At 39.3% G+C, this 72089-nt stretch overlaps 1 protein-coding gene and 1 non-coding gene across 2 annotated transcripts; both read left to right on the top strand.

Annotated features, from left to right (window-relative positions):
• Window positions 1-33516: 33516 nt before the first annotated feature.
• Window positions 33517-62410, top strand: ZBED3 (zinc finger BED-type containing 3). Its single transcript, XM_020998484.2, has 3 exons — window positions 33517-33649; window positions 54255-54359; window positions 57021-62410. Exon 3 carries the CDS (start codon window positions 57055-57057, stop codon window positions 57715-57717), a length of 663 nt encoding a protein of 220 aa, XP_020854143.1. The 5' UTR covers window positions 33517-33649; window positions 54255-54359; window positions 57021-57054; the 3' UTR covers window positions 57718-62410.
• On the top strand, window positions 50509-50650 carry LOC144457364 (small nucleolar RNA SNORA47). Its single transcript, XR_013486670.1, has one exon. It is a non-coding gene; the product is annotated as a small nucleolar RNA SNORA47 (small nucleolar RNA).
• Window positions 62411-72089: the final 9679 nt, after the last annotated feature.

Raw genomic sequence — 72089 nt, 5'->3', positions numbered from 1 at the left:
GGATTGGTCCTTATACAGATCAGCTGAAAGAACTGGGAATGTTTAGACTTTAGGCTGAAAGAGAGAAGACTTCATCCTCCATATAATTACTGGCTTCCTTGAACAATGTTAACATACATAAAATTGTTTCTGGCAGACTTATGCCTAAAACATAGAGCATAGTATTAATTTTTCCTTCAATGATAATAAAAATCTTTGTTTATAAAATATCTTCATTTAATTTTAAAATCACCCAGACTATATTTTTATTTTTTGCTTCCCTCTCATTATCATTTAAGGCTTTCAGGAACAGAATTGTTTGATTTACTATAACTTTCAAATATAAAGATACTTGTGTTAAACAAACAAACAAACAACTTTTCCCCCTCATCCTCTTGACTTTCTTCTTCCATTCTGATTAATCCTCAGTCTTGTCCTGGGGAAGCTCCCTGAGTTTAGGCTATATGATCCTAGTTTATACCACACCACTTATGCTTGCATTTCTAAACAAGGTCCATCAGCATTGGTGCAGAGGCTGTGTGATGCTTAAGTTGGGTTTAGCCTAGAGGGCCCTTCAGGTCCTTCCAGCCCAGATTCTAATCACTTTTCATGATTTCCTTTTCTCTTAGCTACTCTTCTGCTACCTTTCCTGGCTCTGGCTTTGCCTCCGGCTCTTCTTTATCTATTATCATCTTCCTTAACCTTTGTTTCTTTGCCTGTTTAAGAACAACAAAACCCAGCAAAGATAGTGACCAAAATCCTTCCCCTTTGGGAGGGGGAGAGATGATGAATTATTCTGGCAGCCTCTGGGACTTGGTTTATTAGGCAGGAAGCTGCCTGAAGGCCGAACTCGTGATGCCACCTCCACAAAACTGTCCTCAATCCCCTCAGCTATTGATTTATTTATTCATTTGACATCACTTGAACAAACATTCATTGTGTGCAGAGAAATGTGTTGGGCTCTGGGAAAAATACAAAGATAAAATGGAAAATGGTTTCTGCCCTCATAAAGCTTATTGTCTAATAAGGAGATAAAATGAAGACACAAATAACACCAATACACAAGACCACATTCCGACTGCTTTAGAGAATACAAAATAAAATGCAATGTGAGGACTAGGTGCAGGCAGGGGAGGTATCTGACAGTACTTTAAAAGATGGCTGAAGAGAAGAAGGGAGGATGTCCCAGGCATAGGGAATGGTGGCACAAAGTTGGGAGAATGCAAAGGGTGGTAAGGGAGGCAGAGAGTAGTACGGTTTGACTAAAGTATAAAGTACAGGGAATAATAATAATAGCTAACATTTATAAAGCACTCACTCTGTGCCAGGCACTGTGCTAAGTGCATTTCAGTTACTATCTCATTTGATCCTCACAACAACCCTGGGAGGTAGATTCTATTGAGAGAAATGATTATTTCTCCCTTTTATTAATAATCAATTCTTTAATTAGAACCAGGATTTTTCCAGAAGTCTGTAAGCTGTTCAGTCTCTGAAGGATATTATTGATGGATGAGATTGCTCAAATCCGGGGTATACATGGCTTTCAATCCTGGGTAGGAGACCCCACCCAGGATTTAATCTAATCTGCCTGAAATCTGGCCCATTGTGTTCTAGTCTGACAGGTCTGATTGATCAAAGTCATAACCCCAGGCTTCATTAGAATAAATCTACCTCTCATTATAATATTCATTCTGTCATTACCTGTTAACCAGAGTCCATTGTCACTCTCAGGAATACCTATTTTTCCAAGGCCACATAAGCATTGAGTAGGTTCCATGAGGGGTCCTTGACATTCCAGAGTTCTACTGACCTTTTTTATTAATTATCTGCTAGCATGATTAATAAAATGATTAATTACCCAGAAACTATGCCTCTTGAACTTTTCATACATCACACTATTATCCCCATTTCACAATTGAGGAAACTAAGGCAAATAGAGGTGGAGTGACTTGCCCAGAGTCACATAGCTAGTAAGTGTCCAAGGACAGATTTGAACAAAGGTTTTCCTGACTCTAAGCCCAGCACTGCATCACCTAGATGCCCCTAAAGGAGCAGTATGAAGTAGGACTAGAAAAGTAGGATGATATATGATTGAAGAGAGTTTTGAATGCTAAGGAGAAAAGTTTAGATTTTATTTGGCAGTCAGTAGGGAGCTATTGAAGATTTTGGATTTATTCAGTTCTTATTTCTACCTCTTCCCACAAGAAAATTAGACTATGCCCCTGGAACTACCATAGACTCAGATAATCCTGCTTTGTTCTTATCTTCCCTTGTTCCAGGCTTCCCTAGCCATTCTAGATCACCTCCAAGGGGGTATGTGTTCAGAGAGGACTAGCACCTCTGGTGTGAGGGCCTCTCATCCACCTTTGGTGTCCATCTGTCACCCAACTCTCACCTGTGGCTCCAAGAACCCTTATCACTGACAGTGGCCACACCCCAGTAAAATCATCTCAGCAGACAGGTTAAACCAGGTTGAGGGTAACCGACAGGCTTCAAACCCATTGGTGAGTTAGGGGGGTATCTACATGTGAAGACTTCCCCTGGAAGAATGGGTGGATGAGAACAATTTGTTCCAAGGGCTATCGACAGTCATCTTGACTTTTGTTTTGCCATTGGACTTTGATGACTCTGGAAGAAAGTGAGGCTGATGACTTTGTGTAACTCTGCCCCATTTAAATGTGATTCACTCTTGAGTCAAGACATCACCCCATGATGTCATTGGTCCTCTTTGAAAATGAAGGATGAACAATAATAATAGGTCACCTCCTCCACACCATGCCACCACCTACTGTGAGCTTCTCCCTTTCCCCCAATATTCATTTTGTGCAGAGAAATGTGTCGGGCTCTAGGAAAAATCCAAAGTTTAAATGGAAAATGGTCCCTGTCCTCACAAGAACCCCAACAGGTTGGTAGCTAAATGAATTGTCCAAAATCACATTACTCATAAGGGACAGAGTCAGGGCTCATAACCAGATCTTCAGGACTCTTAAATCCAGGGCTCTTTCCAACATCATTTTTATCAGTCATCTACATTTTAATGTGAATTAATTTATCAGATAAAGTTGAATAACAGATAACGATGCAAACAATGGATTAGGAGATACTAGTTTAGACTGCTTCATTCTTTCTTTTCAAATTTATTGAATCTTTATTGAGATAATGTGGTGTAGTGGAATTAACACCAGCTGGGAGACTTTAAGCAAGTTACTTAGCACCTTTGGATCTCAGTTTATTTACCAGTAAAATGAGACTATTTGGCTAGATGATCTCTATTTTCTTATATATCAATTGAAGGGGGTGGGAGAGATAATTTTGGAATATGGGTGGTGTCACAGGGGGAGAGGTAGAGATGTGGTGGCTATAGGCATCAATGGAGGATCATGAGGGCACTGGAGTAGCAAGGGGATATATGGAGGAGGGTCAGCCCTGGAAGGGGGGAAAGGACATAAAGAAGGAGTGACAAGGGTTATTATGCTTTCTAATTTCATCTTGGGCTAACTGTTCTGCTAACTTTTCCTTCAAATTGAAATTCCTTCAAATTGAAATTCCTTCCCCAATCTCCTCCCACCTTCTACACACATATTATTGTGTATTACCTGGAACTCAGAATCAGAGAAGAGCACACAGCACAAAAACGTTCTCATTTGTACAAGGACACTCTGTTTAATTTTTACTCCCAGCTCCCACTAGCTCAAAGTTCAGAATATGATTAAGCCATTTTCTGTTGTTTTCCTTATAATTCAAGTACGAAAGGGCCATAAAGAGTCACGACAGCACTCCTGCTTCTGCTGTATACTATAAATATGTTATTTATGGCAAAAATAGAGACTCTGTGTCACACTCAAATTGAGACCTATTTGAAGAAAGGAAAAAAAATATCCCATAGTGCTGAGTCATGGGAAAAAATAGCTCCCAAATATTATTACATTAGCAAATATGACTGCAGAAAATAGCTTCTGTTTGGAAGCGTAAGTTAAATGTTAATGACCCTTTGGATCTACATCAAGTTACTTCTCACTTCACATGTTAGTTTCTTAGAACCTACTTTGGGAACAATTTGAACAACCTTTCCACTTTAAGACAAGGTCAAATCACCTCAGATGGGAATTTTAAAAACCTTCAAAGAGGTAACTGGCTATGAAAAGGACAATAGTAAATGTAAAAGCCTCATTCTTTGACAAAAACAAAAACAAAAACAAAAACAAAAACAAAAACCTTGATAACAAGAGCACTAGATTTTTGAGGTAGCATCTATGGCCAGCCTGAGTTTTGAGAAATCATTATTACCATCAAAAACCTTACCATATTCAAGTGTCTCACTGTATTCAGAAATCCGATAAAGTTGAATAATGATGCAAACAATGGATTAGGAGATACTAGTTTAGATTGCTTCATCCTTTCTTTTCAAATTTATTGAATCTTTATTGAGAGATAAAACCAAAAACTCCATGACAAAAAAAAAGTCAAGAATCTTGAAATAAGCAAAAACAGCCTGGGGGAAACCAAAAGGGAGGTCACCAAGTCGAGGCACTCAGAGCCATAACTAGAAGTTTTTATGCCTGGAGCAAGCAGCACAAACTATGCCCCAGGCAATCAGGTTCAGGGTCTCAGTTAAGGACTGGATCATAAGATTATAGACGTAGAACTGGACAGGACCTTAACATCACCAAATCCAACTCCTTCATTTTGCATGTGAGAAAAGCTAAGCCTCCGAGGCTAAATGACTTGCCTAGGTCATTTAGCAATTCAGACCCGGTGTTCATGACTCCCAGGCTATCACACTCTCCGCTATGTTATGCTCTCTCTCTCTGTTAGTCAGGAGACCACAGAGAGGAAAGAGAGAGGGGACAGAAGCTTATTTCAGCCTTCCATCTGGTAGCTTATTCTCTCAAATACTTAAATGGATCTATGATCTTATAAATTTAGAAGTTCCCTCTGACAATGCAGATTGCAGCCTATCCGTATATGCCCATGTAAATGTTCTCATGTGTGTTCAACATGCAGGGTCATCCACATTGTTGTAGGCCTTCCTCGCTTTCTTCTGACCTTGCAAAGGTATCAGTCAGACACTTGACACCTCTTACCCTTACTGCAAGACCAGCCTATCTTCTCTTCTTATCAAACATTGTCTTGGAGACTTTCTCTAATGAATTGGTACCTTTCTATTTTTTTTTCAATTTTTAAAAAATTTTTAACATATGTTTTTAAAACTTTGGGTTACAAATTTTCTCCCTTCCTCCCTTGCCACCCACCCTCATCGAAAAGACAAGCATCTTGATACAGGTAATAGATGTGTGGTCTTGCAAAACACTTCCATAGTAGTCCTGTTGTGAAAAACTAAGTATATTTCCCTTCATCCTATCTACTCCCCATTTATTCTATTCTCCCTTTTGACCCTGTCTCTCCTCAGAACTGTTTACTTTTGATTTTGATCCCCTCCCCCCAATCTGCCCTTCTCTCTATCAACCCCCTGCTCTCTTGTCTCCTTCCCCCCCTTATTTTCCTGTAGGGTAGGTAGCTTTCTATTTTAACTAATTATTCTTGCTAAGTGCAAGCCAATATTATTTCTCAGTGCTCCTGAAGGACTGCAAGTATAGTCAGGACCATCTAACTTTAGGCATCTGAGGAAAAGCATCAGTACTTAGAAGAAAGTTGGTCAGGCCTTTATTTGTGATCTACAAAGCATTGTGTTATAATAACTTGGACTTGAAATTGGACTCAGGGTGGACCTGGATTCAAATTCTACCTCTCATAGTTTCTAGTTGCATGATTTTGGGCAAGTCACTTTAAGTTCCCTGAACCTCCATGTCCTTATCTGTGAAATGGATATAACAGCATTTCTAATAACTATCTCACAGGGTAAGAGAAAGGCAAGAACTTTGCAAACCTTAAAATGTTGTATAAATATGAGCTATTTGATTCATTTATGATTACTTTGAACACCATTCTAACGAGTTTGGCTCTCTAGTTTCACAGATCGATGCAAATGAGGCAGAGTATTTGGGGAAATGGATTAGAGGCAAATAGTCTCATCATTACAGAATGGATTGAGTGACAGGCTAACAGAAAGGGAAAAACCAGAAGAACTATAAACCTTACACACAAAAATATTAAAAGCTTACTATCCCTGATAGGTGAGTTGCCAGAGAATAAATTCAGTTTTCAAAAGATTTGCCTCCTATAAATGACCACGTGAAAACGCTGTTCAAAGCACTACAAGTAAGAGAAAATGCAGGTTAAGGTGACTGATGTAATCATTTCACTCCCGGCAATGGCAAAAATGGAAGGAGTTATTGTTGGAGGGTTTGTGGGGAAGGAAGGCCGGCTGTTGGAGGAAGGAATTGTAAAGTAGTCTGTTCTGAATTTCAATTTGGAACTATGAGAAAACAGTGACTAAATTGCCTTTGTCCTTTGACATAGCAATCCTACTGGGCTGGATGAAGTCAAAGACAGAAAGAAAGTTCTACTATATATGCCCCCCCCCAAAAAAAAGTGTTCATAGCCTCTATATCTGGTAACAAAGAACTGGAACAGAATGGGTGTCCATCACTTGGGGAACTGCTGAAATAACTATGACATAGGAACAAAATGAATAACTTTTATTCGGTAAGAAATGATGGATATGAAGAATTCAGATGTAGAATGGAATAAGCAGAACCAAGAGAATAGTATAACAATAACTATAAGGATGTAAAGGAGAAGATCCTTACAAGGAAGTTGAACTCCTAGTAATGGACAAAACAGTGAAGATTCCAAAGATGAGATAATAAAATATAGTTCTCTCCTCACAGCAGAGAATTGGAGGACTACTAGGGAAGAGAACTGTAGGATTATCAGACTGTCAGATCAACCTCTGTATCAGATATTATTGCAAATGTTTTCTTTGTCACAATGGATAGCAAATAGTGACTGTGATATAAAGACAAAGGGCACTAGTCATAAAACGATTTTCATTTTAAAGCATAATAGCCTGGGGTCACTTCGCACCAGGGCAAACAGTTGCATACACTTCAATACATGCTCCTGGCCAACTCATTGTTTTTGGAACAGGATTCTAGGCTTCCTTATTTTGTTGTACCTCTAGATCATGCTGGAAAGGGCTATGAAAAATCTAGACATTGCTGTCCTGAAGACATAGGAGAAATTGTCTTTCCTAAAGGAAATTTTGTTTTCTCTAGGCTTAACAATGGAAAATACCTGTTACTTGTTTCTAACAATGTTGCAACCACAACTCAGTGTCCTTGCCCTGCTGATTCACCTAATTCAATATTACCCACATTTGTCCTGCCACCCTGAAATGAAGAAGACTACCAAAGTAGCAAAAACTAGGATCTTTAACAGAGGCAAGGGAATTGTAATTTGGGGTCCCCACACAATACCAGGATATTGGAGTGCCTAAGAGAGGCAGAAGGGGGCAGGATTAAATACATTTCAATAGAGAGTCTCAGGGGAGGCACAGCCTCAAGAAGTTGTTATGTAAGTCGTTTGGCACAAGAATCCAAAGTCCGCAGAGAAGGCTGGAGGGGGAGGGATGATATCTGCTCAGAACTGCAGGCTTGAGCCAGGTACAGCAACAGGGAAACAGGTTTGGACCTGCTCCAATCATAGGGCCAGTCCGGATCAAAGTCAGGGAGCCCCTTCCTTGAATCCTGCATTCAATATTATTATTATTTTTAAGTTAGTTTCAATAGTTCTCTTTTAAGTGGTTTTGATCACTCTCAGGAATTTGAAGCTCTAGAATCAGGCAAGGTCAATAGCTGCATTCAACATTCAACAATTCTTTATCTTTCCAAGACAGTTTGAAAAATTATAAAACAGGCCTTCTTAACCTGGAGTCCACTGACCTCCAAGGATCAAATGAGATAATATTTGCAAAAAATGCTCAGCACAGTGCCTGGCACATAGTAAGCTCCATATAATGCCTATTCTCTTCCTCTCTCCCTTCCCAAGTGATCCAAGGGTAGATTTCAGGGGGTCCATGAGCTTTTTTTTTTTTTAATAATTGTATTCCATTATAATTGCTTTCCTTGGTCATCTTACACATTTTATTTTATTCATTTAAAAACATTACTGTGAGAAAGGTCCTATCGCATTTATCAGAGTGCCAAAGGTGTCCATAACACACACATGCACAAAAGAATAATAATCCTTGCTACAAAATGAGAAGCTTTCACTCACCTTGAAGAGGTCTAGGGGTTTTGGGGTGCTGGGACCCCAAGATCGCGGTACCGGGCCCTGCTGAATGAATTCAACTCAAATCTTCTTCAGCCAGAGGAAAAGTTTATTAGTGATAAATCACAGAGGCCAGGTGACGCCCATAAGGACTGGCGGGCATTAGAAAGTCTCAGCCTTTGGGGCACGAGAGATTCTCAGCCTTGTGGGCCTGAGATTCTCAGCATCTGAATGAGGGCCAAGGTGGATCTTAAATACTAAAGTGACTTTGGGTGGCCAGAGAAGGGGGTTGGGGAAAGGGTCTAGGTAAGAATTCTAATTGGGGAGGTCAGAGAGATTGAATAGACAATGGGAATAGATAATGGAGGGAACAGGAAGGCAGAAGTTTGAAAGGCATCTGCACAAAATCAAGGTGGGGCTAGGACTTTCAAAAGGAGATAAAGGAAGGCCCTTCTGGGGCCTATAGACAAAAGGGAGCCTAAGGCTTTCAAAGGGAGATGAGGGTCTGGGGCCTGTGAGTCAGATTCCCTTTGAGGCAAAGGGTGAAGATCTTGGCTTGGGCCCCGCCCTCATCACCCTTGGGGGAAGAACTTGGCTATGGTATTAGTGTGTCTCTGGTCTGATTCTTCCTATGCAGCAGCTGGAGTGAAGAACGCCTTAACTAAACCAGAAATGCAGAGTACTTGGTGAATTCTTCTACACTGGGTTATAATGGATATTCATATTAATTACCCTGGGTCATCAAGAAAGGGCTAAATTATGTCTAGCATACTCTGCTTAAGCTATTCTGAAGTGTGGAAAGCATTTTCAGAAATCCTTTTATCAAAACTAAAAAACAAAAATCAGGATGTTTAACTGGAGTGATCTTTAGTTAGCTAGAAAATTGACATCTGCATTCAAGCTCATTCCCTGGTGGTATCACTATATTTTTATAGTTGACACTGCTGATTCCAAAGCCTACACATGAAACTGAGGGAGAAAGATGGCTTGGTGGGAGATAGATGTACAAGGGAGAATACAGATTTTTCAACCTGTTGATGTTATAATAGAGGCTTTGATAAGTTTTTTTTAATATTATTATTTTCACCTCCAGGTAGAGGTCAGCAAATGTGAGCATATCTTACAAATAAAGTAAAGTGATTCTTCTAAGAGACCTGCTGGCCATCTCACTTCTCATCGGGACCTAACTTGGAGTCATTGAATCATAAAACTCAAGAGCCCAGTGTGTGGACTTGAAATGGAATTTTACCATAACAGCCAAACCCCACACGTGGTATGTGAAATCAAAAATGCCAACAATGGAAATAAAGCGTCATGATGTCATGGACAAGATGGTAAAATCGTTGCTTTTAGCAACCCAAAATTCTCAGAAAAAGAAATTATGTAGTAGAGCAACTAAAACTAATACAACAATATATAAAAGCAAAATAGCACACAAGGCAAAAACTTCATGAAAGCACATTAGACAACTTAAATACTAAGAATTCCCATTCTCTGTCCTCCAGCACCCACCATGTACCAGGTAAAGTAATCACAAACAAACTCTTAGGCTTGTCATTCAGGATTCCACCTTGGGGATCTTTGTCCATTCTTCCACACAGTAGTGACACATCCTGCATCTCCCCCCTTCCCCTGCCCAGAACCTACCAAAAGCAGCAGACACTGATACTGTCTACCCACACTAAAGAAAGAGAGACTAGAGGTGAGTGGAGAAGATGTTGGCAACACAGAGCGAAGTGCAGAGGTACAGACTAGAGCAGAAAAGAATATAAACACTTGAGGGAAAGGGGACTGGAAACCTAGTTGAGGCCAGTCCTTTTCTTCCCAACATTACCAAGGCAGGAAACCAGGCTGACGAGCCTCACTTCCTCCAAAGCAAGGAGGCTGAAGAGAACCCAGCATGCCCCCATCTTAAAGGCTGCTGGATCTTCAGAAGAAACCAATGAGTAAGATAGAAGTGGAGGCAAGAGACTGAGAATATAAAAGAAAGACTGAAAGACTAGCCCAAGGGTTCTTAACCTGGCATAGATCTCTTTGGCAATCTCATAAAACCAATGGGCCTCCTCTGAATAATGTTTTTAAGAATGGAAGAAAATGCTGAATTTCAGCTAATTAATGAAAAAAGGCTGTATCTTTTTCCCATCTAAGGTTACATACTCTTCGAAATCTTTCCACAGATCCCTTAGGGATCTTAATCTCAGATTAAGAACCCCTGGACCTAATGTTCAAGAGAGAAAGCCTGAATAAAACTCTAGCTCACAAGCAGATTAACCAGCAAAGAAGGTTATAAAAAAGAAGAAAGAATGAGTAAAACCTCAAAGAGGTTACAAACTACTATGGTCAAAGAAGGAAAATTAATCAAAATTACATTATGTATGAAAAAAGAAAAGAGAATTTTAAGAACTTCCCAAAAATTCCAGAATGGTCAAAATCAGACCTTCCAATGAAGAACTTTAAAATACAAAAAACAGAGTAGGAAAAATTCAATATATAATGGAAAATCTCTCCAAAGTAGTAGCAGCTGTGAGAGAGAATAACCAATTTGGAACACAAAGGTATGGGAGTACAAGAAAAATAGGAAGGTAAAACTAGATGAACTCTAACGTCTCTTCCAACTCCATCTCCTATGGTTGTATTATCCTCTGGTAATTGGTCTCTCCAAACTTAAATAAGTTAATCCTCTGATATTAGAAATATAGCCTGTCATCAGACCCATAAGTCAAAATCTTTCCAACTTGGTAGGACAGGCCAGAGATTGTACTTCATTGACATTGTCTTTAAGAACATAGGGTCACCTCCATGCCACCATAAGGCTTTGGAAGGAGACTTTAGCAGTAGAAAAATTAGGGAGAAAACCACAATTATACTAATTTTCTGATAAAAGAGGTAGCAGGGACTTGCAGCCAGGATGTCTACCTCAACCCAAGTTAAGCTGCTCAGTTCCCATATATATACTTCAATGAACTGTGAAGTTCATACCAGAGAGAATAACGATTTTTAAAAATCCACTGAGAAACTATAGTAAATGACTTACTCCATGTCATAATAGCACAAAAACTCAACCAGATGCCCACATGTAACAACAATAATAACAGCCACTATTTATATAGCACTTTAAAGTTTGCAAAAAAAATTATGAACATTTAATTCTATCCTTACAATAACCTTAAGCAGTAAGTGCTATCATTATTCCCATTTTGCAGATAAGGAAACTTAGGCAGACAGAGGTTAAAAAGACTTGCCTAGTGTCATACAGCTAGTAAGGGTCTGAGACCAGACTTGAACACAGATCTTCTTGATTCTAGGTCCAGCATTTTTTCTACTCTGTCACCTCACTGCAAGAAGAAATGGCTTCCTTTACCCTACCCCTCCATCAAAGCCAGCTCTAGGGCCTACCAGCATCAGGAGAGACTAGATATATGTATCCTGAAAGGTTCTGTGTCCAGAGGCATCAAGAACCCAGGAGTCCTCTGAGAAAGTCCCAGATTAAAGACCTTGGAAGCCTCAGGAATTGTCAGCAAAAAAATTAGAATGGCTGAACAAATTATAGCAGATATAATAGAATATTACTATGCCACAGATAATGATTTCAGAGAATCTTGGATATTATGAATTAATGCAGAGTGAGGTGATCAGAACAGGAGAACAATTTACACAAGAGAACAACATTGTAAAAAAAAGAAACAAGCATTTATTAAGCACCTACTATGAGGCAGGTGCTCTTATTTGCCCCATTTTACAGTTGAGGAAAGTGAGGTAGATTGAAGTTAAGTGATTTGCCTAGGGTCACTCAGCTATTGAATATCTGAGGTCAAATTTGAACTCAAATCTTCCAGACTCCAGGCCCAGTAACTCTATCCATTGAGTCATCTAGCTGCCCAGAGAAAGGAAAACAACTTTGAAAGACTTAAAAACTCTAATCAAAGCAATGACCAATCATGTCTTTAAAGGACCAAAAGAGAAGTGGCAGGTGCAAGGTGCAGAGACATTCCTTTTTAGCTATAGCCACCATGGTGATCAGTGCCTGGAACAAAGTAGGTGTTTCATAAATATTTGACTTGACTTTGTTTTGATTGACTATATTTATTTGTTCCAAGAGATTTTTTTCCCCCTTTCTTTCTCCTGGTTAGTGGGCGAGGGGAGTACAAGAGTGAGAAGGGTGATGCAAGGTGACACAAGAAAAAAAAAAGAGAGGAGTATTGTAACTTTTTGTTTTTTAATGCACAGACCAAGTATGGCGGCTCACACCTGTAATCTGAGCTACTAAGGAGATTGAAATTGGTGGGTCTCTTAGGTTCAGGAGTTCTGACCTGTAGTCTGCTATGCTGATTAAATGTTAGCACAAAGTTCAGCATTAATAAGGTAGATATTTTTGGACTAGGATACCACAGGTTGTCCAAGGAGGAGCAAACAGGCCCAGGTTGGAAACAGAGCAGGTTAAAGTTCCCAAGCTGATCAGTAGGAGGATCAGACCAGTGAGTAGTCCCGGTACTTATCGCCTGAGAGAGACAGGGACACCCAGTCCTTCACACACAAAAAAACCCACAAAAAAACAAAAAGCTAACAAAAAACACTGAAGGGAACAAAAACAAGTTCAGAAGGAAACATGGGCAATCAGGAAAGTTTTGAAATATTAATTTTACACATTAGTCTAAAATTTATTACATACTTTTTTTAAGCAAGCAGTGTGAAATGAAGATTATTAGTTTCACATAAATTCTTCTTTTTGTATGTATGGAAATGCTCCATTTTTTGGTACCTAAGTTCAGAATAAAAAATGCTGGGGAGGGAAAACACATTGAGAAGAAAAAAATAGTAGGAAAGTTTAGTGTGATGTCTAGTTTTTTAACTTTACCAGTAAAACAGTAGGACAGCTGAAAACCACAAACCACATTACTGTAATGAAATTACAGTATGCAGGCACTCAGCAAAGGGATGGGAGGCAGAGATTGCACTGACATCCAAGGGGAAATTGTCAGTCAATAAGTATTTATTGAAAACTTGCTCTGCCCTTGACACCATGCTGGTCTCAAAGAGCCTGTAGTCTACCTAGGGAGACAAAACCAAAGCATAGAAAATAATGAAATGCAGTATCAGCTCTGAGGTCATTAGAAGTTCAGAGAAGGACAGATCAGTTTGGGCTGGACTGGGTTTTATGATTTAGAGTTGGAAGGGATCGAACAGTTTACCTAGTCAAACCCTTTAATTTAATTTTTTTAAGACCCATCATTTTATTTTATTTTATTCCACATCACATTTGGGCCTTCCTTCCCTCCTTCCCTCCTCTCCCAAACCCATAAAAATCCTTTTGATACTCATAAAAAAACTGAGGTAGACATATGACTTCTACATTTTGAAAACCCCTAGTCTTAAACTCTCAAATCTCTACTGATTTCACCCTGGGTGAGGAGAGTGAGAAATCATTTTGGAGCATCCTCTTCACCTCCTATTGTGAAAACCTTTAACTTTAGAGAAGAGGGAACTGAGGTAGTTAGGACAACTAAGTGGAGCAGCGGACTCCATGTCCTGGAGTCGGAAGACCTGAATTTAAATTTGGCCTCAGATACTTACCAGTTCTGTGATCCTGGGCAAGTCACTTAACCTTATTTGCCTCAGTTTCTTCATCTGTAAAATGAGCTGGAGAAGGAAATGACAAACCACTCCAGTGTCTTTGCAGAAAAAAAAAAACAAAGCCAAAACCCAAATGGGTCACAAAGAGCCCAACACAACTGAAAAATTACTAAACAACAAAAGAAGTGAGGTTCCAGCAATCAAAATAGCCTTGCCCCAGGGAAAGAGTTCCCAAGCTCCTTCAGGGCTTTGTCTCTGGAGTTCCAGTGGGAAGGTACAGCTGCATAGTAGGTAATGAATGGTTGGAAAATTGAATTAAGAGGACATCAGCCTAAACAAAAAATGTTCCCAAATAAAGCCACTAAGGCTAGATCAAGGCAAATATTATTCTGAAAGGATCAGAAATCATATAGACAAAGCACCTAGAGTACTAGGTACAGCAAGATCAGGGCTACCTTACAGGAGTATGTGATCTCATAGGTCTAACATTTTCTATCCCTTCCTTCCAGTCTCAACCACCCTAGTTCACCCTCACCATGTCTTGACTAGACTGTGAGTAGTTTCCTAATTGGAATCCAGACTCACATTCTCCCCCCTTTCTATTTTCAGTACAGCTGTCAAAGTTCTATTCCTAAAGAAAAAGTTTGACCATGTTACTTTCATGTCCAAGTTACCTCATTGTCTCCCTAGCACTCATACGATAAAACACAAAATCCTTAGTGTGGACTTTAAAACTCTTCATAATTTGGCTTCAGCCTCCCTTTTCAGACTTTTGTTGTTGTTGTTCAGTCATGTCCAACTCTTTGTGGCAGATACTAGAGTTGTTTGCCATTTCCTTCTCCAGCTCATTTTACAGATGAGGAAACTGAGGCAAATAGGGTGAAGTGACTTGCCCAGGGTCATACAGCTAGTACATGTCTGAGGCCAGATTTGAACTCTGGTCCTCCTGATACTGTACATTATTTTCCTTCACACACTACTACATGCATGGGTTTAAGTGCTTTCTCTAACCCATATGAGCTATGTGACTGTGGCCAAGTCACTTAACTTTTTAGTTCCCTAAACAATTATCTAAGAGTATAAATTAGAGAGGAGCTGCTGATCTACCCACCAGCAGAGGGATTTTCCACAAGGAAATTCATATAAATATATAAATTTCTTTCAAGCTAAAAGGGAGGTTATCTATTCCAACCCTCTTATTTAACAGATGAGGCAACTGAGACATAAAAAGGATAAGTGGTTTCTCCAAGGTTATACAAGCAGTAAATGACACAGGTAGGATCTGAATCCAGATCCTCTGATTTGCTCCACACAACAAACCTGTGAGGTACAATATATATTTCCTTCATGTTACATATGAGAAAACAGGCACAGAGAAATTAAAAGACTTGCCCATTGTCATATATAGCTAGCAAGTGTTAGAGGGAAAACTCAAGCCCAAGGCTGCTCAAGCCCATTCTAGCCTGATGCCTAGAAGAGAGGATAAAGCACTCAATTGGTGTTAGGAAGACCTAAGTTTGAATCCTGCTCCCAATGATTACTTGCTCTATGACCCTGGACAAGTCATTTACTCTCTCCCAGCCTCAGTTTCTGTATCTGTAAAATGGGTACAATAATAACATCTACCTCAAGAGGTTGTTGTGAGGATCAAATGATATAATTAAAGTCCTCTGCAAACCCTTTAGTACTACATAAAATGTTAACAGTTTTCCTTACCTCCTTTACCATTTAATTTTAGCTCCTTAACAGTCAGGATTCTCTGACTTTGTGAGCCCCCCCCACTCATTCCAGTGCTCTATCCATTCATATTACACCTAGAGCAGACAAACATTTATCCCCCACTGCGTCAAGCCACCAGACTACCCCACTAACCTACTGTCGATGTCTTCATAGGATATTTTCTCTTCTACCATGTTCCACTTCTTTTTTCACTGAGGCAGACTCTGACCCCCACCCCAAATCACCAGCACAGCTAAAGGGAACCCAGACTACATACTGCACTCCAATCTTTAGGCTAGTTCTCCCCTTCCCAGTGGGATTGAACCTGTCCCCTCTAGGCTTCCTACTCTTCAGAGCAGAAGTCAGGATATACTCTCAGGTGCCCGGCTTTCCCCTCCACCCTGGTGCTGAACCTTTCCATAAGTGTGGCCTGCCCTGGGTTAGATTGTGAGTGCCATGAAACCAAGTACTGTCCTCTTTCCTTTATGATACATAGTAAGGGTTTAATGAATGCTTGCTTATCCACTCATATTCTTTCCATTGATAAATCTGGGGGAATGGGTATACTGCCCTGTGGTTCCCTCATCCCTTCCTTCAAGGAATTAAGCTCTGATCCATAGTCTTCTCAGCACTATCCACTGAGCTACCTAGCCCATATTGCCTATTGGAAAGGCCAAGGAGAGAAATAGCCTGACTATTCTAAGCATCAGTGCAGTCCAGACAGGGAATGGGCTGCCTGAAGGGTGAAGATTAGTGATGGGATTTCCCCCTCTCTGAAGTCTTCAGAGGCTGGATGACCATGTGGTGGGGACGCTTTAGGAGTATTTTCATTATATAGTATAAAGTGTAAATATACAAAGAGATAAAAGAAAAAGGAAAAGAGACTCTATGTACAAAAATATTTCTAGCAGCTCTTTTTGTGGTGGCGAAGAATTGGAAATTCAGGGCATGTCCATCAACTGGGGAATGGCTGAACAAGTATGATTGTGATGGAATACTATTGTGCTAATATTAAGAAGCGATGAGCAGGATGCTTTCAGAAGAACCTAGGAAGACTTACACGAAATGAAGCAAAGTGAAATGGGCAGAACCAGGAAAAACATTGTACATAGTAACAGAAAGACTGTACGATGATCAACCATAAATGACTTAGCTATTCTCAGCAATACAATGACCTAAGACAATTCTGAAAGACATATAAGAAAAACGCTATCCACCTCCAGAGAAAGAACTGATGGATTCTGAAAGCAGACTGAAGCATATTTTTTAAAACTTTATTATTCTTGTCTACATTTTCTTTTGCAAAATGGCTAATATGAAAATGTTTTGCATGACTGCACATGTATAATTTACATTAAAGTGCTTGGTCTTCTTCCGGAGGGGGAGAGGCAAGAGAGAGAAGGAGAGAATTTGGAACTCAAAATTTTAAAAAACCTAAACATTAGAAATTATTTTACATGTAATTGGAAAAAATATAAAAATGTTCACCTAAAAAAAGGGGAAAAAAGAATTGCAGTATAAAAAAAGCAAATTTCTGGATGTGATTCTGAAAGCCAGGGTGAGTAAATGGGGGAGGGGTTTAAGTATTTGAGTATGAACATAGCATAATCAATTCTCAATTTAGTTCTGCCTGAGGTAGAACTGAGGTAGAACTATATCTGAGGTAATTATGGAAAAAAAGGTATATACAGATAATAGCCCCTTTCCCCCTACTATGTCTCCCATCTCCTATATACCAGAGAAAACATGTAAGACTTGCTGTGGAGAGGAGAGAGGTCCTAATAAAACTGAGGGAATGAGGTGGAAAGAGGAGAGTTTCTATGAGAAAGTAAACAAAAAAATGTTTTTTTTAAATTTTATTAATTTATTTTGATTTAGCAACAATCACTTCCATATGCTTTTGAGTTGAAAATTTTTCTCCCCCTTCCTCTCCCCCACCCTCCCCAAGACAGCATACAATCTGATATAGGCTTTACATTTACATACACATTAAACATATTTTCACATTAGTGAAGTTGTAAGTAAAAATTAAAACCAATAGGAGGAACCATCAGAAAGATGAAACAAAACTCAACAGAAGGTAAAATAAGTGATAGCGATTCGACTTCCATAGTTCTTTCTTTGGATGTGGACAGCATTTTCCATCCTGAGGCCTCTGGAGACGTCTTAGATCCTTGTAATGCTGAGAAGGGTTCAGTTTAACAATATTAATCATCACACAATGTGGCTGTTACTGTGCACAAAGTCCTCTTGGTTCTGCTCACTTCACTCAGCATCAGACCATATAAGTCTTTCCAGGTTTTTCTGAAGTCAGCCTGTTCATCATTTCTTACAGCACAATAGTATTCCATTACATTCATATACCACAACTTGCTCAGCCATTCCCCAATTGATGGGCATCCTCTCAATTTCCAATTCTTTGCCACCTCAAAAAGAGCTGCTATGAATATAAAAAAAATTTTTTTTAATTGGGCCTGGTCATTCAGAGGGGGTGAGAGAAAGAGAGAGAGAGAGGTGTGGGGGGGATTCTTTGCCCCTTAAATTTGTTGCATGAAAAAAAGATTACATTCATAAAGATAAGAATTTCCTTTCAAGAAGGTTTAACCACCAGGTGGCACTGCCAGTCATTATTCTGGAAATGTCTTAAAAGGAAGTTTTGGGAGCTGGTATTTTATGTCTCAGCCCCATGGATGGAAATGCCAGGGAAGTCCAATACTCTCTGTGGTTATCAAGCAGTAGATCACCTTCTATCCCTCAACTCTGCTCCTCTGTAGGCAGTGCTAACTTGTTAGGGGCAAGGGAGCTTACATTATTGTGGATCTACAAGGATAACCTTGGAGAGAGGGGGAAAAAATGATAGATTTGATTGTTCAGCAGCTATCAGTGATAGTTGAAAGATCACAGAGAATAAGAAAAGCATCATAGGACTGAAGAAAGGCAAATGTGGTTCTAATTTTCAAAAAAGGAAAGAGAATGGAATTTGCAAACTCTAGACCAGTGAGTGTAATTTTAATTCTTGGGAAAATTCTAGGGCATAAACTCTGAGGTTCCACCTCACACTCATCAGACTGGCAAATTTGGCGAAAAAGGAAATGACAAATATTGGAGGGGCTGCAGGAAAAACAGACACACTGGTGCACTGTTGGTGGCACTCTGAATTGGTATAGCCATTCTGGAAAGCGATTTGGAATTATGCCCCCCAAGTCACCAAACTGCATATTGCATTTGACTCAGTGATACTCTACTAGGTTTAGGTTGCAAAGGGGTCAAAGAAAGAGGAAAAGTTCCCATTTGTGCAAAGGTATTTATAGTAGCTCTTTTTTGTGGTGACAAAGAACTGGAAACTAAGAGATTAGACATTACTTACAGAATGGCTAAACAAATTAGAGTATATGATGTAATATAATTTGTTATTATATGATTATCATTATCATGTATCATTATCACACTATTATGTGACTAAAAACTAAGGAAGAGAATGATTTCAGAGAAACCTGGAAAGACTTATGTGAATTGATGTAGAGTGAAGTGAACAGAACCAAGAGAACAGTTTATACTATATTAACCAGGATTCCAGAAGATTAATAATGATGAATGCTACCTACCACCTGACAGAGAGGTGATGGACAAAACATGTAGGATGAGACACACATTTTTGGAAATAGCCAATACAGGAATTAGTTTGGCTTAACTGTGCTTATTTGTTGTAGGGGTTTAACATTTTTGTTTTGTTTTTGTGGGGGGGGGAGGTGGGAGAAAGAATAAATAAGTGCTTGTTAACTGAAAAAAATCAAAATGAATTGGAAACTTGTAGTGCTTAACGTCATCTTCGTTTTCCAATATATGCCTCCTTCCTCCCTTACCCAGTGAGCCATGTCTTATAACAAAGAAGAAAAACAGGAAGAAAACAAAAGCAGGTCAACAAAACTAGCCAACCCATTAACTGTATCTTGGCAGGCATGTCAAGAATATATTCTTGAAAAGATGCTTAATGAATATCTAGAGAAGGAACTGGTGGTTAAAAAGAATCAGCATAGCTTTTGTAAGAATAGGACATGCCAGACTAACCTTGTTTCCTTTATGACAGAGTTACTAAGTAGAGAATGCCATGGATACAAAGGTTTATAGATTTTTTGGGTTTTAAAAGTAAATTTATTTTTATGTATATTTCTAATCTGTCTTCCTCACCTATATCCCCAATTGAAGGACAGAAAAGCCCTCAGAGTCTAGCAAAATGATGTCTACATTGGCCATTGCATACACACATACATACACACATGCACATGTGCACACACACAGCTTTCTCTGCATTTTAAGTTTGTCATCTCTTTAAAAAAATTTTTTTAAAGGACAGAGCCTTTTTTTCCATTCCAAATTTCCACCCTCTTCTTATGCCCTTCTCCACCCATTGAAAAGGCAAAAAAAAAAATTACAAACATATATAGTCATGTAGACAAATTTTTGCATAAACCACGTTAAAATAAAAGCAAGAAAAAATATTGTTCACTATGAATTCATTATGAATCCATAAGTTCTCTCTTAAGGTGGATAATATATTTTATCATGACTTCTTTGGAATTACAGTGTGCCATTGTGTCAATCAGAGTTGCCAAGTCGTTCAAAGTCAATTATCTTTACAATATTACTATTATAATGTAGATTTTTCTCCTGGTTCTGCTCACTTTACTTTGCATCAGTTCATATAAGTCTTCCCAGATTTTCCTGAAACCAACCCTTTCATCATTTCTCACAGCACAATAGTATTCCATCACATTCATATGCCATAACATGTTTGGCCATTCCCCAATTGATGGGCATCCCCTTCAGTTTCTAAAACTTTGCTATTACATAAAAAGCAGCCATAAATTGGCTATTTCTCCAATTATTTAGATCTGTCTTTATTTGTGTGAAATTTTTTCTGGTCATTTTCATATAATTCCCGTGTGTGTATTGGCATTTAGAGTAATTTATATTATCCATGGTTATTTTAATTTCTCTTTCTATGTCTTTCTGCTAGGTCATATTTAGTAATATGTGGTTGTTGTCTTTCTTTCTTGAAGAGGACCAAAATTACATCACCAGGCTGGGATCAAAGTACAGTGTGTCCAACTACAGCTGATCAGGCCAATACAAGCTTGGAAGTCTTTACCACAAGTTGAGCACAAATAACTCATATGAACATTTGGAGTGGAGATGACTCTGAATTTGCACATCTCATGTTTCATTTGAGCTACTGCAATTCTGCTTTGCTCTTAGAGTTCAGTACCTTCTTTGATGTGGGCACACCATTCTGGATGGGGCTGTGCCAGTGTCTCCCATGTTTCACAACTGATTACAAAGAGATGTTGAGTGTCCTTGTATTGATTCTTCCGACCTCCATGTGAGTGCTTGTCTTGCATGAGTTCTCCATAAAATAAGTCTTTTAAGCAAGCATACATATGGCGTTCCAACAATGTGGCCAGCCCATCCAGTTGCGCTCTCTACAGTAGAGTTTGAATGCTTGGCAGTTTAGCTCAAGAAAGGACCTCCGAATCCAGTATCTTATCTTGCCAGGTGATCCTCAGAATCCTCAGAATCTTCCTAAGACAATTCAAGTAGAAGTGATTCAGTTTCCTGACATGGCGCTGGTAGACTGTCCAGGTTTCACAGGCATACAACAATGAGGTCAGCACAATGATTCTGCAGATGTTCAGTTCGGTGCAGTTAATGCCTCTTCTTTCCCACACTTTTCTTTGGAGCCTCCCAAACATTGAGCTAGCTCTGGCAATGCATGTGTCAACCTCATCATCTATGTGTACATCCCTGGAAAGTACACTGCCAAAGAAAGTGAACTTATGCACAGTGTCCAAAATTTCTCCATTTACTGTAATCAATGGTTTCATGTATAGATGATGTAGTACTGGCTGGTGCAAAACCTGAGTTTTCTTGGTGTTAATTGTTAGGCCAAAATTGGCACAAGCAGCAAAGAATTGATGCATACTTTGTGGCATCTCAGCCTCAGAGGCAGCATTGAATACATGATCATCTGTGAACAAAAAAAATCACGCACCAACTCTCCCTTCTCTTTAGTCTTGGCTTGTAGCCTTTTCAAGTTAAATAACTTACTATCCAAGCGGTAGCTAATCTTGATACTGTTTTTGTCCTCACTGAAGGTGTCTAACAACCTCATGCTAAAAAGCATGGGAGCAAATACACAGCCCTGCTCACCTCCATTGGTGACTGGGAAAGCTCAAGAGCATTGTCCATTATACAGAACCTGAGCAAGCATGGTAATATACAGAAATGCTAATTACTGATGTGGTTTTATTTTATATCCTGCAACTTTGTTCAAGTTGTTAACTGTTTGGATTAGCTTTTTGGTTGACTCTCTAGGGTCCTCTAAGTAAACCAGCATATCATCTGTAAAAAGTGAGTTTTGTTTCCTTATTGCCTATGTTTATTCCTTACATTTCTTTTTCTTGTCTTATTGTGATAGCTATCATTACTAGCATGATATTGGATAATCAGGGTGATAGTGAACATCCTTCCTTCACTGCTGATCTTATTGGAAAGCTGTATCTCCATTATAGATAACGCTTGTTCTTGGTTTTTGATAGACATTGATTATAATTTTAAGGAAAGCTCCATTTTTTCTGCGCTTTCTAATATTTGTTAACAAGAATGGATAGTATATTTTATCAACATCTTTTTCTGCATCAAATTTTGTTCTTTTTGTTACTGAAATGGTCAATTACACTTGTAAGTTTCCTAATAGTGAACCAGCTCTGCATTCCTGGAATAAATCTAGTCTGATCACAGTGCATGATCTTTGTGATATATTGCTATAATCTCCTTGCTAGTATTTTTAAAAAATTTTTTTTGCATCAATATTTATTAGGGAAATTGGTGTACAGTTTTCTTTCTCTGTTTTGGCTCTCTCTGGTTTCAAGATATCAAGGTATCAAGGTCATGTTTGTGTCAAAGAAGGAATGTAGTAGAACTTTTTTAAAAATTTAGTTTTGCAAACAGTTTATGCAGTTTTGAAAGTAATTATTCTTTAAATGTTTGGTAAAAATCACTTGAAAATCCATCTGGTCCTGGGCTGTTTTGTTTCTTTTTCTAAGATAGGGCTATTAAAATATTTCATTTCCTCTTCTGTTAATCTGGACAGTTTATATTTTTGTAAATATTCATCCATTTTTATTTAGGTTTTTGATTTTATTAGTATATAGTTGGGCTTTTATTTCCTCTTCAATGGTTTTGAATTCATCTTTTTTCATGTTTGATACTGATAATTTGATTTTCTTTCTTTTTACAAAATCAAATGAGTTAATGGCTTATTTATTTTAGTGTTTGTTTCAAAAATACATTTCCTAGTTTTATTTATTAGTTCAATGGCATTTTTTTACTTCCAATTTTGTTAATTTCACCTTTGATTTTCAGGATTTCTGTTTTAGTATTTAATTGGGGATTTTAATTTGTTATTTTTCTAGGTTTTTTTTTCAGTTGTGAGATGAATGAGACATAGCTTTTGGATAATTAATGATCAGCTTATGAACTAGGCTAGCAGATAATAAATTGAGGAGTGGTTCTCTCTTGTAACCAAAGACCCTGCATGGAGGCCATTAAATGTTTAAATATCTTTGGAAAAGGGGGTGTCCCTGAGGGTGAGAATCAGCTCTGATTGGTTAACAATTAATGAGAGGATAAATATTATAAGGAGAGTTAGGCTTTTTCTAATGAGGGAATGGGGGATGGTGGCTCTGATTAGGTCTGCACTTTACCAGCTCATTCTGCCTCTAGCAGTCTATACAAAAGAATCTATTCTCCAACCAGTCCCACCTGAGTATAACAAGGGTGGGGTTACAAACTAGATGTGAGGGTTCTGTGTGGGGTGAATTTTTGGGCAAGGTCAGAAATGTCCTTGAGAGACTGGGCTTTGGAGGAGCAAGGAAAAGGAGGATCTTTGAGTCCCATATATAAAACTGGTTATCAATATAATAAGAAAATAATCATTCTTCTCAGTTGAATTCTGAATTTATTGATCTGCTCTTTCTCTCTTTTATTGGTATAAATGTTCAGAGATATAAATTTTCCCTTAAGTATTGCTTTGGCTATATCTCACAAATTTTGATGTGTTGTCTCATTATTGTCATTATCTTTAATGAAATTATTATTTCTATGATTTTTTCTTTCATTTACCCATTCTTTGGGATTAAGTTATTTATTTTCCAATTAACTTTTAATCTATATTTCCAAGGATTTTATTGAACATAATTTTATGGCATTATTATTATTAGAAAAAGATGCATTTAATTTTTCTGCTTTTCTACATTTGTTTGTCAGGTTTTCATGCCCTAATTCATGCTCAGTTTTTATGGCACCAGGCAAAGCTGAGGAAATAGGTATACTCCTTTCTGTCCTTATTCTACATTCTCCAGAGGTCTATCATATCTAACTTTTCTAAAATTGTATTTCTCTCCTAAACTTTGTCCTTATTTATTTTATGGTTAGATTTATCTAAGTCTGAAAGGAGTAAATTGAGGTCCCTCACTAATATAGTTTTACTGTCTATTTCCTCCTATGATACATTTAACTTTTCCTTTAAGAATCTGGATGCTCTTACATTTGGCGCACATATTTTCATTATTGCTATTAATTCATTGATTGTAGTACCTTTTAGCAAAATTTCCCTGATTATCTTTTTAAATTAGGTCTAATTTTGCTTGTCAGTTATGTAGCCTGGGGCTTAGCCAACTGAAGAACTTACCCTATGCTGTTGTTGCCATATTAGTGACTGCTAAAGTCCAGTTTTGCATGACTACCTTGCAGAAGCATCTATTAATCAGGCAAAACGGCATTTCTCAGGAGCCAGCTCTTTATAGATGGGAAACCTCCTGGCTCCTGAAGCCTTCAGTCTAGTACTTGGAAACTTGCCTCCAATGGCAGAGTCACCAACTATTTGTGAAAATCACTAACATCAGAAGGACTCAGGCAAGAATGATTTCTAATCTACCATTTCTGTTTAGCAATAGAAGCCTCCTGTGCTCTACTCATCTTGTTAGAGTGACCACTTTGCATCACCTAACCCATAATAGGTAATTCTGGGCAAAAGATGATTACATGACCCTGTGTCATCTAGGCAAAAGATGATTACATGACCCTGTGTCATCTATTCAGTAAGTCATCATGGAATGTTGACTCAAATGGTCTCAGGCTCCCATCAAGTCTGAGAGGCACAGACTACATGTGTCTGGGGCCAATCAGGTTGAACGGGAAGAGGAAGTTATGTGAAGGAAGATGGGAGTATTATAGGGTTAGGGGTTGGGGGTGGAAAGTGCTGGTCCTATCTTTTCATCCTGATGGAATCCTAATAAAGCAGCCCCCAGCCCCAACATTCTACCTTCTTTATGGGCCCCACTGAATAGCAGGCATGTCCTGATTTAACCACACAATCTGGCTTTAACCACACTTCAAGCCACCAGACTCAAAACAGCTACTGCCCCTAGCTAGCCACTGCCCCCGGATCCAATTCACATATTTGAACAGGTATGACCTTGTACCCTACCACAATCACATCATCCATTTAGCCCCAGATAGGATTACAATACCTCACTATCTATCTTGATCAGACAGGACCACAATAACTAGCCAATCAGAAAGCAGCACGACTAGGATGTTTGACCACCGAACCATAGAAGGGACCCCTCCCCATTACCTAATCCTTTAACAAATCCCTCCTGCCTTTTTAATATTCATAATTTCTATTGCATAATCAGCATCATTACACTATAAATTTGCCCGTGTTATCTTACTAAGTTGCTGGTTCCTCTTGGAACCTAGCCCTCTTCTGAGGGGCATCAATCCTCAATAAATGCCTATACTTGGACTAGAGGTGGTCTAACTCTGGATTCTTTGAGACAGTCCTGCCACAATACATCATGAAACCACAACAACCCCATTTGGGGTTTTCTTGGCAGAGATACTGGAGTGGCTTACTATTTCCTTCTCCAGCTCATTTAATAGATGAAAGACTGAGGCAAACAGGGTTAAGTGACCTTCCCAAGGCACAGCTAGTAAGTGTCTAAGGTCAGATTTGAACTCAGGAAGATGAAGCTTCCTGACTCCAGGCACAACACTGCATCCATTGTACCATCTAGCTGCCTTTTAGACATCTTAAATGTCTACAGGATGTCCTGTAGACATCTTAAATTCAAAATGTACAAACGGAACTCATTCTCTTTCCCTCCAAACTCTTCCCTCTTTCTAACCTCCCTATCACTGACAAAAGCAACATCATCCTTCTAATCACCCAGGCTTAAAAGCTAGGTGCCACCCTCAATTCCTCAATCTCTCCCCCCGCATATCCAATGCTACCACGGTCTATTAATTTTACCTTCATAACACCTCTTGAATATGCCCCCTTCTCTCCTCTACCACTGCCACCACCCTCATACAAGCACTTACCACCTCACACCTGATCCATTGCAATAGCTTGCTGTTCGGTTTCCCTGCCACAGATTTCTCCCCACTCCAGTCCTTCTTTCACTCAGCTGTCATAGTGATTTCCCCCAAATCACAGGTCTTGCCATATTGCTCCTCACTCAATAAACTCCAATAGTTCCCTTCATATCTGGAATGCTCTTCCTCCTCATCTCCACCTCCCGGCTTCTCTTGGTTTTCTTCAAGACCCAGCTAAAACCCCACTTTTTATAGGAAGCCTTTCCCAGTCTGCCCTAAGAGTACCTCAGTACCTTAGTCATACCTTCTTTCTGTTGATCAGTTCAAATTGATCATATACCTATATACATACATGTATATAGGTAGTATGTGTATGTATACACACACACACACACACACACACATATACACACACACACACACACACACACACACACATAAATCCTGTTTATCCATAGTTGTTTACATGTTGTTTCTCCCATTAAAGGTTCCTGGGAGCAAAGACTGTTATTTATCTCCACCACTTAGCACAGTGCCCAGCACATAGTAGGTGTTTAACAAATGTTATTTGACTGAACTGACTGTTTACTATGGACCAAGCACCGTGCTAAGGACTGGAAATACAAGAACAAACAAAAAGAAAGACAGCCCTTAGCCTCAAGAGTTTACATTCTAATTCAGGAAGCTACCAGATAGAGTTGAAGGGGGGCAGGGCTTGAAAGACAGAGGGAAAAAGGGAGGAATAAATTTTGTTGTGCACAACTAGTTCACTCTGCTACAGAGCCTACTTAGGGCCTAGGATTTCCCAATCACCCGATGAATCAAGACCAGCTTGATCTTCTATCTCGAATACGCATTGATGAGGCCGGGGACAAGATGGAAGCAATTTTAACAAAGCATTCACTTAAGTAGTAAAGTAACAGGAACTTCTCAAGTCATGATGATGTAGAGCTCATGCTGTGCTAAGGACAGTGCATGCACATCCTGTGCACTTATCTGACTCCAATCACAGATAAACTGCTAATGACCATACAATAACTAGGGGAGTTAAAGATTGTTAAAGATCCATATAATGGAGCACCGAACCAGGCGACCTTTGCTCATAGATCAGCACCCCAGAGGTGCCTCCGCCCATCAGTGAGACTTCATGAACAGCCTGTGGCCCTCTACATCCTTACAGATTCCTAACAAAATTTCCCATTTGGGAGCAGAAGAGGAAAATCCAGAGAGGATCAGAGCCAAGAAAATGAGGGGAAATTGGGGAGTTGATACTTTTTTTCCATAGAAATATGGATTTTTGGCTCAGATTCTTATAATCTAGCCACTGCTTACTCATGTTCAGACTCCTTAAGAGTCTGTCCAATATGATGGATGTTCTAATAAACCTTGTCTTTGGCTGAAAGAAGGCTTGGGTCAAATTCTTTTGGGCAGGACCTGAATATTGTGATATTGGAGTCCCAGGACCCCTGAACCCCTAAACCCATCATTTTGGTGGGCCATATAGGGAAACTGCCTAACTCCAAGTTCTTCTCCAGACAAGACTGGAAGGTATGTAAGCATCCTCCCTCCCCTCCTTTCTTGCTCTGCAGTTGGGGTAGCTTTCCAAGCACCAAGGCTTGGAGGTGCTTTTCTGGCAGACAGTTATGAGGCTGTCTCATACTCAGCCTGATGCTCTCAGGCTTTCAGGCCACTGGGTCAGTTCAAGGCCATGGACCTGGGTACACCTTCCGCAGCACAGAGGACAAGGATGGATGCCCTATCTCCCATGGATCCTCATCTTATTGCGTGCTTCATTGTGTGCCCTGGACCAAGGCTCATAAATCAAGATCAACCCCGTCTAGAGCAGACACAGAGGAAAGGCTCTCGTCTCCCTGTCTCCCCACTTCTTCCCTCTCCCCTAGGGCTCCACCTTTGACTCTGTTATCCATGTGCCCCCCACCCCCTTCATAATCTGTTCTTCAACTTAAATAAATGCCGACTTATGAAAAAAAAGAAATATGGATTTTTAATCATTATTTTTTTTAGCAAGTTGACTGATTTATTGTGTTTATATTTTATTTTTCCCCAATTACATGTTAAAACAATTTTTAAAATATTTTTAAAAAAGTTTTGAGTTCCAAATTCTATCCTTTCCTCCATCCCTGAGAAGCAATCCAATATCATTTATAACATGTGCATTCATGTAAAAGATTTCCATATTAGTCATGTCATTACCTTTTTAATTGTAGGTTGACAATACAAGAAAGCTTTGATTTAAGCCACTGAAAAGTATAAGAGGAACAGGAGATAAGAAGAGACTGAGACTAATGAAGAAAGAATCTGTCGAAAGATGGAAAAAAAACCATAGGTGGTCAGTTTATTGGAGCTGTTCCAAGAGACCAACAGAAAGCGGTTAGCTCACCAGAAGGCTTTGGCGGCTAGTTCCTAATCGGCTGAATGGCAGCAGCAGTTTTAGCTACTGTTATCAAGTTTACCTAAAGCTTAGGAGAGGCTAACTTTCTGACATACTTATTTTGTTATTGTCTGACTCTCAGGTTTGAAAGAGAAGTAAAATGGGGAAAGAAAGGTACTGCGGCTACTTTGCTGCATAAGAAAGGCAGGCGGGACGAGGTTGAGGTGCCCACAGAATCAACCTGAGATGTTTACTGTGAGCTCCATTGTTTTTGGACAATACCTGGCATCCAGATGAGGGTATGTAAATGGCTGGTTTGTATGGATCAGGGGCCTGATAAACTTGGCCATTCTCAGCCTTGATTCGAGTGACCTGTTAGTGACCTTCAGAAGCAACCCTTTTTGATTCTAAGTTGAAAGAGCTGGCAAATGTTATCTGGTAAAGAAGTGGTTTTGTGTGGTTCAGATGTCACTCAACTGGCCAGTGATGTCAACGCTTGAATCCCAGAGTTCTGAGTTACCCCAAGCATTTGAGTTCTCTTCCCTCATGCTTCACTTCCAGGTTCCTTTAAGTGTGTGCCCAATATCTCCACACTGAGGAGAAACGTGGCCGTAAAATTGTTACCCAGGTTTATAAATGGATAGTGATGCATCTTATATATGCACTTGCTAAAGTGAGTACCTCTACTGTGATATAAGAAATGATGAAGGGGATGATTTCAGAAACCAGGGAAGACCTATATGAACTGATGCAAAGTGAAGTGAGCAGAACCAGGAAAACAATCTTCACAGTAAGAGCAATATTGTAAGGATAATTAACTGTGAAAGACATAATAACTCTCATCAATACAATAATCCATCACAACTCCAAAAGACTCATGATATAAAATTCTATCCACCTCTATATAGGCAACTGATACACTCATGAGTACAGATTGAAGTGTATTTTTTCCTTTTTTTCTTGCTTTTAAAATTCAGAACATAGCTAACGCGGAAATATGCTCTGCATAAGTGTAAATGTATAATGAATATTGTAATTCTTGTCTTCTGGAAGGGGTGTATGGAAAAAGAGAATGTGAAAATAAAAGTGAACTGAAAATAAAAACAAAATTTAAAAAATATGAGTACCTATGATATTTCTTTTGCCTTATTGCTAAGTGTTTAATTTTAAATTCTAAAAGCGTAATAGTTGTGAGTAGATGATTGTCTAAATAAAAATGTCTAAATAGGGGGTTGAGCTAGAGTAGTGAGTAAGGAAGTAGATTTCCTTTTAATACGGTGATTTCTAGGATCCTGAGAAAATTTTGTAGTGGTCGTATTTCTCTCTGGAATTCTAGATATGCCAGCGCGAGAGTAGGTTGGACAGAATGAGTCAGTGAAGTGTCTACAACCTCCTTGATAACAGTTATTATCCTGATTCCATTGCTGGAAGGCCAGGTGGGTTATATTTCATGCTTCCCCAGTGCTCCAGTCTAGTGTTTCTGCCATTGGATGAAGCTACCATCAATGGTGTTTCTCCTAATTTTAGGGGTGCCCCCATCCTCCAGTTCCATTTCACCACTTAACAATTAGATTAAGTTTTACAAAGGAATATTCCTTTCAAAGGTGAACAAATATACAATCATTTCCCCCCTCCAACAAATAGGGGCATAATCTCCCCCTTTCTTACTTCAGTCTCTGGGCAAGAGAAGAGGATTAGGTTCACAGCTTACCTCAGTTCCTATGTAGCACAGTCCCACCAAGTTGCAAGTCCAACCCTTGGGCTTGTGTCCCAACACCTTGGCATCTCAGGGCTTCCTTGCTGGGCTGGCAGAAACATCTAGCCTGGAGTCTTGCCTCCAAGATTGCCACGGCTCAAGTCAGGGTCCACTGACTTTACTGCCCATGTCTAGAACTGAAAAAGAGCAAAACAGACCAAATCCCAAGCCAGTTTTTCTAGGACACAGGGCCTAAAAGGAGGAGGGGGGAGGTAGCTTCCCCCTGACCCAGGCAGTTCATGGTGTCTCTGTGGCTGATGAACAGGACCTTCACCCTTCCTTGGGCACTACTGGAAAGAGAAAATGCCCTAGTCTAAAGGTTTAAAGACACAGCCTGTCATGGTTACACAAGAAATGGAAAAAAGCTGTTAAATACCCATGTGATAGGAAAACATAGAAGAATGTCTTCTAGAAGCAGGTCTCTGGTATCCCCCATTTCAGTGTCTCCATGTTCAGCGATCTGGGCAAGTGCAAAGCAAAGCCCCACCACAGAAAGCCATGGCCTTGTGTTAGGTATTAATGTGAAACAACTAGTTGGCACGGTGGACAGAACGCCAGACTTGGAGTCAGGAAGGCCTGAGTTCAAATCTTGCCTCAGACATTTACTAGCTATATGACCCTGGACAAGGCTCTTCCAGTCTTAGAGTTCTCATTTGTAAGGTAGGGATAAAAATAACAACCCCCTCACAGGGTTATTGGAAAGATCAAATAAGATGAAATGAAAAGTGCATTGCAAACTTTAGCATCATAGAAATGCTAGCTATCATCATCATTTACCAAATGTTTCCCCAACTCCCTTGACAAGCTTCTCACATCCCTTAAAAGGTAGGTCCACACCCCAGGTCGGGAGCCCCTGTTATAGATACTCTATAGAGGAATTATGGGAGGTCGTGAACAAGACTAACATAGAATAAGAAAACAATATGGACAGCTGAATGGAGTAAACCACGTAGTCCTCACCCCAGGAAAGCTTGGTACTTCCCTGAAAGACAGTCCTGTGATGTTGCAGGAAGATGTACATGATTCCTGATTGGCTAAGAGACTTTTGGGAGAGAGAAGCAGAGGAAAGAGATGGAGCAAGAAGAAAGAAGGGGCCAACTTTGAATGTTGAACAGGAGGTCCCCTGAAGCTGAATCCATCTAAGGAGAAGCCAGCACAAATATGTCCCTGGACTCTAGTGCTTTCATCTCTAGAGACTGCTAAAAGTGGATTTCTTAAGTGACAGCCTTCTCTCCCCAGCTGAGTGAAGATCCTTGCTTCTGAGTTGCAGAGCCTCCCCAACACCTGTGTGTTCTGTGACCTCAGCTAATCTAAATGATTTCTCAATTACTCTTTTGCTGCTTGCCTTTATAAATATGTTGCCTTGATATCTATGTAATAAGCATTTAGTGGGAGGGGAGCTAAACTGGCTGAGATGAAGTTGTCTGTTACCTCACCCCCCACCAAGGAACTACTTCTCTTCCTGTCCCAAGTGACCCCAGAAAGTGGCTCCTATCCTGAACATCAAAAGAGAATCCTGTCTTTAGACTTCAAACATTTAATGTGGGACAGAGAAATTTTATTCCAAATATCCTTCTCTAAGACAGGGGAGTGAAAGATTGACTTCTTAGTCACTGCCACCCTCCTACTCAAATTAACACATCTCTCAGTTTTCTCATCTGTAAAATGGGTATAAGAATAGCACCTACCTCAAAGGGTTATTTTGAAGATCAAATCAGATAATATTTGTATAGCCTTTCAAGCCTTAAATTGATATATGAATGCTAGTAGTAGTAGTTGTTATTATTATCTACAGAGGTAGAAGCCCAGATCTGACTAAAAATTTTTTAGATTGATGATTCTTGTTACACCTAAACAGATGAAATCAAGGATCAATTGAAGTGTTAATTAATAAGGCTAATTCTTAATGCTTATTATTTTTAACTCTTCAACCAGTTGCTTGTAGCTATAAGTGCCAGTTTTGAAAAATACTAAACTTGGGGCAGCGAGGTGGTACAATGGATAGAACACCTGCCCTGGAGTTAGGAGGACCTGAGTTCAAATTCGGTCTCAGACCAAACACTTGACACTTACTAGCTGTGTGAGCCTGGGCAAGTCACTTAACCCCAATTGTTTTGCAAAAGAAAGAAAAATACCAAACTCACTCAACCTAGGTTGCTTTTGATTTCTAAAATAGTTAAAACTAATCCTTTCCTTATTGTCATATGCCTAATTATAAGGGCAATGATATGATTCATCCCTTGGCTGTAAAAATTTTAAAAGTAGACTTACGTTCTAACGTTTTAAGGACTGCAGTACGACTTCAGTGACCTGGGCAGATGACATACCTTTATTCGTATCCCCAGCACCTGGCACATGTTTTCGTGTCCCCATTTGGGGTTTTCTTTGCAGAGGTACTGGAGCGGTTTGCCATTTCCTTCTCCAGTTCATTTTACAGGTGAGGAAACTGAGGCAAACAGGGTTAAATGACTTGCCCAGGGTCCACAGGCAGTTAAGTTCCTGAGGCTAGATTTAAACTCATGAAGATGGGGTCATCTTCAGAGCTTTGTGCACTATGGCGCCACCTAGCGCCCATCTAGCACATAAGTGCTTAAGGAATCGTTGAAATTTGCTCTGAGAGCTTTAGTCTTTCAACCTTTCTTAGTTCTTCCTGGTTCATCGTTCAGCTCTGGTTTCATTTATACTTCCCAACCCCCTTACTTTGACTATAATCAGTCAGAATTCAACTATGAGTAACGATTCAATGGATTTGGAGCTAGAAGGGGCCTTAGAGGTCCTTTACAACAAGTTGTCAGAATCAACTAAGCAACCAATTATTATTAGGCACCTCTGGGGATACGAGGAAATGCAAAAACAATTGAGGCTCTCCAGGAACTTACATTCTAATGGGGCACCCAACATGCACATAAATCTGTATATACAAGATAATGCCAGAGTATTGTTAAAGCGTTTTGTCAACCGTAAAAAGTTGCATAAACGCGCACCACTATTATTGTTGTGGTTGACTATGGTAACGAAGCTAGCACAGTAGTAATAATGATACTAATTATCACAACTCCTTCTCAAATTCAGAAATCCAGATTAAAAAAAACACACACCAGTTGATACTTCACTGCAACAGGTTGTAAATTCGGACTCCAGCGGTTCTGACTGGGGCACTTCCCCTCAGTAACATTAATGAGCCTCCCACTCAAAGAGAAGGAAACAGTCCAAGAGAAACACAAACCTGGGAATTCAGGTCTTGGCAGATCACATTAAAAAAAAAAGTTTTCGTTTTGAAAAAAAAAGTAAATCCGCTTTTTCTCTTTTAAGCTAATGGACACCTACAGCGGGTCATTCTCACACTGATCTTGGGCTTCAATATTTTGTGAATGATTTGTCTTTTGACATAAGGGGGTCTGCGATTCATTTCCACGCGTCCCGACCAGACGAGGGAATACAGCGCTGCGTCTTTAAGGGGCGGGGGGCCCAGGGCAGCCCTGCACAGGCTGCCCAGGGCTTGCCAGAACAAGATGTCTGCAAGGCTGGATCCCCGAGAGAATCCCAGGTCGCTAGCGTTGCATCGCGCCGGGTCCTGCCAACTTCGCGCCAAAGGGAGCGAGCAGCCCGCGAGTGGCCAGGTGGGTCCGGGGACGCCGTTCCTTTTGGGATCCGGAAGCCCAGAAATGGGTTGCAAAGCTGGATGGGGTTTGCTTTTTGTTTTGGATTTCTGTTGTGGCTGTTGCCATTGTATTGTTGCTCGAGGCCAGGGACTTGTTTTTTTGCTTCTAATTAGTCAAAGCTTCCCCAGGTTTGAATGTACGGTGCCTGGCTGGTTGTAGTCGCTTAATAAATATTTATTTAATTGAATTGAATTATTCTTATTGTTCCTGTAGTTATTGTTGGCGGGGGTGAGAATAAATGGTGCAGTGGAAAATCTGGTATGTTTGCAAGCCTGGCCCTTGAATTTGTTCTTCGCTTTTGTTCCTGGCTAGTCTTAGGTTTCCCAATGGGTAACTGTTGGCATTTCTGGCTTCATTTCTCCGGCCCAGTGGTAGAGTGCTTGGCGCGTAGGAGGCACTTAATACATGTTTATTAAGTTACATTCAGTTATGCTGTTGCTGTAGTGGTGGTTGTCGTTTACTGGGGGTTGGCGGGAAATCCGAGATGAAGGGCAGCCCCTGGATTTGTTCATCTCTTTTGCTCTGAGCTAGTCCTGGCTTTCCGGGGATAGAAGGTCCTTTCCCCGAAGGGAGTAACTGTTGCATTTCCGCCTTTGTTTCCCAGTGGCACACTGCAGATGCTTCCTCGTTGCTCGTAGATTGAAAACTTTTGCGCTGCGCGGCCACTTCCCTACTCGCTGGATTCCCGGGGATCAGCCGAGTGAACGTGGGGGAGGGTAGCGCGGTCTAAGGCGGTCTAGACGATCTAGTCTGCGCCGAAGCCCCAGCAGAGAGATGAATGGCCTTGGCCTCGGGCCAAGCCAAGGAAAGCGAAACTAAGTGCAGGCTGGCTGTTCCAGGACCGCACGTAACTGAAGAGAACATCCGCCCTCTGGTTTTGGAAACTAGCCTCAATTTTGGAATTTGCCACCAGATTCCTCCTGGCTGGAGACTCTGGAGCGTTCTGTGACCCTGGGGGATCTGCCTGCCCGCCGCCGTCTCCCCTGTACTCTTGTCAATTACAACAGGAAGGTGGTTGGACTTGTGTCAGTAAATCTCAAGGTGCCCTAAGATCAGTTGTTAATTAATAACCATTTTACTTTTTGGTGGTGGAAAGAAAGAGAGCCCAGAATCCTAGATGCAGAGCTGAAACGGAGACCCTCAGAGGTTTATCTAGCCCAGTCGCTTCCTTTTACAGATGTGGAAACAGGCCCAGGGAGATTTAAGTGAATTGTTCATGTTCATATAGGGAGTAAAAAGGTCAGAGGTGGGATTTGAATCCGTGTCCTTGAGCTGCAAGGCATTGCCTCCAATAGAAAAGACTCCTTAGCTTTGTGAATTTATTGTATTTTAATTTTTTTTACTTTGGAGTTCTGGAGAAAGTCCTCAAAAAAAATTAGACATGAGTTTCCCATCTCTCTACAGCGCCCCCTCTCCATGACTTGTGAACTTCCAAATTTGCTACCATTGCACTTGATCTCATTTTATTAATCATCTGTTTTCCCTTTTTACCCCCAAATTCAGGTGGTTGTATAGCCTTTTGCTACCCCTACTCCCCCCCCTTGTTTTAATAATTCAAGTGGTTGGTTAGGCATTTACCTTGGAAGTGACTGAAAAATCTTCACAGCCTTTTGGTATCACCTTGAAATCCCCCAAATACTCCTTAATATTAAATCATTTTAGTTTATGGAACTCCAATTCAGGACATACGGTATGAGAATCTTTTCCTCCCTGTCATCTCTGAGTAGTATTACTTTGCACTTACTAAGTTAGTATTAGTAGCTGACCTGGCTGGCAAAAGTCCTGACCTGAAAAAGTGGGTATGGGATCCCCACAGAGAAAAATCAAAACTTCAAAGAATTTTTCTGTCTGTTCCAGCACTTTTATGAAAATTCCTTATTGAACAAGAAATCTTGTTTCGGTCTTTTTTGTGTGATTGGATGACTCCACCACACTAGACTGGAAGTGTCACCCCCTCTGAGGGGTTGGGATCTATTTCTCTTCTTCACTTCTATCAGTTTGAGCTTCCCCTAGCTGTATTGTTCTCAGCCTGTGACTAGCAGGAAGGTTCCATTTAATATCAATTAGCTTTTACAGAGGAATTATTTACTTCCAAGATATAGTAAGAGCAAGTGCACATTTTCCTCAACACTCAGTGCTCTTCCCTGTACCAATTTGGTTTCTGGAAAATAAGCTCAAAACTTAGCCCAGTTCCTACATAGCATCAACCCCACCAAGCTGTCTCAGCTACCACAGGCCCAGAACCCTAAAGGTCCCTTCCAAAGGTTGCTTCTTGCTCCTTGGGGCATTGATGCAAAACCTAGCTTGTATTCTGACTCCCAGAATCCTGTGGATTGCTCTCAACTTTTGGAAACTTATAATGTCAGACTCCACTTGCTTCACATGTAATGGAAAGGAACAAAAAATAAGGCCAAAGAACAAGGCTTGTTTCTTGGGGCCACCATGGCTTTACAACGTGGTCTCTTCCATGATCTGGGTGGTGGGGAGGTGGGGCAAGGAGTCATTGAATGAATCAAAAAGAGACATCCAGTGCTGGCAGAGGCCTGTTTGATATGCATGTAGTTGTGGCTTATGCAGCCAATTGAAAAAGTCTCTTCCCAACCATGTGGTTTACCAACCAGAACCAGTTACAGAATGTCTGTGAATGATCCAGTCTTTCAGAAACACTTAGAAATAATGATTCTTCAAAACCAAGCTTGGAGTGACTCCCCAGATGCTCTAATTTGTTAGCTACAGGGCAAGGAGAAATAGGCAGCCAGTTTTATTTAAAAAAAATAATAATAAATCAGCCCCAAGATTCTTTCTCATCTGAATATAAACTTCTAGCACAGTGCCTGGCACAGGGTAAGAACTTACTAGCTGCTTGATCATTGATTGACCGTAATGTTGGTGTGAGATATAGCCTTCCATCCTCATCCCTAAGGTGGTTCCAGCTGGCTTACTTTTCGGCTAAGAAAGGCTGTAGTGTGGGAGGAGACCAGAAAAGATTTATTTTATAAAGTTGAATTAAAAGCACACATAAAAATAAGATAAATTTTGCCATTTGCACTCATTTCAACATAAAAAAATTGTAATGAAGTAATTTTGAACATCTCAAACTTTGAACTATACAGAAGGAGAGTAAATAGGAAAATAGAGATTATTTGACTTTGAACCTAAAATAACTGTCACCTTGGTTCCCAGTAATTCCGGGGCTGCTAGAGTTTGCTGAGTAAGCTCAGTGTGACAAGGTGTTTCTGAAGAAGCAATTGATATTGTTTATTCTGTTCCAACAGATATTTCTTTTCTGTAATTAGTTTTCTGGACCATATGTAATTTCTCTCTTTTTAAAGCAGATGTTTCTTAGGATGAGAGGTTTGGGGCTTTTTCTTTTTTTCGTGTTCCCATGTATTCTTGTACCTCACTAGTATAGCCAAATAGAGCATTTCCTTTGATTTTGTTTCATAAAAAAGCCATTATAGTAAAATCTAACCCTGCTCATACACATATGTCTGTGTGCATCCTACTTGTTGCGAGTTATACATCTGTTTACTTGAGTAACTGTCTTGGAGTTGTTTCTTTTGCTTTCCACAGTGCTCTACAGATTTACAGAAAGTAGAAATGATAATTATTGTTTTCCTATCAGCACGGTGAATGAATTTGGTTTTGTTGCTAAAGGCATCTATGCTTTTCTTTTGGTGAGTGTAGTCTTTATTTGTTGGGTTTTACTGCTAGAAATGTGGCTTATTCCATATCTCTCCACAAACATCTCTCTACGTAAAACATAAGACAGGCATAAAATAACACAGGTTAGTAAGCATGGTGTTTCTTCTACTTGTGACTCTCAGTCTTCTGTGACCACATATTTTATTATGATGCTTGCTGACATGACATATTTAGATGCTATTCATTGAAATATTAGAATTTCCAGGACATTTAGATGGTTTATGGGACAATGGAATAGAATATTTGAAATCAGACATATGGTTGCCATACCTGTGTGAGATGCAGGAGTGAGTTACAAACTGTCTTTGCTTAGTAGATAAAGGAGTTCATTGCCCTTTGGAAGAAAAGATGCACTATTTAGAAATATATTTTGTGAATAAAATGGAAACCTCATTTCTAAAATTGCAACCTTCTTCTTTCCTTTTGGATGGGCTTTCTAGCAGACCATCTGCAAGACTCATAAGAATCTGTAATACCTAACGATTTGGTGATGCAATGGACTGTTGAGCCTCCCATTACAGAAGTCTACATCAAAAACAGTAATTATCTTTTCACATATAGTAGAACAATACTCCTTTGATGTGACTAAATGATGCAGAATGTCATTCATTGGGTAACCTAAATTCTGTCTTGCTATATAAGGACATACCATTTCCTAAAAAACATTGCTTCCATTGAGTAGCTTCCTTTGCGTTGTTAAGTCTTATCTCTTTAGTCTGGCTCTCTATGTTTGTGGATCCATTAGTGGATGAGATTCTCCCAGGGACCTCCCTATTCAAGAAATTCCTAACAGTTTGGTGTCAGACGTGGCGTGAGTGGATTTCCTTTCCCAGTGGTGGAACCAGCCATCCCTCAGGACCACTGAGGTATATCACAAGGTAAGCCTTTGACCTAATTAGCCTCCTGGAGTATCCAGCTCTCTTGCCAAAGGGGAGGGAAAAATCCTTTCCTCCAAATTAATCACAAACTAGCAACTGTTAAGATTGGGTAGACCTGAGTAGGATTGTGGGAATAGAAATTGTTTTGTTGTCATGAAGCTTAAACTCTTATGTACCTATTTCCTTTTCTCTCTCCTGTTCTATTTATTCCTTTTCTACCCATATCAGGAAATTTTCTTAAATCATAATAATTAGTTGACTAGGACTGTCTAACCGCTAAGCAGTTGTACCTACTACCCAAGGAATAATTCAGAAAAATAGAAAGCAAGGGCCAGATGTGTGAATCCAGCATCTCCATGGAATGGACTCTCTCTCTTCTCCTGGAAGACACCAGGACTGTGACCGTGGGCCTGTCCCTGAACCTTGTGTTTCTCTGCTTCTTTCTTCCCTGATACATTATTGGGACTGTGCCTTTTCTCTTCCTTTATTCCTGCCCATCAGATCTCTCAAGCTGGAGTCTCTCTGAGAATAGAGACTTTAATTCATCCTGAAAGTTACAATGAATCACAGGCATCCAAGAAAATAATCTTACTCATAGGTCTTCCCTGCTCAGGTGATGGAGGTCTTCTCTTAGCCCCTCCCTGCTTAGCTTCTGACATTTTTGGAATGCATAAACCGAGAGGGATCCGATGTGGATCAATGTAGATGAAGGTTCCTTTGATTATGACAAATTAACTTATCTCAGAAGGTTCCTGGATGGTTCCCATCCTAAGCAGATGAGCTACTTGGGCAGATCACATTGAGTTGGAAAGGCAGGAAAATATTGGTGTCAGCCTTAAGGATTCCCTCGAAAAAGTCCAAGACTAAAGTGAAGACCTCAAAATTAAGCCAGGAAAAGATATGGATCAAACCTAAACCTAAATCTCAGACTCAAATGGGAAAAGTTCAGTTCTGAATGAACAGGATAAACCCAACTTTGTTTTCCACTCCATTTAACTCCAATTCCTTCAGGAGGATCAGATGCTGTTAAGGATCTAATCCTAGGTAACAACAAACACTCTTTGATAGGTAGAGACTTTCCACTCCCCAAGGTTCAATGGTTGCACAAATGAATTAACTTATAAGAGGGTGACTTTCATTGTAACAAAAGACTCCAGATGGGATGTATATGAAGTAATTAATTCCCACTTATATACAGGGAACAATTTATGACAAGTGAGTTGCCTGTAGTAAAAACATGTTTCGTTGTTAACCATATTCAAATGAATAGATTACACAAACTTTGCTCTTCACTAAGGTGACCCATTGCAATGAAATTCTTATACTTAAAACAGAAGTTTCTGACTTTAACCTCACAAATGAACAGATTCACGTCTTTGTCTCACAGGCTTTTTATTTTTGTCCATTTATTCCCGTAGCATTCTGAAAGGAGATATTTCAGGGACTTAATCTTGTACATGACTAGATAACTATTAGCAAGCAGATGAGAAGCCCAAGTACTAACTTACTTAGTTGTTTGGGATGTGGAATGACTACACATTCAGATTGAAAACAGTAAGATCTTACATAATTGCCCTATGCTCATATCGTATACTGGCCACTTGCCATGATTATAGAAATTTGCTATAAAAGGAAAAAGCAGGGAAATGATTATAACAGCATCAAAACTGGTTCCCCAGGCCTAAGCCTAAGGGCACAGATTGACTCAACAGGCAGAGAGTTTCTAAGTGCCAGATCTATTCTAAAATGTTAAGATTGCAGCTTTTTTTTCCCCTCTGAAACTTCGCAGATATCACTGTCTGCCTCCTCCCCACTCCCCCCTCTTCCCTTGCCCCAGTCTCTATGGTCAGTGAGATGACGTTCTTATCTAGCTATAAAACATTGCTTATGTAGCATTCTGGGGGAGGGGTGTGGGAGGAATACTCTTAATTTCCTTAAAAACAAATTCTAAAGAATGTTAACTCAGAATTTGCTAGAATATTTCAGCCTTCATGAAAACATTTAAACGACAATTTAGGGATTCACAGTATAGAATTTATATTTTAGTCCCAAACTTAGTTTCTGATTAGTTCATGATATAAAAACATGCAATCTGAGGGGAAACATTCCCTTAATGCTTATTTGTTTTTCCTCCATATTTCCTGAATCTGGTCATAGTTTAGGAATGTAAAGGTAAAGGAAGAAAATTTAGCAAGCTTACCAGAGTGGTTCACATTCTTTTTCCCAGGAAAGGGTTAGTTAACAAGACACACAGAGAGAAATTTGCCCATGAGGTTTTTTTTCCTTCTGAGCTCTGTGCACACAATTGTAGAAATACATACCCTGAGACACACACACAAATATGGGCACAGAACGACACAAAACAGCAACAGACGGTGGCCTCAATATTCCCTTAATATTGAGGTTATCAGTTACTAGCCTTTTGAATAATTTGAATATTGCCTGATAATAAGCAAAACTCAGTTTGGTCCATACTAAGATGTCTCCAGAGGCCATGCTCTCTCTCTCTCTCTCTCTCTCTCTCTCTCTCTCTCTCTCTCTCTCTCTCTCTCTCTCTCTCTTTCTTTCTTTCTCTTTCTTTCTTTCTTTCTTTCTTTCTTTCTTTCTTTCTTTCTTTCTTTCTTTCTTCCTTCCTTCCTTCCTTCTTCCCTCCCTTCCTCCCTCTCTCTCTCTCTCTCTCTCTCACACACACACACACACACACACACACACACACAACCTATGGAATAACCTTATTTCCTGCATATCCTTGTCTGACATTTCCTTTACCAATCATATCCCAAATAATTTTCACTTCACTGAGTTTTTTCTTTCCCTATCTCTCCTCTCTACCCTCTGACTCAGCTACCATCAGAAAGGAAGGAAGAGAGAGAAAGAGAAACTCTCCCAGTTTTCTTTTCCCCTATACCATCCTTTGTCTTCCCTCCAGAAAATTCCTAGTCATCTCCATCTTTTACCTCGAGGTTATTCAGTTCTTTGTCCTATGACAATAAGGGCAATTGCCATTTCAGAGTCTCTCTTAACAGGCCTGAAAGTCTCATGTTTGCCTAGGCCAGGGGTGGAGAATCTGAGGCCTTGAGGCCACATGTGGCTTTCTAGGTCCTCCTGTGTGGCCTTTGCCTGAGTCCGAGTTTTACAGAACAAATCCCCTTAATAAAAGGATTTGTTCTGTGAAGTTTGGATTCAGTCAAAGGGCTGCACTTGAGGACCTAGAGGGCCACATGTGGCCTCAAGGCCACAGGTTCCCCACCCCTGATATAGTGTATGCCATAGGGATAGGAAAGGAATCCTATTCTCCACCCAATTTGGGCCCTTCCATTGGGTCCTTGACCCCAGTAGGCAGTTCCCTAATTGGTACAAATTCTGACACCTCAGTAATGAAGGGAAAACAACATCTCAGCTCTCATCCCTCAGAAAAGATTTGCTCTGCCTTGTGAGTAACCCTTTCAGATTATATGGATTTGCTTCTTGGGATAGCACTGGTCAAAATGTGCTATGAGGCCAACAAGCTTTTTCCAGCTCTGTTCTCTGGTATTTCATCTTGAGGGATTCAGAGCAGAGAATCACATCTGTAATTGAACCAGTACTATCCAAAGGAGTGCTGTTTTGTACAGTTTCACCCTGCAGTACCCCCAGAACCCCCATTCTCCTGGTTAAGAGGGAAGATTTGACCCAGAAGGAAGTCAAATGTACCCCTTTGTCCAGGACCTTTGAGCTTTTAATACCTTTGTATTTCCTGACACACCATTGTTCCTAACCCTGCCATTTGCTATATAGGGGGTAACATCCTAAATCCTCCCAGCCTCCTTCCCTTTCCCATAGAGATCCAAATTCTCTTCTCCACAGCTGCTTGTGGACCTTTCCCCATATATACATCTCTTCCAAACCCTGTTTTCATTCTTTTTTTTTTTTTGGTAAGTCCTTTGGACATTCAAGATTCCCGGAACCTTATTGTCTCCTATTCAGTGGTTACCCCTTATGAAACCTTCAAGGCTTTCATCCTCAGTACAGGCTGCAGCTTTTGAGGGCTAACTGCTTTTACTCAACCTTGCCAATTGGCAAAAGACATATCAGTCAATATTTCTACTCAATTACAGATATGCTTTTGGAGTCTGTCATTCTGTGGATCAGATATAGAAGGAGTTCCTCATCTTGGGAACCTCTATTTCAGGAAATCTCACCTCAATCTTTACCTTCTTTTTGCATTCGTCCCACTCCCATTGTCACTAAATGATACCATTTCCTCTTGACTGGTCATATCACACCCTGAGAAATAAAGGTGGACATCTCTAGGCTGCTCCACCATCTCCTCAGGGCTCATGATGAGGCCAAATGGAAACCTCATTGTCTCCCAGTCCTGATATTTTGGCGTGCACTTGTGACCCATCAGATGGGCCATATGGAGACTTCTATGAAATCTACGTGGAGTCCCTAGAATGAAAGATTAGGCCTCCATAAAGTGCTCCTGCAGATCTTTAGCCCTTTACCTTCATGGTATTTTCTTCAAATACTCAATGTTAGAGGATGAAGACATTTTTTTTTCATGAAAAAATAGTATTGCCCAGAAATCAATTGAGTAATTGTCTTCATCCTCTAAAATCGAGTATTTGAAGAAAATACTATGAAGGTAAAGGGCTAAAGAGCTGTAGGAACACCTTATGGAGTCCTAATCTTTCATTCCAGGTACTCCCAAGTAGATTTCATAGAATTCTCCCCCTCTCTGGGATTTAAATATTGCCTGGTAATAACAGTGACCAAAAAAATTGCAGAATTAATCCCTAGATCCAGCCTCTCAATATGGATTGAGTCATAACAGGGCACCCACTTTACTTCTGAGGTCAACCATCAGCTAGCAAAATCCTGTAGATTCTCTCTAAAATTCCATACTTGCACGCCATCCCCAAACCTCGTGGCAAATAGAAAGAAAGCTTCCCTCTAAGGCTCTTTTTATGTCTGGGTTCTGTCAAGACTCAGATATTAAGTGGGCTGAAGCTCTGCCCTTGCAGTTTAGAGATGCTGATGTCCCCCAATAAAAAACACAGTTTCTGCTTGTGAGATAAATTTTGAGTATCTCATGCCAGTTGGAACTCAGACATCAGCCATGGGTGACCTCAGTGAACAGTTTAACACTTTTATAATAGAATGCTCCAAAATCCTTGATGCAGTTTTATGCTTTAGTAACTTAAAACAGTATTGAAAGAGGGCAGTTAGGTGGCGCAGTGGATAGAGAACCGGCCCTGAAGTCAGGAGGACCTGAGTTCAAATCTGACCTCAGACCAGACACTTACTAGCTGTGTGACCCTGGGCAAGTCACTTAATCCCAATTGCCTAGAAAAAAACAAAAACAAAACTATTTTGAAGATGCTATGTATAATACAATCACTGCATTAACACAAGTACATCTGCCTTTTACAGGAAAACCCAAAGATCGTAGGCTGATCCAGACGACCTTCACTGTCACAGCATCCAGCCAGGGGACGAAGCATTCATCAGGGTCCCCCAGTAAAAGTCTGACGTGTCCTGGATGGGAAGATCCATCCCAGAGACCTATTTGCAGCCCAAATTGTCCCCAAAGTTGAGGGGGAGAGACCACCTGGAACCCTGTTAGTCCCTCCTACCAGGCCACTTCTGGCACTCACCTCCCAGCAGGCGAGGACTGTCCAAGGATTCCAAGGATCAGGAGCTCATCTTACATGAAAACCAGTCTGCTACTTCTTGAATTTAGGAGGGATTCCATGAACCTGGCCTCTGCTCTGATGAGGGAGACCTTGTACTGATTCTCCTAATCCCTAGATATTTTATCTGCTGTCTTACTTTTTACACCTTTGAGCCCCCTAACCCTTTTGGTCCTGAAGCCACAGGTCCCTTCCTGTGCTGGAGCAACCATGGTTTTGGTATTTGGTCTTCTGTTTATCCTGGGGACTCTATTTTCCGACCAGTTAGGGGCTAAAGGCCAGCTCTTTTTTAAATGCAACTCTTCCCTCTTTCTATATTCTCTGTTAAAGCACCCATCCCACAATCTCAGAGTTGCAGGTGGAGATCTCTCTAAATGCCTTAAGAATTATAGACCTTTTCCTACCCCAATAGACCAACCCAGTGAATTTCAGTGTCCAGATTCCTCATTGTTTCTTGAAGGGCCGCGGGCCCTGTTCCTGATCACTTCTACTCTCTCTCTAAATTTCACATACCCCCAAAATTTAAACCGTTGTCCCTTCGCTTCACCTGCAGCTAACTATTTGCCAAAATGTGCTGCTGATCGCAGGCTGTGGGATGAATACTTGGGGTGCCTAAAAGACTTTCTGGTTACCCACCAACAATCTCAGTGCTCTAGATACCTTGTTTTTACTCAAGTTCAGTATACGGCCAGGAAGCTACTTCTGGCCCAGTCAACAAGAATTAGGGATTTTTACACATTCTTTAAACGTACTGCTCCCCCTCTTTTGCAAAAGTCAGGGAAAGAGGACCTGAAGAATTTTCTAAGAAGAACAGTGAAATCATATCCCCAAGACGGTGGGGACAGGCTCTCTTGGCTAGCAGAACGGAAGCACTATTTTGGCAGAATGTTGGGTCTGCAACGTGCAGACAAACAGTAGAAGCCCTGCTAACAGTAGGGAATTCAGAACAGGGATTCCAACAACTTCCCTTTCACCTTGTCCAAAGCAGTGCCTGAACCAATACCTGTTAATGCATCCTGGTGAAAGAATATCTCTACAATAGTTGAGGTGCTAAAGGGTGGGAACTTCTAGTCCCTGATTAGACTCCTTAATTTGTCATCTGACCAGTCCCCACGGTAGGTTGTCCCATCTCAAGGAGGTGACTTGAGTTTTGAGATGCACAGGTCTGACCTCAAGAAAGTCATCCCTAGTCTTTGCCAGAAGTGCCAAAATATAGCAGAAATCAACTGTTCCTTCTCCACATGTGACATCACATTGACTTCTTGGATCTGACCTCCCCGGGGTGGGCACAGGATGAATGGAAGTCTCCCTCAATTGCAAAATTAGAGAAACTCTGTGTGTCACTTTCCCCTCCCCAGCCTGCAACGTATCCGCTTGTGACTGCATGTCCTTGTGTCAGAAGCAGACTGTGTACCTCTGTTCTCCACCCATATAGGAAAGTTACCCCTTTCTGAGTCTTAATACTAGGCATCTTATCTCGAACACAGGTGGGCTGCAGACCTCCCTAGAGGTGTAGTACACATCAGAGGATTTCACTACTCTGTTCAAGGGTTCCTATTCTGTAATATTCCATATTATAGAACTATCTGTAATCTCTCCTTTACACTCATGAAAATAGCAAAAGTGAAGTAACTGTATTCCAGAATCCAAAAACAGGCAACGTGGTTCCTCAAGATTTGTTCTCATGGCTAGTCCTTGGATTAGGTGATCTTTATCCCACAGCGTTTTTCAAGGACTTTCTGTCCTATAATATAATAAAATATATTAAAAATTCTGACCTATATGATAATTTAATACATAATTACTAGATGCCAAGCTCTCCCCATCAAGCCCATATGGTTTTCTATTCTTTCTCCTTCTCCAAATGAGTCACAAGGGTTTCAAACAACCTGTCCATAGACTCAAGACCAAATATTGACAGCCAGCCCTGGAAGATCTCTCTTTATAGTCCCCACTGTAATAAGTAAGTCTTTATCCTAATAACATAGGATTATTGACTGATCTATTCCAGCTAAATCTGATTTTTTTTGGGGGGGTGGTTTGTGGAAGGAAAGACATACCATTTAGGAACATCTTTGTGACTAAAATGGCAACCTCATTCTTTCCTTTTGGACGAGCTTTCCAGCTAATCATCTGTAAAAACCACAAACCAGGCTGCAGGAAATTGCTTGGTTAAGCAAGCTGGTGAGGCACTGAACTGTTGATTCTCCCGTTATGTGGCCCAGAATCAAGTCCAGTGATTGCCTTTCCCCACTGGTCCAGTGAATTGCCCCAGAATGCCTCTCGTTGGCATTTAATCTAAACTCTGCCCTAGTGACAGCTATATTACCAAGTACCATTTTCTGAGGAAGCTGAAATAGCTTCCCTCGAGTAGACTTCTTTTTTTTTTTTTGCTTTTTTAGGCAATTGGGGTTAAGTGACTTGCCCAGGGTCACACAGCTAGTGTCAGGTGTTTGGTCTGAGGCTGGATTTGAACTCAGGTCCTCCTGAGTTCAGGGTGGGTGCTCTATCCACTGCGCCACCTAGCTGCCCCTCGAGTAGACTTCTTGACATGCTAATATACTTTTCTCTTTATTTTGGCTCAGCTTTTCCGACCTTCACCCTTCTCCTCTGCCTTTTATGACCTCCTCCCCGGGGCGTGAGGTTTTCCCAGAGCCCTTCCTAATGTAAAAATTCCTAGGATGGGAAGGGTGTCAGAGGAAGAGATCAAGGATGAAAAGGAATTTTAACTATGCAGGAAGACAGGGAAGACAGAGCTCATAGAAGAATTGTACAAAGGGTTAAGGGCCTGAACGAGATGAGATTATAAGAAAGACAGATTTTTGCTTAGATGGGTGTTGGTTCTGTTTTATTATTATTTCTTGTCTATAAATGACAGGGATCAGAGGATCCAGAGATGGAGATTTGAGAGGACCAAGCATTATAAAATAATTTACCCCAGGGTTTTCCTTTATCAGAATGTAAGCCCCTTGAAGGCTAGAGATGGTTTTTGCCTTTCTGTATGCCATCTTGTGCCTAGCTCAATGCCTGGCACAGGGTAAGAGCTTACTAAGTGCTTGCTGATTGAAACAGCCTTCCATCCTCCCTTAGGTGGTTCCAGATGGTTTGCAGCTGAGAAAGGCTGTATAGTAGTGTGCTAGGAGGCCAGGAAACAATCATTTTGTAGAACTGAATTAAAACCACACTTTATCTTCTTGCCATTTGTACTGTTTTGACATTAAAAAATTATAGTGAAGTAATTTTGAACGCCTCAAACTATGAACTACAGAAACAAAGTAGTGAAATGGAGTTTATTTGGCTGTGAACCTAAGCTAGATTGCATAGTGGATAGAGCACCAGGCCTGGAGTCAGGAAGGCCTGAGTTCAAATTCAGCCTCAGACACTTAGTAGCTGTGTGATCCTGGGCAGGGCACTTACCCCATTTGCCTCAGTTTCCTCCTCTGTAAAATGAGCTGGAGAAGAAAATGACAAACCACTCCAGTATCTTTGCCAAGAAAATCTCCAGAAGGGGTCACAAAGAGTTGGATGTAACTGAAAACAACTGAATAATAACAGAACGTCTTCTTGGTTCTCTGTAATGCTAGGACTGCTAGAGTTTGCGGAGTAAGCTCAATGTATAACGAGATGTATCTGAAGAGGCACCCAGTATTGTTTATTCTGTTCTGACAGATATTTCTTTGCTGCATTTAATTTTCTGGACCATATGTAACTTTTTTTAGCAGATGTTTCTCAGAATAAGTTTATTTTTTTATTCCCATGTGTTCCTGTGTACTTTGTTAATGTAGCCAAATAGAACATTTCCTTCATTTCATTTTCTTGCATAAAAAAGCCATACAGTAAAATCTAACTGAGCTCATGCACATATACTCTGTGTGCATCCCCCTTGTTTGCAAGTTAAAAATCTGTCAACCTGAGTGACTTTGTCTTGGAGTTGTGACTTTTTAATTCCGCGATACAATATTATAGCAAGGGGAAATAATCATTATTGTTTTCCCCTCAGTGCAGTCAGTTGGGCTTTGCTGTTATAGGTGTCCGTGCTTTTCTGTTGATGAACACAGCCTATGTTTTAGGGGTTTTGCTACTAGAAATGTTGTGGCTTGCTCCCCGTCTCTCCACCAGCATCTCTCTGCATTTTCAGACAGGCATAAAATAACCCAGGCTAGTGAACAAGGATGATGTTTTTTCAGCTTGTGACTCTCAAACTTCTGTAACCATATTTTTTTTTTTTGTAATGCTGACTGACTTGACACACTCAGATGCTATTCACTGAAATCATGGAATTTTCCAAACATTTAAATGGTTTGTGGGACAATGGAATAGAATATTTGAAATCAGACATAATGGTTGCCATACCTGTGTGAGATGCAAGAGTGAGGTCCTCTCTTTGTTTAGGTGATCAAGTAATTAGTTCCCTGCCCAAGGCTTGTTAGGAAAGCCTGTCCTCACCACTGCCACCTCTACTCCCTTCTTAAAAGTGTTTCTTTTAAGAAATAAGGTAACTAGGCTAGAAGGCAGCTGATGGCTCAGTGGATAAATACGCCCTGTTTATAATTTTTCATCAACTCTCATTTGGAAGGTACCTCTTGGGTCTAGGCCAACCTGAGCAAACAGAAGCCCTGCATCATCCGTAACAAGTGATTCTGCAGCATTTGTTTGGAAAGCATCAGTCTACCACCTGAGACTACTCATCCATTCTGGGGAAACTAATTATTCTCCTCAATCTGCCTCTTGGCAGTTTCTACCTGTTACTGCTAGTTTATGCCTTTGGCACCAAAGTCTAATCTCTCTTCCAAATGATATTAATAGTGAGATTTTAGTTAAGTTGATAAACATTTATTAAGTACCACCTAAGCACTTGGGATGAAAAAGAAAGGCAAGAGGCTTCGTAGCATAGTGTGAGAGTATTCTTAACTTATCACCTTTACTCCACAGTTTTCATCTAGATAAGTTTTTACCAGATTTTCTTATATATGTATTTATCATTGAGAAGGTATAGCTGATGGAACTATATGTAATTATTTTTTCTAATTGTACAAAATATCCCACTGGTATTGCATTAATCCATAAATTAATTTAGGATTGCCATTTTTATTCTTACTTTTGTATCTGTATCAGCATATTTAATTAGGCCACTGTCCCTTCAGAGAAGAGAAGCTAGCAAATTAATGAACTGGGATTTCATTTACACTTCTTTTGTCAAGGATAATTATTTATTTTAAGCAAGTTGGTCAGTCTTGATTAAGACCGTTAGTGTCCTCAATTAAATAAAATCATTTTTAATCTTTTTGCAAGTCAGTCTGATTTTCACAATGTTTTATGGTCCACATCTGGAACCCAAGCTCAGCTGAGACTTAGAAATGCTAATTCTGTAACCAAGGTACAAGGCTTTAAACTAACAGATAATTAGTCTTAATATTGTAAGTTTAAACAGAATTACAGTTTATGAATGTCTTGTTCTTAATAAAGACATTAACTGGGTGTTTGGTTTTCAGCCTAATAATAACAATACCATATTCACATAGAACTTTAAAGTACAAAGTACCTTCCTTTAACATCACGTTTCACATATGTACAATATGCCACCTGGTACATCTCTTTCTCCATACTTTGTTGAGGTTTTGCAATCCCGGTTTATTCTCAACTTTCCCTATTACTCTACTTTTGAGGGAATTCAGCCTGTATTTAAGTTAAGAGGTCATCTTGAAGGAAATCTTTGGGGGTGTGTGTGTGTGTGTGTGTGTGTGTGTGTGTGTGTGTGTGTGTGTGTTTTAACCTCCCATGGATGATTAGAATAGAAATTGTGCCCAATCCTGAAATACAAAGTAGAATGTTTTCTTAGAATGTACCAGTCTCTTTTTTCTTTTTCTTTTCTTATTACTAAAACTTAAATATACAATAAGAAAAGAAAAAAACCATAAACTTAAATATTGAAACTGAAATACAAAATAAGAAAAAAAATCATGTCATGTGCACATGAGAGAAGATTCAGAATATATAGCAATAAACTTCCATTCAAGAAAGCCTATATAATAAATACTAGAAGCCTATTTTTATGTCATTTACATTTCCCAGCATATATGCCTCCCTACCAGAGAGCCATCCCTCATAACAAAGAATGAAAAAGTATTTTAAAAAAAATAGTTCAGCAAAACTAACCAGCACAGAAAATATCTGATGTTATACGGAGTGTTTCTTACTCATATTCCCCTACATCTTCAAAGATATGTTGCTTTTCATCTTTTCTTTGGGGCTAACCTTTGGCCATTACCATTTTGTGTCCTGAACCCCTTAGACACTGTGGTGAAGCCTATGGGCCCGTTGCTTATGTTCATAATTAAGGAAAAAAACTAAATTTCAGTTATTGGTTAGTGAAAATAAAGAAGTGATTTTTCCCTCCAGAAACCCCTTAAAAATCTGTCCCTGGTCCCTAGGTTAAGTGATTTTTTCCTCCACAAACCCCTTAGGTTAAGAACCCCTGCATTAGAGAGTTGCATTTTCTCTAACGTGTAGTCACTACACCTACAGTATAGGTCCAGAGACGTGATACCTGCGGTGTTCATGGAGGACAGAGAAGGTGAGGCAGTTGTGTACCGTGCTGCCTTCTACTGGTTATTGCCTCCTACAGTAAAATGATGCTGGAAACGTTTGCCTTCCTCCAATGCATAGAAGGGAATGGGCAGTGTTTCTCTTGCAGACAGTATCTGAAGTCTACATATCTTCTTTTTTTTTAACTTAATATTTTTTTCCAACTAGATGTAATGATAGTTTTCAGCATTCACCGTTGTAAGATTTTGAGCTCCAAATATTTCTTCCTCCCTTCCTTCCCCAAGACAATAAGCAATCTGATACAGGTTATACATGTATAATCATGTTAAACATATTTCTACATTAGTTATGTTGTGAGAGAAGACTCTGAACAGAAGGGGAAAACCATAAGAAAGAAAAAAACCAAAAGAAAGTGAAAGTAGCATGCTTTGATCTGCATTCAGTCTCCATAGTTCTTTCTCTGGACATGGTCAGCATTTTCCGTTACCACTCTGAGTCTACATTTCTAACTAGACTAAAGAGCTCTTTTGGCAAACCTCGAAGCATCAAGTGGTATGAGTGGTTCTTGGGTCTTGAAAAGCTTTTCAGGTGCTTGTTAGTGGAAATCTGTGGTATATAAAATATGAGCTATTTCCAAGGAAATCAGAGGTGTTCTAGAGATTTACAGTACAAGGTTACCTTCCCATCCCCCAACCCCTTTCCCCAGAAATTACCTTGGTGCTTAGGTGCTAAACTTGGAGATAAACCTGGGTTCAGACCCTTATATTGGTGCCTTCTTCAGAACTGCTTTTATGTACTTAAAATGATTTTTTAAAAGACATTTCTTTTAATGTAAATAGTTATTTTTTTCAATTACACGTAAAGACAATTTTCAGATTTATTTTTTATAAGATTTTGAGTTCCAAATTTTTCTCCCTCCCCGCCACTATGGAAAGCAATCTGATATAGGTTATACATATGCAATCATGTAAAACATATTTCCACATTAGTCATGTGGAAGAAGAAACAGAACAAAAGGAAAAAAAAAACATGAAAAAACAAAGAAAGTGAAAATAGTATGTGGATGGCATTTTTCATCATGAGTCTTTTGGAACTGGGTTGGCTCATTGTATTGCTGAGAAGAGCCAGGTCCGTTATAGTTGATCATTGCACTATGTTGTTGTTACTACTGTATACAGTGTTCTCCTGGTTCTGCTCACTTCACTCAGCATCAGTTCATGTAATTCCAGGTTTTTCTGAAATCTGCCCGCTCATCATTTCTTATAGCACAATAGTATTCATTACATCTTGTTCAGCCATTTCCCAATGGATGGGCATCCCCGCAATTTCCAGTTCTTTGCCACCACAAAAAGAGCTGCTATAAATATGTTTGTACATGTAAGTCCTTTCCCCTTTTTTATGATCCTGTAGAGACATCTGTGGCATAGGATGGAGAGCTGTCTTAGAGACCAGAAAGCCCCAGGTTCAAGTTCTGCCTCTGAAGAGTGCTAAGTGTGACCCTAAGCAAGTCACTTACTTTCTCAGGACATGAGGCAGCCCAGACTATACGTTTCAAGAAAGGTACCATCCCACATTGGTAATCTGAGTTTCCTCTCTGGGAGCTCTCTATATCAATGAAATCTCAGGACCAGTCTCTATTCCTGTTCTTTTAGTTCAGTTCTTTTATTTTATGGTGTTTGTGAATGTAAAGGTCTTATCTCTCCTAGGAGATTGTAGGCTTATCAAGAGTGGGGATCCTTTCTGTTAATCTTCGTGTATCTACCACCATCTAACACTGTGCTTCGCGCCTAAGTGCGCAGATGGTCAGTAGACAGTTTATTGGAGCTGTAGCTCCCTAAGTAGATCTCTAAGCCCATTACTGCTATCTGGTTTGCCAGTATTCGTAGCATAGAGGGAAACACAGCTAGCATTGGCATCCTCTTTCCCAGAATAGCCGCCTCACAGTTAGCATCTCTCCTCTGACCATCCAAGAATTTGCCTCCAAGACTTTGGGAGAAAGGAAAAGTGGCTCTCATAAAAATGGAACCCCTGATGCAAAAGAGGAAAAACATTGTTCCAAAGCAGCAACTTTTGTTGCCTTTGAACTCTAGTATAAAAATACTGATTTTTTAAATAAATATAGTATTTCTACCTCCCACCAGGTGTGTGCCATTGTATGGAAGTGTGGGGTGGCAATTCTGGGAATAAACCAGTTAGGGTTCTAAGGAATGGGGGTAGGTGACAGCCTCTCAGAAATTCCTTTGGCATTTAGTGAAGGAAGTCACAGAAGTTAAAAGCCCGGTTCACTGGCAGCTAGCTTCTCTCTTTGGATGAGAGATCTAGGAGCTGGAGGAAACCTTAAAGATCATTTTAGTCCAACTTCCACATTTTACCAAGGAGGAAACTGAGTCCCATGGAGATTGATTGACTTGCCTAAGGTCACATAGATTAGTAAAAGAGCCAGAATTTGAACTCAGGCCTTCTGACTCCAAAATTGTGGCTTTTGTTTTGTGGATAGATGATACTTTACTAGATAATTCAGCATAAATGTGTTTGAATTACTATAGCATAACTATAGTATAAGAGGTTAAGAATCCAGAGTTGAAAGTATATACTATTATATATTTAGTTTGAACTCAGTATACTGCTTTTACAGTATGAGTTAATTATATTATAGCAGCCTTAATGGCAAAGAGCTAGAAACTGAAGGGGTATCTATTAGTTAGGAAATGGCTGAACAAGTTATGATATACAAATAGGATATTGTATCATAAGAAATGATGAAAGGGATGGTCTCAGAGAAATCCGGGAGGACTAATGTGAACCAATATAGTGAAGTGAGCAGAACCAAGAAAACAATTTATACAATAATCCCAACATTTTAAAGAAAAATAACTTTGAAAGACGAGGAACTCTGATCGGTTACATAAACAACCATGGTTCTAGAGTAATGGTGCTGAAGCAGCCTATCCATCTCCGGGCAGAGATGAAGGTGAAGAATGAATCCATTTTTGGACATGGTTAGTGTGGGAATTTGCTTTGCCTGATACTTCAATTTTTATGAGTGTTTTTTCTTATTTTGCATTTTTGTTCTCTTATTTTGTTTCCTCCTTGGGGGAGGAAATGAGAGGGAAGGTAGAAATAGGACTTCCCCTTTACCTCCAGAAAGAGAACAGAAGGAATCACAGACAAGGTTCAAAATTTACATGTTGAATTTATATATTTAAAAAGAAAAGAATGTTCTTTATAATAGAGATTCCTAGTTTCATTATATTTCAGTGCATATGGAAATGCTCATTTTACTTGCTGTTTGTTAAATTTGGAATAAACATTCGAAATTTAAAAAGTTAGTTACTGGTATATGATTTTGTTGAAATATTATATTGCATTCTAAGAAATGATGAAAGGGAAAGATACAGAGAAACCTGGGAGGACTTGTATGAACTGATGCAGAGTGGAGTGAGCACAACTAGGAAAACTACACCATGACTAAACCTTGTAGAGGAAGACAACTTTGAAAGATGTCAGAACTTTGATCAACCTATTAACCAACTAGGACTCCTCTCAGGTTGACGGTGAAAGAGGTGGGACTCCTCTTGGCAGAAAGTTCATGTCCCGACCTAGCTCTGTACACTTGTGTCCTTTTACTGTGAGAAAATCACTTTCTACATCTGTAAATAATACTTGTATTAATGATCTCCTGGGGCTGTGGCAAAGAAAATGAACTATTAACCTTGAAAGTGTTATATAAATTCCTTTTTCTGTTCTCTTCCTCCATAGGCATGATAGTAAATCAGTTACCTGGTAGAAAAGGCTCCTGGAATTGGTTTCACTGAATTTCTGATCTTTTACATGGATATCTTGAAACAAAAACATTCTGACTAGGTGAGAACCTACTGCTTTTCTTTTGTTTTTATTTCTTTACTAAAGACTTTAACTAAATGAATAGCCACATATTGGGGTGGGGTGGGGGGTCAGTGAAAACAAAAGGTTTTTTGTTTTGTTTTTGTTTTTGTTTTGTTTTTACTGCACTGATTAGGTACCTGCTAGAGGTTGGAGGAAAAAACCCAATAATTTTCTGGTGCTAGAAAATTTTTGATTCTTTTTCACCAAGGCTGGCTCCTGAATTGGAGTTCCTCTGTCTCCTCCTTGCCAGTATCTGTGCTCAGAAGTGATAGTTAACACTGCCAAGCCACACTGCTGAATCCTTATGTACCTTTCGGATAGAGGTTTTGTCCAAATCCCAAAGACAAGTCAAAGGTTCGAGAATTAGATTCCCAAATTTCTTTCGGTAGACCTGTGTTTAATACAGGCTTTCAGAAAAACAAAGAATAGAATAAAATGTGGAATATTTTCTTGTTTCCAGTATCATCAGGCAATCACGAGGTCATAAGACTTAGGTGAAAACCAGGTTTATTACAAGAGAAATCAACATGCATGTGGAACCCAAAGAATTCACAGTCCGTGTAGAAGTTTGTGTATCTATGACAGCAGAATAAAAAAAGGAGGAGGAAACAAAACTCCATCTTAAAGGGTGGTGGTATGGGATGGGGAAAAGTATAGTAAAGGTAGAAAAAGGACAAAATCCCTCCCAAATGGCAGGAGCGAGGTGATGGAAAAAGCTGCAGTCTTTTCCTTTAGGAACTGCTAGACAGACTGTGAAGATAGGATGGTCTGCCTATCTACGGGATCCCAGCTGTACAAGGAAATTTCCCAGCCTGCATGGCCTGACTTAGCCTATTTTGACTCCCAAGGACACACAGGGAGTCCAGCTTGGGGTACAAACAACAAATTATGTTGCCTGGCAGGGGTAGGGGTCCACTTTGTCCTTGGCACATTCAGGGTGTGATACAGTTCTAGAGACGTAGTTTAATCATTTAATTTAATCATTTTATTAATAAAGCCAGCACGTTTATTAATAAAAGGATGGTCATCTGGCTGTCCCTCTTAGACCAAAGACCTTTCATGGTGGTGGGCTCATAGTTTATACTCTCTTCCAACAGTAGGTGTTCCTAAGTGGTGACAATCAACTCTGATTGGTCAACAAATAATAAGAAAAGTGATATTACAGTGAGAGGCTGGGCTGTATTACCGTAAGGGTCTTGGGGATAACTTAATCACCCAAATCTTGGTCAAAAAAATATAAATTTCTTTGTCGGCTATCTGACAAAAGGGAGAGTCAACACTTCCCAGATCTGAGCGAAAACAGAATGAGCAGGAATGTACCCATTAGCCTAAACTTAGAATTTCTTTTACTGTCTGATTAGGTATTGGCTTGGGTAAATTTTTAAGAGAGATTTCCCATACTGTTTGATTTCTGAATGAGGAAGTAGAAAAAGGGGAAAAACCTTGGTTCTAATACAATAATTAGTTATTAAATAAAAGAGAGAAATACTAATTTCTCACAAGGGCCTCCTGCATGCTCTGGGTGCAGTGTTTCTGGAAAATAGGCAACTCAAAAAGACAAGTTCAGAGGACCCATTAACAGCCCTTAACACCATCGAGTGAGGCAGAGTGGTTTATTTTGATTTTTTTTAAAAAGTGGGCAGAGAAAGAACAATTAAGATTTAGACATACTATAATTATAACACCCATTTACTGAGCATTCGCCTTTCAAGGAGTTTAACCCAGTTTTCTGGCTAAAACTCAGTTTGAGCGTATGTATTGCTGAAGCATACTTATTAGAAGAGGAGGTGTATTTGATTTGTAAGGGAATTTCTGGTCGTTTGGCGTGGAGTATTAAACTAAATTTTTTATAAAAGATTGAGTATGAAAAACTTGGCACAGAAATAAAGATGAAATTGTAAAATTTTAGTTAAAAATTTAGTAGAAAATGTGTATAACAATATGAACTAAATATTCTGAAATATTGGTATAAAAGCTTATTATAAAATATAGACTAAATTTCCTGCAAGAAATTTGGTATGAAAACATAGACTAATTTTTTCTGTTAGAAATTCAGCATATAAAAAATATAGACAAACTTTTTTGTAAAAAATTAGTATAAAAATGTAGGCTTCGTCTTTTCTAAACAATTTAGTTTAAACTACAGACTAAAGTTTTGTTATAAATGTAGTATAAAATATGGACTAAATTTTTTGTAAAAAATTTGACATGAAATATTTTCTTGTAAATTTTTCCTGTAAATTGTCTTATAAAAATTAGTATAAAAATGTAGACTGTTTTTATAAACAATTTAGTGTAAACATTTGGTATAAAATATAGACAATTTTTATAAAAATTTAATATAAAAATATGACTACATTTTATATAATAATTTAGTATAAAGATACAGAGTAATCTAAAAATTTAGTATAAAATATAGACTTAAATTTTCTGTAAAAAATTTATTACAAAAAAAAGCTTGAATATATAAATACCAGATAGAAACCCTGTTGTCTCAAATGCCTAACTTTGAGAAGGTTCCTTCTATATGAAAGGGAAGAAATGGTTTCTTTGAGGACAGAATGATAGTAGCTACCATGACTTTAAGGTTTACAACAATATTACATTTTGATTCTTTTTTTTTCTCCCCTTGATGTAAAGGGCCTGGAGTAATGATTGAGGTGTGACGAGTCAGATGAAAAAAATGGAAGAAGGTGGCTCTTACATTGACACCCTCAGAAGTGTTGCCCCTGTGGCCCATGGCCGCGGAGTACGATACTCGGAGGCCTGGGAGTATTTTCACCTGCCCTTGGCCCACTCTGGCCTTCCTGCCAGTCAGTATGCCACCTGTAGGTTGTGTGGAAAGCAGGTCAGCCGGGGCCCAGGGTCCAACGTTGGAACCACCGCTCTGTGGAAGCATCTGAAGAGTATGCATAAGCAGGAACTGGAAAAGAGCGGGCACCGACAGGCTGGGCCTCGCCCAGAAGCAGTGCTTCCTCTTCCACCCTCCCCGCCACCAGGCGTAGAAGGAGACTGGGGCCGCCTGATGGAGCAGATGGGAGCACTGGCTTTACGGGCAAGCCAACGGGAGAGGGAACTGGAGAAGAGGGAGAGAGCAGTGGAGAGGAGAGAGAGAGTCCTAGAATTAAGGAAGAGGGCCATTGAAGAGGAGGAGAAGGATTTATCAGAGAAGAGGCAGGAGCTTCAGGCTGAGAAGGAGGGGCTGCAAGCCCGGCTCCTGGAAGTATGTCAAAGGGAAAATGCTTTGGCCCTGGCCACTGCCCCTCTGTCCACCCTGATCAAAGAGGAGCAAGAAGATCGTGGTGAGGGCTACTTAATAACCAAAGTCCTTTTCTAGACTGTTGACCTTAAATCATCCTGAGGTAAAGCAGAACCCCCATGCTTTCTCCCTGCTGCTTAGATGGTGGTAGGAGCTGGACATCTTTGAGTTTCAATACCTATGACTTTTCCTGATGTTGATAATCGTGAGTTTATGCTTATTGGGGACACACAGAATGTCAGTCTATAGCTCAGTATAGCCATCTCCTCACCGTGACCCTACCCTTCAGCCCTCTCCACTCCTAGGGCCCAGGCCTCCATTACACTTCACAGCAATGTCCTCACCAGGGGTACTACCTTCCCCTTTCCGCCCACCCTTCCCCTTTTAGGTATTGTCTTCCCCCTGAACTCAGAACACCAGAGTCATATACAAGGCAGGTTCAATCACCTAGAACCCTGAGACGCTGGAAGTCACTGTGCCTAATTATAGATTCTCTTCTCAAATTATGTGCCCATCTACAGATGATCAGATCAGTCCTGAAAAACAACGGCCCAGATAAAAGTTGTATGAGCTTTGCTTCTAGATTAGGACAAAGCCGAGGAGATGCGTTTAGCTGGGGTCTCCTCAGTCTGTGGACTCTTATCCTCCTTCATGACCTCATTTGGAGTTTTCTTGGCAAGGATACTGGAGTTATTTGTCATGTCCTTCTCCAACTCATTTTACAGATAAAGAAACTGAGGCAAACAGGGTTAAGTGACTTGCCCAGGGTCATACAGCTAGGAAGCATCTGAGGCTAGATTTGAACTCAGGAAGATAAAGGCAGGGTGGTCCATGAGGTCACAAAGAGTCAACGTTACTGAATAACAATAAATGACCAACTACGTGTTAAACACTGGGATTACAAAGAGAAAACACCCTGCCTTCAGAGAACATACATTCTACCAGGAAGAAATGAGTTCTTATTCCATAGCTAACCTGTGTCTTTGGTCCCATTCCCTCCCTCATTTTTCAAGAATATATACAATAAATATTTTTTTCTTTCTAACATTTCGATCTTTTCTTCTCACTCCTTCCCTTCCATGTACAAATGCATTCAATTTGACTTTATACCAAAGAAAATTCTCAACTCTGATAATTGTTCCAGGCAGTAATATACCCCTTTCTTCTGTCCTTTCACTGCCAAACTTCTTGAAAGAATATTCTGTATTTTTTTGATGCCTCTACTTCCTCTATTCTAGTATCCTTTGAAAACTAGTGTCTGTGCCTTCTGTAATGTCTCCATTATATGTCCCCTCTTTTCTATTATGACTATTGCTACTGGGGGCCTCATCTTTTTTTCCCCCTGCTTGCCTAGACTGTTGCTTCGCAAAAGGTCTCTCGGCCTCCAAGCCTCTACTCTAAGTCATCTGACACATTGCTCTCAGAGAAATGGGTCAAATGCATGGGTCGTGTCATTTCACTGCCCTAATATTTTAGGGGTTCTTCATTACCTCTTAGAAAAGTCCAAAATTGGTGTGCCTGGCCTTGGTGACCCTCTGAAATCTGATCCCAGAATTTTCCAGCCTTATTTCCTGCTACCTCCAACAATGTAAACTTGAAGGGAGGGATTGGTTTTTTTGTATCACTAGGACCTAGCATGATGCCTGTTGCGTAGGAGGTACTAAGTAAGTATGGAACGAATGGCTGAAGACTACTTTGCTCTATGTAGCTTATGATTCAGTGAAACTGGACTGTTTACTATTCATAAAAGAACCACTTGGCAGCTTCCCTGGCAATGAGCTTACTAGCTGTGATATTAAGTAAGTCCCTTCCCTCTGTGGACTTCAGTTTCTTACTCTGTAAAATCAGGAGGTTGAACTAATCAGGGGTTCTTAAACCTTCATTTGGTATCATGGACCCCTTTGGCAGTCTGGTGAAGACTATAGACCACTTCTCAAGATACTGCTTTTAAATACATGGAGTTACAAAGCAAACCAATTATATTGAAATACAGTTACCAAAATTGTCAGGGGGGAAAGTTTATGGAGCACAAATCAAGAACCCCTGGCTTAGATGATCTCTGAGGCTTCCTTCCACCTTTATATCTTATGATCCTATGACTAGGCTGAGGACCATCCCAGCTAAATTCTGAGAAGTTCTTTTCCAGACTAGCTTGTGATTTGTTTGGTTATAGCAACACATGAGAATTGAATACTATGGGGTATGGGGGGGGTGCCCACCCACACTGATGAAATCAGAGACTTTTTAAGTACTGAAGATGTAATAGGACTGAAATTGTTTAGGGGAGATTTTAGTTAGATATAAACCTGACAGTTTTTCCAAAATTGCTTCCATATGTCAATAATGAATTATAAATAAATCAGTAGTAAAGTTTAAAAACTATTATAAATAAATCCAAGAAAATGTAACAAATTGTAAACATTTTTTGCCTGTCCATTTTACTAGTCTTTCCCACTGATGAAGGAATGTTGACATTTATTTGAAGCCCATACAATCTACCTTTCCAGTCTTATTACACATTACTGCCCTCCCAGTACTTTACAGCCTAACATCCTGGTTGTTTCCCCCACATGCACGTTGCTTCTGTTTTCTTGCCTTCACACAAGCTATCCCTCAGGCTTGGAATGCATTCTGTCCTCATCTCTGCGTTACAGAGTCTCTAGTTTTCTTCTGAGTTCAGTTTAAGAGCCACTGCCTAAATGAAGCTGTCTCTTATTCCCCTCTCGCATGGTGGCTGTGTTTCCCCTTTGAAATTATCTTGTATTATTTTGGATTGGGGAAGGAGATGGAGCATCCCTAGATTCAGTGTACCTGGGTTCTAGATGACTGTGGAAGCTTTGGTGGGGGGGGCTTGCTTCTAGACATTGTGACTCATTGCTGAGGACTTGGCTTTGAAATATCAAGGAAACCCCTTTTTGGCTTGTATTCAGAAGAGCTGATGACTCAGGATGCATGAAAGGGAGCAGCCTACCCCTTCATCTCTTCATCTCTACCTATAGATTGCATTGAGACTTGCCTGTTGTCAGTACACGGCCACTAAAGAGCACATCAGGCTAGGCTAGCCTGAGGCTGTGTCTGGTTGCTTTCTTAGTGTTTGTTTCTGATCTTAGACAAATACCTATCCCAGGTGGATATGTCCAGGTTTGGAGGCAACATTGTGAAACTGAGAGGTCCAGAGGCCTTCGGTGCAATCAGGTTAGATCCATTGACTGGTGGAAAGGGAAGCTTCTTCATCAGAGAGGACAGCCATGCAAAAGAGAGTTTGCCTGAGTCTGACAGTTTTACCAGCAGAAATACTGGAAGTTGTATATACAGTGAAGAGCTGAGGTGAAATGTAAAGTGCCTTTATTAGCACAACTACAGACTGCTGTTCTGATGAGGTTTACATTATTGCCTTCTCAGCAAGTAGGAATAGTAGTTATAAGTTGTTACAGAATGCTGTTTTTTAAGTTTGGTTTTGTACATATGCACTGTAAGTCTTTTATGTTTAACATGCTTCGTTTGTATATATGGAGTAAACTAACTCATCCCTAATTTGTATTAAGTACCTTTCTTAGAACTTAGATGTGAGCCATAATCTCATTTACTCTACAGAAAATCATCTGCCAGGGTACTGGGGTGGTAGTCTTAATGAGCGCATCTTATTAGAGAGCAGGCTCCCTAGGACTGAACCCTGGCCATATTGTGTGCCTGTGTGTGAAAGTACAGGATATGGACTGGGCACATTACTCTAGTCCATTTACCCTCTCAAGGTAGATGCATATATTTTGTATATACATAGATGTGTACATGTTTCCTTCTATAGAACACAAGCTCGTTGAGAACAAAGATGCTTCATTTTTGGTTTTGTTTATTTAGAAGGCAGGAAATTTACAAAAGACTATATGAAGGCCTACATATAGATGAGGAGTTCATGTATCATCCTCTTGTTCCACAATGTATATGGAAATGCTATTTTAGAAAAAGGAAAGAAAGAAAGGAAGGCCCTTGAAGCAACTTTTGATTAAAATGTAGAGAAGAGAATAAAATGAAGGCCAGAAAGAAGCTGTAACACAGGAGCTTCTGGGCTCTGACCTCTAGCAGGTTCACTCTGGATCTGGACAGACAGGAAGACAGCAGCAGAGACATATGGTTAGGAGTTAATTTACTTTGTTCTTCTCAATTACTCTTCTGGCAGGGGCCAATGAGAATGAGAGTAGGAGCATCAGGTCCTACAGAATGCCCCTAAGCCTTGACAGTGGCAGGTTGAAGCAAAGCGCAGCTTTCAGCTTTCACGTTCTACATTCTGTGCTCACTGACCAGTGCCTACTTGATTTGTAGAGAAACAGACAAAAACGGTATTTTGTCAGCAATAGACTCATAAATTTAGCAATTAACTTTAGCGATATTGTGGTGACAGCACAGAGCAGGTGCAGTGGGCTGTTCACAACTTAAGATCAAATGTTTAGTTAAGTCATGGTTATATAATGAGGTACAAGCACAGTAAAATTGTTTACAAGCCATGATCCTGGGAACTAGTATCTAAAAAACCCCCCCAAAATCCCCAAATCCACCTTATGTACAGAAGAATAGACAAAAAGGACAGCTTTGAAAGCTAAGGTTGAGATTACGCTTTAAAAAGAAAAGCCAGCTGTACGTGATAGAGATCTGTAATTTCATGGACAATCCTTCCCCACTCCTACCCCACCAACCCCACCAACCCCACCATTCTATGTATGTGGAAATATTTTATTTGTTCATTTCGGAATGAAAATAAATTTTGAGAAAGAAATGTATGGTGTTTGCTGTGAAACAAAATGAATGAAAAAATAAAAAAGCAAATATACTGTACAGAAAGCCAGGCTGGGTGAAGGTCCTTGCTCCTTGTTTCTTGCTCTCCTAGAGGGTGCTGTCTGACCTCTGCCATTTACAGGAATTATCAATACCTGTTCAAGTCAGATGGTGACTGGGGTTTACCTGAGTCTGGCCAGATGAGCTCCCTTCTCTCTAACTACCCAGAGATGTAATGGCTCACTGCTGCTGCTGTTTGTCCTTCATTCTTGAAGAGGACCATGATGTCAGGGAGGTGATGCCATGGTGTGTAAATGAATTGGATGTAAGTGAGGGGGGCAAAGTCACCAGCCTCACTTTCTCCTCCAGAGCCAACTGGGTTCATCCAGTGGCAAGACATAGATCAGAATGACTGGAGATGGCCCTGGATGCACTGGGAGATCTTGGACTTTTTAAGCTAAGGTCTTTCCCAGGCCTTTGCCCAAATGAATGTAAATTTTGATCACTGAAACTTCAAAATGTATCTTGGGGTTTCCAAGCTAGATTTTGTTTTGGGTAGGCAGTGGGGTTAAGTGACTTGTCCAGGGTCACACAGCTACTAGTATGTGTTATGTGTCTGAGGTTGGATTTGAAACACTTCACCACCTAGCTGCCCCCCCTTGATTTCTTTCTTAAGGACCATGCCTCAAACCCAAATCACTCTGGCTTTCATTGATTGGCTAATAGTAGGTTCCAGCCCAAGCCCCACAGGGTCAGTGTTTCAACCCCGATGGGTCAGGGTAAATGTAAATAGCATTTCTTTTTTCTGTTTTGGTCAGAAACCCTGAGGGTATTCCCCTCCTAGATTGACTTTAGAGTGTGTGTGTGTGTGTGTTTTAACTAGGTAAAAGAAGCCATTCTCTGTCTCATTTCTTTTCTTTTTCTTTTTAATTTTCTTTATTTTTAGTTTTCAACATTCATTTCCATAAGATTTTGCATTTTAAATTTCCTTGCCCTCTCCCCAAGAGGGCATGCAATCTGATACAAGCTCTACATATACATTCATGTTAAACATTTTCACATTAGTCATGTTATAAAGAAAAATTAGAACCAATGGGAGGAACCATGAGAAAGAAACAAAACCAAAAAAAAGAGCAAATAGTATGCTTCGATCTACATTCAGACTCCATAGTTCTTTTTCTAGATGTGGATAGCATTTTCCATTATGAGTCTTTTGGAGTTGTCTTAGATCCTTTCATTGCTGAGAAGTTGATGTTACTGTGTATAATGTTTTCCTGGTTCTGCTCACTTCACTCAGCATCAGTCCATACAAGTCTTTCCAGGTTTTTCTGAAGTCTACCTGCTCATCATTTCTTATAGCACAATAGTATTCCATTACATTCATATACCACAGTTTGTTCAGCCATTCCTCAGTTGATGGGCATCCCCTCAATTTCCAATTCTTTGCCAACACAAAAAGAATTGCTGTAAATATTTTTGTACATGTGGGTCCTTTTTCCATTTTTATGATCTCTTTGGGATACAGACCTAGAAGTAGGTCAAAGGGTATGTATAGTCCTTTGGGCATAGTTCCAAATTGCTCTCCAGGATGGTTGGATCAGTTCACAACACCATCAACGATGCATTAGGTGTTCCAATTTTTCCAGATCTTCTCCATTGTTTATCATTTTCCTGTTATGTTAGCCAATCTGATAGGTGTGATGTGGTACCTCAGAGTTACTTTGATTGTACTTCTCTAATCAATAGCGATTTAGAGCATTTTTTCATATGACTATAGATAGCTTTAATTTCTTCATCTAAAAAACTGTTCATATCCTTTGACCATTTATCAATTGAGGAATGACCTGTATTCTTATAAATTTTACTCATTTCTCTATATATTTTAGAAATGAGGCCTTTATCAGAGACACTGACTGTAAAAATTGTTTCCCAGCTTTCTGATTCCCTTCTAATCTTGGTTGCATTGACTTTATTTGTGCAAAAATTTTTCAATTTAATGTAACCAAAATTATTCATTTTGCATTTTATAATGTTCTCTGTCTTTTGTTTGGTCATAAATTCTTCCCTTCTCCATAGATCCGACAGGTAAACTATTCCTTGCTCTCCTAGTTTGCTTATAGTATCAGCCCTTATATCTAAATTGTGTACCCATTTTGACTTTATCTTGATATATGGTGTGAGATGTTAGACTATGCCTACTTTCTGACATCTGTTTTCCAGTTTTCCCAGTAGTTTTTGTTAAATAGTGAATTCTTATCCCAGAAGCTGGAGTCTTTAGGTTTATCAAATAGTAGATTATTATAGTCGTTGACTGTTGTGTCTTGTGTCCCTAACCTATTTCATTGATGCACCACTCTTATTTCTTAGCCAGTGCCAAGTAGTTTTGATGATTGCTGCTTTATAATACAATTTAAGATCTAGTACAGCTAGGCCACCTTCCCTTGCATTTCTTTTCGTTAATTCCCTTGATATTCTGGACCTTTTGTTCTTGCAGATGAGTTTTGTTATTTTTTCTAGTTCTATAAAATAATTTTTGGTAGTTTGGTATGGCACTAAATAAGTAATTTAATTTAGGTAAAATTGTTTTTATTATATTAGCTTGGCCTATCCATGAGCAACTGATATTTTTCCAGTTATTTAGATCAGACTTCATTTGTATGAAAAGTGTTTTGTAATTGTGTTCATATAGTTTCTGGATTTGTCTTGGCAGGTAGCCTTCCAAATATTTTATAATGTCTACAGTAACTTTAAAATGGCATTTCTCTTTCTGTCTCTAGCTGTTGGGCTTTGTTGGGGAATATATAGAAATGCCAATGATTATGTGTTTTTTTTTTTAATATCCTGCAACTTTGCTGAAGTTGTTTATTATTTCAAGTACTTTTTTACTTGATTCTCCAAGTATACCATCATATCATCTGCAAATAGTGATAGCTTTGTTTCATCTTTTCCTATTCCAATTCCTTCAATTTCTTTTTCTTCTCATTGCTAAAGCTAGCATTTCTAGTACGATATTGAATAACAGTGGTGATAATGGACATTCTTGTTTCATCCCTGATCTTATTGGAAATGCTGCTAGCCGATGTGAAAATACGTTTAATAGGGATGTGTGTGTGTATGTGTGTATATATATATATAGCCCATATCAGATTGCGTGCTGTCTTGGGGAGGAAGGGAGGGAGGGAGGGGGAGAAAAATTTAAAACTAAAAAGCTTATGAAAGTGATGGTTAATAAATCAAAATAAATTTTTTTTTATTTTTAAAATTTATTTTATTAATTTATTTTCATTTATCAACAGTCACTTCCATATGCTTTTGAGTTTAAAATTTTTCTCCCCTTTCTCCCCACCACCCTCCCCATGATGTGCGCAATCTGATATAGCTATACATTTACATTCCTATTAAACATTCTCACATTAGTGAAGTTGTAAGTAAAAATTAAAACCAATAGGAGGAACCATCAGAAAGAGGAAACAAAACTCAACAGAAGAGAAAAAAATAAGATAGTGATTCAACTTCCATAGTTCTTTCTTTGGATGTGGATAGCATTTTCTGTCACTAGGCCTCCAGAGATGTCTTAGATCCTTGTATTGATGAGAAGGGTTAAGTTTATCAATATTAGTCATCAGAAAACCTGGCTGTTATTGTGTACAACGTTCTTTTTGTTCTGCTCACTTCACTCAGCATCAGACCATACAAGTCTTTCCAGGTTTTTCTGAAGCCAGCCTGTTCATCATGTCTTATAGCACAATAGTATTCCATTACATTCATATACCACAACTTGCTCAGCCATTCCCCAATTGATTGGCATTCTCTCAATTTCCAATTCTTTGGCACCACAAAAAGAGCTGCTATGAATATTTTTGTACACGTGGGTCCTTTTTCCATTTTTATGATCTCTTTGGGATAAAGCCCTAGAAGTGCTGTTGCTGGGTCAAAGTGTATGCACATTTTTATAGCCCTTTGGGCACAGTTCCAAATTGTTCTCCAGAATGGTTAGATCATTTCACAACTCCACCAACAATGCATTTGTGTTCCAATTTTCCCACATCTTCTCCTTTTCCTGTTTTGTCATGTTGGCCAATCTGATAGGTGTGATGTGGTACCTCAGAATTGTTTTGATTTGCATTTCTCTAATCAACAGTGATTTAGAGCTTTTTTCATCTGACTATAGATGGCTTTAATTTCTTCATCTGAGAACTGTCTGTTTATATCCTTTGACCATTTATCAGTTGGGGAATGGCTTGCATTCTTATAAATTTGTCTTAATTCTCCATATATTTTAGAAATGAGGCCCTTATCAGAGAGAGTGCTTGTAAAAAATCTTTCCCAGTTTTCTACCTTCCTTCTAATCGTAGTTGCATTGGCTTTGTTTGTGCAAGAACTTTTCAATTTAACATAATCAAAATTATCCATTTTGCTTTTTGTAATGTTTTCTATCTCCTGTTTGGTCATGAATTCTTCTGTTCTCCATCTATTCCTTGTTCTCCCAGTTTGCTTATAGTATCAGCCTTTATATCTAAATCATGAACCCATTTTGACTTTACTTTGGTATGTGGTGTGAAATTAATTCTAAAAAATAAAAAAATTATACCTTGAACAAAAAAAATTTAAAAAATAATAAAAAGCTCCTAATTTATTCATTAATTCAATGCTTGGGGTGGGGGGGTAAGTTTATGGCATTCACATTCACAATTATAATTTCCCACTATCTTATTATCTTATACTTTTTCTTCCCCATACTCCTTGCTCCCTGTTTATTTCAAATTGTTATTCTTTCTTTTTTTTCTTTTAACATTTTCTTCACTATCTCCTCTCTAAGCTTAGAGTTTATTTTCCTCATGACTTGACCAAATTCTCCCCAAATCTACCCTCTCTCTTATATTCATCCTTCCCCTTTTCTTGTTCTTGTCTATATTCCTTGAATGTATCCTTGCAACAAATTGTTTCTATGTATGTGTATTCTGCTCTTATTTGATCAGCTTAGATTGAAAGTGAAATGGCCTGCTTTCTCCTGTATACTACACTATACTATATCATATCATATACTGTACTATACTATATCATGTTATACCATGTCACACCATGTCATATGTTATTAGCATGTCACATAATGTTGCAACATGTCACCACACATTGTTTGATAGCATGTTATCACATGTTGTGCCATGTTGTGGCATGTTATGCCACGTTGTGCTATACTACACTGTGCTATCATATCACAGCATTCTATACCATACTACATCACAACATGTCATGCCATGTGTGTTGTTAGCATGCTATCACATGTTGTTAGCATGTCACTATGCCATGCCATGCCATAATAGCTTTTTATGGTCAATTTTTCTCATTGATAATTCTTCTAGACTATTTCTCGAAATGCGATTTTATTTTAGTATTGAGCTTGGGTAATTCTTAGGAGGGATGCCTGGCCTGAGTTTCTGTACTTTTTACATCTCAGCCCAGGGGGCCTGCATGTTTTCAGCACTGCTAATTTGGTGTGATTTGAGGAGAGCTCCATTCAAAGTCTTTCTTTTCAGAGCTCTTCAAATTTGGGTTTGTTGGTTTGTGTTCATTTGAGTTCAGTAGACTGTTGCTGGGCTTAGCCACTGTTACCCTTCTGGGAGATTCTGTAAGTTCAGAGTGACTAAATTGTAGGCTCCCTTTGATCTTGGTTTCCTGTCCTGGTTTTTTCCACTGGAGGCTTATAGGCTGAGATAAAGATTAGAAGTGAGTAACTGCTCTGATCCCATGCTCAGAGCCAGACAGATAACTTTCTGGAATTTGTTTTGTGCTCAGTATTCATTTAAGCCTTCACATTCAGTCATGGCTTCTCCATTCCATCCTAGATATATGACCTAGAACCAGGTAATAGGTGACATATCTGCCAGATAGCAGCTCTTCCTTCACCAGTATTAATTAAGGGGTCCCCCGGTATAACATTCAGTCTCAGTGCTTCCTGTTCTAGGTTCCCTTTTCATCCCTGGATGTCAGAATGTTACCACTGCTGCCGCTGACATTTCCCTGTACTTCTGGTCATCCTCCTTTCCAGTGTCCATGGATTCCTAGGTCTGTCTTTCATGACAAAAGAAAAATGTCACACTGTGACATTTTCTTGGCCTTCCCAATCAGAATTCAGTCTGGTACATTTTCTAGGTTGATGTGGAGAGGCTGTGTTGGGAGAGACAGGCAAAAACACTGATTATCACTGTGCCATGTTAACTCTACTTCCCTGGAGAATCCAATTGTTAAATTTTCAATATGAGCATTTACAAGTCAGAAATAAACACAAAAAATCAGGTCTTGATTTATTATTCTGTTGATTATATAAGCTTAAGAAAGTGATGGGAAAATGTTAATAATGCATTTTAAAATTAAAAGTATATTGCCTACATTTTTTCATAGTGCCCATCATTAAATTTTTGCTAGCATACTCCTAAGTATAATTATATTTTTATATGAACTCAGTTCCTGCTCAGACTTTCCTGAGTCATTAGGTTTTTTTTCACTTCTTTGCTAATCAAAAATTCCTCATCGCCAACACTTCAGCAGACCCATTACAGTGATGGTCATAAGTAGGCTCATCAAGCCCAATTGGATTGGAATGAGATAGGAACTTTTGTACATATGCCACATAACCTATGAGGAAAGGAAAAGAAAATCTGAGCTTACTATAAAAATGTAATAGATTCTCATTGACCAGTCCGTCCACTGAAAATAAAAATAACCCATGGCAGCTACATTTAATATTAGGGCTGATGAAACAATCTGCTAATTTCACCCCAAATATAGCTGAATAAAGGAGTAAATATTATCATACTCTGAGGAAACATAGTTAACAAATCAGGAAAGTCCAGGAAGGTTACTTTGTATATAAAGTTTTGATAATTACCCACTAGCCTTTGAGCCTTTAACAAAGGAGAAAAAAAAAAAACCTGTTGTGAGAGTTAGCTTTAGACTTAGACACAGAAGTTAGTAGGAAGGATTTAATTTCCAGAAATTATAGTTATTGGTGAAAACGAAAAGTTCTTTGAAAGTATGGCAGAAATACATAAGAGAGAAGATATCTGAAAAGGCAGAAGGGAGTTGTAACTTGTGTAAAGATGTGGGAGGACAGAAAACTATAACATAAAACAAGAAAAGAAAAAGGACAATCAAAATCTTTTTGCTTATGTAAGTATTATACAGCAAAATAGTGCAGATGAAAAATACTAGTTTTCTAGTCAGAAGACCTGGATTCAAATTCTTGTTCGTCTATTTAATATGAATATGAATTTGTTTAAATCATTTAACTACTGTGGACTTCACTTCTGTTAGCTATAAATTGCAAGGATTGGATTAGCTTAGTGAAGCTTCTTTCTGATTCTAGATCCTATGATCTTTGAAAATATTATGCTAAAATATCTCTAATGCATTCTGGAGATAACAGTTCAACAAGGGCAAGGCAAAGATAGGAGATGTATTCAGAAATACGTTTCCCAATTCTCAAGTTTCTAACAGTTTTCCCTCAAAAAAACTTTCTGTTGGGAGTTTTGAGATGCAAGAGAGAAAAGGAGGCATACACACAACACACACACACACATACACACATACACACACACACACACACACACACACACACACACACACACGTATAGCCAAGAGCCATGGGGCCCTGTACCCACACTGACATTTTCAGATTGTTGCTGCTATCTTAGTGCTAGCTTCTGTCTGCCCTGTTCACAACAGTTTGATAGATGAAATCCAGACTCAGTGATGTAAAATGCCATCTTGGACCAAGAGAGTTCATGGTTCCAGGAGGAATCAGTTTTAAAGCAAAAAGCAATTCCAAAATTCCTGGGCTAAAGGCTTAGAGGAGTTGTTATCAGCTGGGTTCAGAGAGAGGACTTACTCCCTCATTTTATTTTCCATTTTCCTTGAGGCTTTTTATTTCTGAAAAGAGGCTAAGGTGGAAAAATGTGTTGCAACTAAGAGCACTCAATCTGCACAGACACACGGAGGTTGAGTGTGGGATCTTTTGCATAACCTTTATGGGTAAACATGGAGAAAACATTTCAGGAAGGATGGCTATAGGCAGAAACAGAAGTGATATTGTGACTGTGATATATTACACACCACCAGGGCATAAATAAGGAATAGATAAGGAATTAGGAAAACAAGTAACAAACCTAATGATAACATGGAGAAGACCTCATTCAGTGCACTTCTTTCCTGTCCCCTTCACCTTGGACAGTGACAAGAGTAGCTTACAACTTGATGAGTAATTAATGTATAACATTGCTGGTTCATTAAGTAATTAATCAACTACTTGCTTTTTTTGTAGGCTTATGGAAAACAAGAAAACTAGTCAAATGTGAATGGCATACTTAAGTTATTAAAATATTTTTTACACATCTTTTTTTTTCTATCAAAAGCATAGCAATTGTCATTTTTGACTTGACCTCATGGTAATTTCAACTTTCAAAAGGTGAAGGAATAAATAAAGGTAAATTTCATTATGTATACGAGTCCTATGACCAAGGATGATGAGAGGAAATAATGAGAATATTGGGAAGGAAGTAACTGCTTGTTTTTTTTTTTTAATTTGAAATACAGAAGAGGACTGTCAGACTTAGTCTTATAAGAAGACTAGGTTTCAAGAGGTGAGTTTCCAAAGGATTCAGGAAAAAGATAGACCTGTTTATATCTCTAAGCTTAACTTAGAGTAGTGACTATAAGTATGTATACAGTGACAAAACCCATGGGGTACTTTATACATATAAGATATGGCATACTGGTTCCAGTATATCAGGGCTTGTAAGAACCAAATGTGAAATTTTCAGAAATTCTATGAGATGGTTGTTATACACAGCCAGTGTTCAATGAACTGCTGCACTGGCAATATTAATTCTTAGTTTAAAAGCATTACTATTGACAAGAATGAGTGTATTGAAATACACATTTTCAAAATTATGACTTTAATAATGAATATTTGAAAGAATCTTGTATCTGGTTTCTATAGTGCTTATTAAATACTGAGAAGAAAATCTGGAGTAGCTAAAAAGTTGTTAGAAAATATTCCTAAAGCCATCCTTTTGGCACTATTTAAATAATTGATTACAATTATCACTTAACTATTCAATGTCTGAAATAAAACAAGTTAATAATTTTAAAATATTTCTGTATGAAATTTATTTTATATATTAACAATATGATAAAAATCAAAACTAAATAACTTGAAAATGAAATTATTAAAACTGGTGAAGTTCTGGCATCAAGAGAGGTGGCATGTCATTTAGAAGTTGCTATTTCTGTATGTCATATATACCTTATGTTATATGTGTATTTTTCTCTAATTGGTGCAGTGGTTAAAATACTAAGCTTGGAGTCTAGACAACTTGAGTTCAAATTCTGCCTCAGACACTTAATAGTGTTGTGGCCTTAGGCAAGCTACTTAATCTGTAGTTGCCTCAGTTTCCTCAAATATAAAATGGGGATAATAATAATACCTAACTCCCAGGATTGTTTTGAGAATCAAATGAGATGTAAAGTGGTTAGCATTATCCTTCGTACATAATGAATGCTCAATAACTTCTTGTTTCCTTCAATTTTTTCCTTCCTTCCTTCTTTCCCTTTTCTGGTTTGTCAAAGGGACTAGCTAACATTAATTTCTTGCAAGACCTTGTTTTTTGTAGTCAATATCA

Source organism: Phascolarctos cinereus, unplaced genomic scaffold, assembly GCF_003287225.1.
Source record: "Phascolarctos cinereus isolate Bilbo 61053 unplaced genomic scaffold, phaCin_HiC Scaffold_4;HRSCAF=312, whole genome shotgun sequence".
Taxonomy (NCBI): domain Eukaryota; kingdom Metazoa; phylum Chordata; class Mammalia; order Diprotodontia; family Phascolarctidae; genus Phascolarctos; species Phascolarctos cinereus.
This window is presented reverse-complemented; position numbering and strand designations above follow the sequence as displayed.

Coding starts and splice junctions, on each gene's coding strand:
- ZBED3 (XM_020998484.2), top strand. CDS start 57,055: ATGAAAAAAATGGAAGAAGGTGGCTCTTACATTGACACCCTCAGAAGT.